The sequence below is a fragment of the Strigops habroptila genome, chromosome 2 (genome assembly GCF_004027225.2).
Source record: "Strigops habroptila isolate Jane chromosome 2, bStrHab1.2.pri, whole genome shotgun sequence".
NCBI classification, from domain to species: domain Eukaryota; kingdom Metazoa; phylum Chordata; class Aves; order Psittaciformes; family Psittacidae; genus Strigops; species Strigops habroptila.
In genome coordinates, this window is record NC_044278.2 from 88,875,410 (window position 1) to 88,947,498 (window position 72,089).

Below are 72,089 nucleotides of genomic sequence, written 5' to 3' on the forward strand. Positions count from 1 at the left end.
ATGTACAAAGTGGCTATCACAAATCTTAGCCACCTCCACACTATTTTTGTGTTCCTATCTACATTTAATTACATAAATGATTGCATTTTATCTCACCTTCAAAACTCCATATGTATCAAGGGTATGGTGTATTATACATGACAAGTGATACAGGGTATTTTCATCAAATCCAACAATACTTATTCATACTTACTTTTTAATAATGTAAATGACTTAATAGCATTAGATGACAGTAACTTTATCTCTTCTTGCTGAAAAATACATTATGTGAAAGAAACTATTCAAGTGAGTTAGAACTTAAGGAGCTCTTGACTCTCACTTCTTCTAGAGCTGAGACGTTTGCAATTCTGGTAAAGGAATAGTGTCAAAAGCTCATCAGTTCCTTGGAGACAGAGAGCCAGAAGGAAATTAAATTATTAATCTGTGGCTAGCACACTAGGTCTGACAAAAGCCTTCAGCTGTGCTGCTTTCTCATTTCCATCTAGCTCCAAGTGAGCCAAGTCATTCCTGATTCTCACCTTCTGGTTGTTAATTGGCAGTATTTGGTGAGCTAGTCAGTACTCTTTACCTGGATTTTTTGTTAGAATTGGGCAGTCCACCAAAACTGGAATGTTTACTAAAACTTTTATTGTTATACACACTTGCACCACCAAAAGTAGTCGCCCTTTCATAGGAAGCTTTAACTTTGAGGCTGCTGGGGACCTCAGGCTGTCAGTGATCTCCGTCTGCAGGGCAATGTTGCTGTGTGGTGTACCCTACGGTATGGAAGCTGGAGAACTTGGAGAGCTACAGCCTGACACATCTCTCTGTGCTTTTATGTTCAGGCTTCTTTGATAGGGGACTTCCTTTACTTTTACAGCCTCTTAGGTCCAGTTGCCAAACCTCAGTTTTGGTGATAGCATAGGGAAATGGAGTAATCCGTTGTTCCATTTCATCTCACTATCAAACTTTTTGGCAGAAATATATTATTTTTCTTAGCCTATGTATAATGCTGTTTTATCTATGCAAGGTGCTGATGTTTGTAATTAGTCACATGTCGGGCACAGAACAATGTCAGCTTTTATTTTTATACAATCCAAAGCTTTCACTTTACCTGAAGAAAAATATTGATAGCATTTAAATTGAAAAAAATTAAATATATACATTTGACCCCTTAACTCCCAAGATATCTCAGTGTTTTGTCCTTGTTTTTGGCTTATGACTGTATTTCAGAATCCCAGCTTTTTGTACTGGATGAAAGATCCATTTTTCAGAAGAAGAATGTTTTTTCTTGTTTGAATTTCCCAGTCTGCTGTGTCTGAGATATATGACTTGAATGTCCTTTAAATCAGCACAGCATACTGTAGGTAACCATTTACTGTTTTATCATGATTGTTTCATACTTAGTCAAATGATTGTGTAAAAGAAAAAAAAAATTGTTTTCTACTCTGAAAAATGTGGAAAAAAATTAAAAATGTAATTTTTGAATGCTCAAAACCAAACAATTCAACTGACAAGCAAACAAATAGAGAATTCATAACTTTTTATTTTAAAAATTATTTCTATAAGAATCTTTATTTCAGACAAGCCTTGATGAGGGGAAGGAGAGGGGCTACATAGTAGTACTGGTGACACTGAAATGCAGTTGGTATTTATATCAGAAAATTTATAGCTTTCTTATAGTGAAAAAACTTAAGATACATAACAAAGCACTGTTTCTGTGAAATTCCAGTCTTTTCTTGGCTTTCAGTTCTTGCAATGAAATGGGAATGATGAGTTCCAAATTCCTCGAATAAAAGCCTTGAAAAAATAATTCAGAAATTTTCATTCAGGTTTATTTGTATAGTCAGTAGATACCTCTATAGATAACTGGGATGATGGTCAGTGGGAGGCGTCTGTTAAACAGCTTTGGCCCTATCTGAGTGTGTAGCTGAAGGTACAGTTTCAGAAGTGCTGTTTGGCAGAAGACAGCTTTCCTCACCCTTTATTCCAATGCCCTGGCAGCACAACGCTTTCCATGTACCATAGCTCACTCCCTTTTCTGTCGTTTCTTTTTTATAGAGTTCTCTTTATTACACATCATTTAACTGACTGTGTTATGGTGTGGACCCTCAACCATGAATCTTGATAGTGCTAATAATGTACAAAGTTTTGAGTGGGGATAAGAAATAGAGGGGAGGGGCAACAAACATCTGGCTTTGCTGCTGAAACCATCCTGTTGTAAAAGAGTACCATGAGTACAACTGCTTAATTTTCAGGCAGATAAAGTTTTTGGAAAGGGATCCTACCTAGCAGACAAAAACCATAGTTTCTATTCTTCCTTACTAGGAATCATAGTCACAAGGACTTCCTTATTAATGGATACTCACTATCTCATGGGGAAAAACGCTAAACAGTGGGGTAGGTAAACATCATTAATAAAACTCGAGTCTTGCTGAATAATAGCTGGAAGAAATGGGAAGAACATATGAAGACAAATCAGGAAGAGAGAACAGAATGAACAGAGAAGTGGCAGTAATCTTTACTTACAACGACTTTTTGTGAATAATTCTTCTTCTTACTGCTTCTTCATTCTTGAAGGAAAGCTTGACAGAACATCTGGAGCCAGGATTAAAGACTGACTACATTATGCTGTTCTCCAGCTAATCAGTACAGCACAGGACATTATACTCAGGCTTATTCTTTTGGTGTTTGCTCAGGAGATGAAGGAAGTAGGTTAGTGTCAAACATGCAGGGAGTGTTTGGAGACTGGAACTCTTTCATGATTTAAAAAGAGAGCAGCTCTAAGGAAAGCCCTAAAGAATTTTTCTTTTATTTTTTTTTCACCTGGATTGTAATCTGTGTTAAATCTGTGTTATCAGAAAGTCAGTGCTGTGTAGAAAGCATTATTAACCTTTGTAAAACAAGCCAGAATAGCTGCTAAGACTGGAGGTTTAATGATTATTTTTTCAGTGACTTGTGAAATCAAGGTAAGCGCATTCTTAGAAGTCACAGATCTCATGGTTTTACTTTTGTTAATTGAGCACTTATTTTTATCCTTGGAAAAGTTGCCATAGACACACTGTTATCATGACGTTTTGCCCATTTCTCCTTCAGGCAATATAAGGGTTTTCTGTACTGTTCTTTGCCATGACAAGAAACTCTGAAAGCCTGGCTGCATTGGACACACTGAGTTGTACCATTTAGTGAGATCCTTTCCTGAATGAATGGAATCTCTGGCTTTATTTTCCTTACCTTTTCATCCTCAGTACAGGAATCCTGTGCTGACTCACACTCATGCTCTGCTGCCAGTTGGTTTGGGTCTGATGCCTGAGGCACAGAAGTTGCCCATTTCCAAAGCTTGGAAGATACTTGAGACCAGCACCTTTAGCAATGCATCTTGTTTTCGAATCACCTGTAGTTCACCACCACTTCATATTTCCATTTTGTTTCTAGCACACTGATTTTGCAGCTACCAATTCCTGTTCTGGGTAGCCAAGATATCGCTTATTATACAAAGAATTGTGGCCAGATTTTATCTTCATCTCTTCCATGGTAATGGGATAAAAACCAGCACCATTTTTGACTGAAATTTTGAAGGACATTTACTCTCTTCCAAATTAGCTGTAGTACCAGTGGCATCACAGATTAGCCAGTGCTCCACCCCTGATCCTGTCTCCAGACTACTTTAGACAGCATGTCAGTGTTAAAGCCAGAGAAAATATTTGTGAGTAGAAATGTATTACAAAAGGGGTCTGCCTGCCTTGGTGAAGAAGATCTATTCTTAGGAAGTTCAGAGATCTTAGGAAAGCAATAAGATATTTTTTTTCCTTATTACTGAATAATCATTTATGCTTGGTGGAAACTCAAATTTCTGAGATACTATATGCTTTGACCTGCCTGTATATTTAAATATCAAATGCAAAAACTAGGTTCAAGAAGAAAATGTATGCTCAAAACATGACACAGAATTACAGGAGACCAGGAAGGAGTATGCTATGCATACTAGTGAGTCCTATTTGACACTCTTGTGCTTTTCCAGATGTGGCATGGAATACGGGTTTCTCTGTATTGTTGTCTAGTAATGCCAAGGTATTTTAAGTATTCTGTGACACAGAAAAAGGCATTGTATAACTTGCCTTTAGCCATGTAACATGCATGTTGTGCATGTAAAATATGCACTCATAATAGGTCAGGCAACAGCCTGGCATAAAGCTTTCTGGACTGTAGTTTGAGTTGGACATCTTATTTTATACTTTGGAAAGATTATTGGTTTAAAAACATTCGTTACTAGAATGTGCCCTTAAAACTGCTTTAAGAGTTAGATTCACAAAATGAATGGGGTTATGTTTGAAGATCTGTAGTTTGAAGATCTGTAGTATTCAGAAATCAAGTAAAATTGAAATCAGTAGAATTTTGGGCTTATTTTCTTTTGTTTAAACTGTTAGGCTATCATAGGCAGGTGCCATTTCTTAGCAGCTGATCTCAGTGCCCAAGTAAGTGCCAAATTTAACTTGTATAGATACAGTCAGCACATTCTGCAGTTGATGCATGTGCAGTGCTTGTTGCTTTTATAATTTACATTAGTTTTAACTGGTGTGACAGTTAACTGACTATCCCAAAAATGACACGAGAATATTGAAATGCTTCCAAAATAATTTGAGGTAAGATTTATATGGATTTTAAAGGGTGCCATCTACTAGCTGTGCTAATCATTAGCACTCAAAAAGAAAACTTAAATTCATAGAGTTGCCCACGGTACCCACCATCTGCAAGCCTTACCATTATACGCTGTATCAACATGAGAACAGTGAAATACCGTATTCCTTGCACCACTTACCTGAATAAGACTTGCATAAATCCCTGTAATATCACTGAAGGTCATCGTCAAGTATCAGATTCATCAGTAGAGATACCTAAGGAATATTAAACATTCAAACCCTTCAACAACAATTATCCTTATTAAATAAAATCCTTATCAGCTGTATCTTTAGTACAAAAGAAATTACAAGCACCAAGACACATCTGTAGCATAAATCCATAGCAGTACCTGATTTCTGCAAGAGAATATTAATCAAGAAAAGTTTTAACTTTATCAACTGCACTGATGAAAAGGCATTTTCCATTACTTATTACACAAAGCTCAATGGGGCGAAGAAGAGAAAATCTGAAGCTTCTAGATTTTAGCTGGTGTACTATTTCTCCAGCTTCACAATACTTTTTGAAGTACCTTAGATTTCAAATCAAGGGATGTACATTGTATAATGGATTTACACAATAAAATTAACATCTGCCTGACTTTTCCGTGTGGACATTGCTTGTCTTAAAACATGAATTAGTATATTTATGAAACAAGTTCAATTTTAGGTAATGATTATCATGCTGTTGATATTCATTAAATCGAGGTATCTTTACAATGAAAATGTGAGCACTTTTTTACAATGCAAATGTGAGGTAAGAGCAGTGCCCAATTTTTAATTAGAATTATGTGAAGCACAGTATAATGATTCAATTGTTATAAAAGCAGAAATTAAAAGGAAAAATGCATGCATGTTTGCAAACAGGATTTAGGCCTAACAGTTGAAACAGGGAGTGCATGCGGTCTGTCTGCTGAGAATAGTCCCTGGGATACATTCCATGTCCAGCACGGGTTTGGGAGAGTGCTAGCAGGATCCCAGCCTAGAACTGTGCCAAAGTGTAATTAAAAAAATTGATGGTATAAATGAGAGTCTTCCAGTACCAGGAGATGTTCTGCAGCACTAATTCTTTTTTTTTTTAAATGTGGCCTTTGCATTCCAATTACTCTCGGACAGATTGCTGGTTGGAGCATGACTTCTAGGATTGTTAGTGAGAGAATACATGCAAGGTTTTCTGAAAAGAAAAAGAGAACACGTATGATTCATGAATTTCAAGAACTCAGGATAGAACAGGAGGACATAAAGGAGAAAAAGGTCAGTCAGAGAATATGTATCTGGACCTACATAACAAGTATATAAATTCTTGTATATGGTAACACAGTTTTGAGTACTAGCAGAAAAGAGTTCTGCTGGTGCAAGGAGAGACACTCCACTAAGAAACTCTCTTGTCTTCATGCATTTCAGCAGCTTCATTTGCTTCAGAGTGCAGGTCCTGAAGACCAACTCCATTTTCTGTTGGTGATTTAACTCCTCCACTGCTGATGTCAAATTATTTTCAGTTACATGGAATATTCAAAAAATGTGAAGACATTTTCATGCTCACAGAAGCCTTATGCCTATGAGTTTAGATACTACACGACAAGCCAGTTGAGTTATGTGTACTGACTTCCTCAAACAAGGCAACAAGAAGGACTCAATCCTTGTGCATGAACTGTCAGTGTCAGAGTTATTTTCCCTGAAAATATTACTCTGCTGTTTTCTCAAAGAGACATCAAAGGTCTGCTGGGGATGATTGCCCAGATACTGCAAGGTCTTGAAAGACCATTGAAATCAACAGGAGATTTAAAGTCTCATAAAGTTTCTGAAGATCTGTGTGCTGCCATTTCCACTGATCTTTTTTGTCAAATGTAAGACATTCACAGCAATTTAAGAGCTGGCACTTTGGAGCTATATGTATTTATTATCTTAGAATATTTGTTTACCCCCCAGTGTCTTTCTTATGGGTATCTGAACTCTTTAAGTACTATTTTGTATTCCAAGAACTTTAATTCTCTTTTAATTCCTCAGTGGTCATATCCTCAACTATGTTTATGTTTAGCTTTTTTCTCTCCAGTGTCATTTCATCAGTGAATAAAATTTGGTTGATGCTAGCAGTGAGGTGTATTAACTGATTCAGCAACATATTTCTATTTTTCCATTTTTTTCCCCTAAAAAAATTTAATATTTAAAACAGAATAATCCATCGTGAACTGATCAGAACTTTGATCCTGATCTCATCCCTGATCACTTTGGCATTGGTGTAACATTATTCTTGCCTTACCAAGCAGACTAGGATAAAATCTGTCATGTTCATTCATCAAAGATGAATGAATAAGACAGTCTTTAAAAGCTTTTTAAAGAGCAAGGTGCTGGAACTGCATTCTCACTCTGCATTCTTTCCTGCTGTTTTATGGGATGCATTGAAAATGTGCTTTTCAGAGGTCAGATAATTTTTCCAGGTTTCAAAAAGGGATGTAAGCCATAAATTAAAAGGCCTGTAGGATAAGTTCAAGAACTAGTCCATTCCAGCTACAGACACCCTATTACCTTGAAAATTATGACTCATCAAAAGCAAGAATTTTATCTCATTTCTAGAACTCCAGCTAGCTTAACTCATCCATTTGTGGATTTAACTTAGCCATTTATAATAAAATAAAATAACATAAAACCCCAACCCTTCTTGGTTCTGTTAACTCAGGAAAGACAAGTGCAACCTGCTAGAATAGAATATATTTAGAGGAGATCTTTCATGATTGTAACTATCTATAGAGGCTTTGTGACATACCTTCATCTTTTATTCTTGTATAAATTAGCAGCTAACAGATAGATGTATGAGATTTTCTAATTAGCTGCCTACTGTCATTTTTATATGAGGAAAAAAAAAAAAAGAATCTAAAAAATTCCTTGGAAGCACTGTGAAAAATACACACTAACAAGGAAGAATACTCAGCATGGTCAAACAAGCATGTCCAGCACGATGGGAAAAGTGCTCATAGAAATACTAGGTCTTGAAAATTGCCTAACTTTCTGGGGGGAACTACCTCTTTGGTAGTATTCTCCTCAGGTGAAGAAGAGACTCAGGGATATGTATTTCATACTCTTATCTTCTTAATAAGTGCCAGCCTGAGTATATTTTTCTAAACTTATGGCATAGGATCCTGAGCTTTTGTTGTTATATTAACAGAAGCAGACAGGTTAGGTTTAAAATTACTTCTTTGTGGACATTAAGTAATGTTAGAGAAGCAGTGAGATTATGCTAAGTAACATTGTCTTGGGCCTGTCACCTCCTTTTTCCTCTACTACACAAGCTGTTTTTCCAGCAGACAATCTTGTACAATATATATAGTATGGGGATTTGAATTACAGTGTAGTGTAAGATTACATTTGGCAGTTGGATTAAGGCCTTTACTTCCAATTCTCCTTTGGTTTGCTGTAAAAAACTAATAAGTATGTCAGATCCTTTTCTCTTTTACAGAGGTTTGTGGCAGGGATAAACCATACTCTCCTATTATTCTTGTTAGCTGAAGGCTCAGTGATCAGGTGCTGTACAGTTTCCCTCATTTATTCAGCAGTGTATTACCTTCAGTTGTGTCTTGATTGATTTGAAGTTACTTTAACATTTGTACTCCACAGAGAAGATTAGAACATTTCCATCTAACTTTCTAAGACTTTCTTTTGAGTATGACGGTACAGCCATGACATTCTGGAAGAATCTGGAAGAAAAGTCAACTACTAACTCATTAAACGGGATGGGGTTTTGAGCAACCTGGTCCAGTCGAAGGTGTCACTGCCCATGGCAGGGGGGTTGGAACTAGATGATCTTTAAAGTACCTCCCAACCCAAACCACTCTATGATTCTATGATTCTATGAGTTAGGCAGAAAGTAGATATCAGAAAGCAGGACCTAGGAACTCATGGTCAGCTCTTGCCTGAGAGTTGCAATACATAAACTTTACATATACACAGTTTTATTATTTTTGAACAGACACTGAGTCCATTCCTTTGTGGGTGCTTAAGAGCACCTTGACCTGGCTGATCAGCTAAGTACCACCTGAATAGAATTTAGGAAAGGTGACAAAGTTAGGTTTCAATGAGCATTAGTCGTCTATAGTGCAGAGTCAGCTTCCGAACTAATAATGACAGATTCTGTACATGATGACTGGAATAATGCAGGCAATTCTAGAGTGGGATTAATCTCATTTTAACTAAACTAAACCAACATAGTTCAGATGAATCATGCCACAAAAGTGTCTCCTTCTCTCCATTAACTATACAGGGAATCTAAACAAATGTCTCAGAAACCCATCTTTTCATATTCTTCCCTCTATCTCCCTGGAGAATAAACATCGGGTGCATTCTCAAAGCATGCTTAGCAGACTGGAAAGACTGGCTATTGCATAAATGCAGCTAAGGCTGCCACTTGCTTTAGAAGAAAGGTCTAGTTAGTGTCTTTTGTGTCACATTTCATAACAGCCTAGTAGCCATGGTAACCAACAGTGGACATTCAGTTGATTGAGATGGCTCCAGTGATGCCGTCCTCCTAATGTACTGTCTAATGCAAGATCATTAAGCAAGGAAGAAATGGAGACGGAGGACAGCAAGACTGTCTTATGCTGGTGAGAGGGATACTTGCAGCAGTTCTGAGGTATAAGATCTCTCCCTCTGCTGACACCTGATGTACGATATGCCCAGTGGTGAATGACTTTTAAGATTTTCATGGCTGATGGATTTAATTTTAAATCCATGATTAATTATTTTAAGGACTAAGCTTGCCACTTCATCAATTCTACATATGCTGAAACAATTGTTTTGCACTACTGAAAACTGTAATTGCTCTATTCCTATTATTACTATTAAGCTTATAAAGGTATTTCAGACCACTGATGGCATACAGTGAATCACATCAGCTCTTTGTTGTATGATGAAAAATTATTGTTTCCTACTGGAAGCTAAAGCAGGTGATATATTTGGAGTGAAAATGTGAATAATTAAGGATTAAATGACATGATGCTACAGCTTTGGGCTGTCCCACTTGCAGTTAGGAAAGAATTGGTGAACTAGTTTAACCTCATAATGTACGATATCATCACACATCTTTTTGTTTGTTCTTCTGCTACTGTACATTAGTGGAACATTGCTCCCTTTTTTGCCTGAGTAATTACATACTGAAAGTAGAATAGCATACCATAACTACTATCATACTGCAGATACAGTCTCCTGAAGTCTTTTTTGTTATCTTGTTATTGATAGATAAGTTAGTCATTTTGACAAAGAAGTAAATCCCTTAAATGGTTTTAGACTTTCCATAGCTAGTTATTAAATCGGTAGATTTTCAGAGACAATGGAGAGTTGTTGATCCATGGTTCCATCTGAAGAAAGCCCATGCAAAATAAACCAAAAAACATCAGAGATGCTTTAAAGGACAGACAAACCCTTACATACATTGGTTTTGATTTGCCAGTTTAGTTGTTGTTAGCAGTGTGATTCTTCAAGTAGTAGCAGGTTAAAATGACATACACAGCACTAGAAGGTACCTAGGGATAGGTCAGCATTGATGGGTATAAACTGGTGTCATTCTGTACATCTAGTGGATTGAAAACTCCACTGTCTTATTGCCTGTCTTTGAGTCCTCTGTTACATGTAATGTTTTCTGCTTTTTCAAACCCTAATTCTAGGTTTAGTTAAAGCTTCTGCATGCCAGCTGTGGTGGCAGGTAGATGGATGTCACAAGCTGTTATTCCTCAGCAGTGCCTCTGCTATAAAATAAACTCAATAAAGCTGATCTCAATTTTAGATATCTACATCACAGACATATACCTTTGAGTCCATCACTACTCATAGGACACATTGCTGTTTGACTTAATTTAGATGTCTTTCAGTAGGATGATTTGCACACTTAAAGTGCTTATTTCTATCTGTAGACTATGTGGGTTTAGGAGCTTCAATGAGGACTTCTGCTTAGTAAAAATTTACTTTTATACTGATGAAGCTTCCTCAGTGAGTTATTACTTAGACCATTCTGGGTGGCTTGGGAGGCTCACAGGGGACTGCTGCCAGGAACTGATAGCCCAGAAACTGATTACCTAGATAGCATTAACAGGAAGGAGAAGTGAAGGCTGGGTTAAACATTGAGCCTAGTCAAGAACAATGGCAGAAATTAAAAAAAAAACTTAAAAATCAGCTTGTTGTTTCCTCCACCAAGACCACTTCAGGGCTTTTGTCCAGCTGCGTTACATCTGTACCAGTAAATAAAACCATTTCAGGAAAATACTCCTAAGTACAGAAACTTGACTGTCTCAATGCATTAATGAAGAGGTCTTGCTACAGTTTTGGCCTATGATGACCATTTTTAGATAAGGGGAGTCACAAGCCAGGGACCCAATCTCCAAAAATGTTTGGATATGGTTACCCTATTTTGGAGAATAGGCAAGTTTAATGATGTGGTTGTGGACCATTTCCTGCCAGTTGCCCTCAATGACAGAGAATATTTCTCATCATATTTAATTTACTAGTATTGATGTAGCTAGAGTGAATGATTTATTAGTTCCTGATAAAGTTAAATTGACTGCATTTTTTGAAGCTTTCCAGAAAGTTAACTCCAACTTTCTGTACTGTAGAAGCATTCTGTATTTACTGTCATTAGAATGATGGCATATTTGATTATTCTTCTCATTTGTGTGTCCTTTGGCTGTTACACAAACTGCCAGTAGCTAGCTTTTCCTTTGCATCTGGAGAAGAAAAAGTGCATCTCAAAATGAGCACTGATTCGTAATTAAAATAATGTCCATTGATAGGAAAAGCTGTTTGAATAGAAACCAGTCATGTTGCTCTGGCCACAGTGAGCTTCTCATGCGTTACAGCACAAGCTACTTTTTCTATTACTCCCCATCATTCTTTTGCACAGGTTGGTTTCTGGTTTTTTCCTTCACGTTTAACCCTTAGAGTCTCCCTTCATCAAAAAGGGAAATGCAGTCCTTTGCAACCACAAATCTGTCAAAATTCATTACCACTGTCCCTACAAAACTGTAACCTCTGGGAGATTATTTCAACAAAAACTTATCCAGTCACAAGTAGGAGTCAATGTCGTGCTGCATACTTACATCACATAAAAATCTCTCAAGTAACACTCATTTGTGAGAGATGGAGCTTCTACGAGCAATTATTGGTGACCCTTTCTTGAATACACCAATCAAATCAGCATTTCTCAGGACAAAAAAGTACATTTTTATAACAATAAAAAGAAAAAGGAAGTAGTCTCAGAATAGAAAACCATAATGAGTGTCAGTACTTCTCCCAGTGGGAATTATTTGTGATTATGTCAACTTTCTCCAGACCAATTCAAATTCTGAGAGAGGGAAAGAAACCCACAGAACTAGGAGCAGAATTTTTCCAGTCCATTTCTTAAAAATAAAAATATTGGTCTGACAACTGAGGTAAGGTTTCAGAATCTGACCTAGGAGTGTCAGACAGCTCCTTCTATGTCTAATTTTAGACCATGACATATCTGCCAGGACAAAACGGAGGTGGTTGAAGCATTTAAGAGACAGTATTGAAAATGATGAACCAGTTATGTTGTTGAAATAAACTGGTTTTATTTTGCTTAAGAATTTAGTCCCATCATTTAGATTCTTGTAGTTCTTTACTTTTTCTTTGCTTTTCTTCACCTAAATGGCACAATAATAAGAACAGAACTTAATCCTTGTTGTGAGTTCCCATGTAATTTGGAAGCATCCTTATAATTAGGGATATTTTTTTCAGAGATTTCATACTGCCAGAATGAATGTTACACATCCCAGCACTGACCACACTTGTGCTTTCTAAGTTATATGCACACAGGCTAAAGTACAGACCCAGTCCTTGGACCAAGGATCAGAACTTGCGACTCTCCTCGCAGCTTAGTGCACTAATAATAGGCTGAAGTGTGTTACTCTCTCTTCATAGTTCAATGAATCGTGATTTATTTTTTTTTTCAAAGATGAACAGCTTCAATTATCAGAGCATAAAATTAATTTCCTCACTGCAAACAGTTTATGAACTTGTGGAAAGGCAAAAGATACCAGTATGTACTCTACCAAGCCAAAAAGGGTACATAACCAGTCTTGCATTTTTTTAACTTGTTTTGTGTAAAGGGAAGAGTTACCATGACTATCTCTTCCATCTGTCGTTTGTTTGCCTTCTGCTTCCATCTGTCTACTTGTTTTTAAATAGAATGACCAAAGCAAGTATTCCAAAATGCTAATTATGAGCAGAGAGGAGTCTTCTCAGACCCTTTCTGGTCACTGAGACTCCAAGGAATGGACTGGACTTGAATATACACGTCTCATGTTGTTTAAAACCAGTTATCTAACTCTGCGTTACAGGTCATGGGTTTTGGCTATCCTATTTTGAGGTGTGGAATTCTTCCCTTGCAATTCTTAAGAAAGTTAGATGTGACAATATTCATTACCTTGTTGACTGCCTCTTGCTTTGTATCACTATGTAACATTTTTCTCTAATAAGTACAATCCTAGAGGTAGTAGAGTCAGAGTACTGATGTTTGAGTACAAGTCTATGTTTGTTATTTTAACGCTACAAGAATTCAGGCCTGATTTTCCTTATCTTGATTTAATTTAACATTAATTTAATTTTTCATTGACTAAAATTGTAAGAAGGTAGAGGTTTGTTACATCAATCAGGACAATTTTGATCCTTTTTTATTTTTAAGAAAAACTGACTGCTGTGAGCTAGAATCCCTCCATCCTGCTGTTTCCATAGGCAAGTGGGAGCTTGTGCTTAGAAGGGAACCAGTGTAACAGTTCTGAGCTTTGTCTCTGTTTGGAGTCACTGCTGAGATAGTGAAGATAATAAGATTACAGGATGTGATCACTAGTGTGACAGCAACTCATACAGACAAGATCAGCCTTTTTGCAGCCTAGCTCTCACCCATGCTGCTAGTGGGATAGCTGTGACAATGCAGAGCTCAGCAAAGGAATGCAGAACACAAATGGTACATGGGACAAGTAGTTGGGTATCCTTTGAACTGTATGGCCACAGCTAGACATTAATACTGAAGGTAGCAAGTATAATACCAGATTAAATACATCTGTATAATGCACAGCCACATTTGTGCTTAAATTGTAGACGGTTTCTATTCAGAATATGAATACTTATCACAGTATTCATATATTCAGTCTTAATACACACAAATATAATATGAATGCCTAACTCTGTCACTACTTTTTCCAGGTTTATGTCATCTTAACTGCCCTCAGTCTGGTCCCCAATCTTAAAGAAATAAACTAACACGTTAGTGTTGATTAGGATCATTGAAGAGGAAGAGGGAAAAAAGTTGTATCTATCACCTGCTTGAAGCACCGGAAAGACTGTATTCAATACTGCTTCTTATCTCACAGCTTCTGTGGGTCTGGCAATGAGCAAAGGTTCCAGATAGTCAGTACCCTGTCAGTTTGGGTAAACCCTTCACCTTTATTCTGCCTTGTCTCTCAGTAGAATTGAACAGATTGATATCTCCCAAGATAGAATACAAGAACAGAGGTGGAGATCCTTTGCAATGAAAATGATGGAAAATAGATTCGAAGAACTGTTAAAATTTCTGTTAATACTGAGAATGGACAATGAAGGGTACAAAGAATGCCAGCTAGGCAGAGAAGAAATCATGGATATAATATGAAAACATGAAATACAGGGAATTTTAGATTACTGACATTGAAGAAAAAATAACATGTATAAGAAGGAATGAAAAGGAAAGAAAAAAATTCAGGGTCAGCAACTACTCTTGATGTGAAAGAAAATGTTCATCTGGAGATTTGTTGAGCCTCTGAAAGGCAGAAACGTCATAGGTGGTGCACACTGAACAAAAGATAGGAACACAAAAGTGCAAAGCACTCTTGTCTGCAAGGAGTTGAAGCAATAGACACAGTAAGGCAAATAAGTCTTGTTTTTACACTATCATAGCAGTGCATGGGATTTCACAGCCTTGGAGAAGACTGCCCACAGGTAGGACTGGTTATAGTGGAGAGACCAATGAGTTGATTAACTTAATACATTTTTCTCTAGTTTAAGTAAAATTAAACCACTGGCTTTATTAATTATTCTAACTTATATCCTGGGAGAGTTTTTAGAAGACAAACCATGGATTTAAAGAACAGTGACTGGCATATAAGATGAAGCTAAAGCAGTTTAGGTAGGACACAGATCAAAACACATTGGTTGTGGGTCTCTGCTAATCCATTCTAGCATTTCAGCTGAAGCACTTCAGTGAGGTTAATTTAATCCTTCTCAGGCTTCCTTCCATCACAATATCTGATCTCCTTTCCCAAGGTTATATTTTCAACTCCAAGTTCCTCTGTGAACTGGGGAACTGGATAGAGAGCTTTAATGTCTCTGGATTCTCATGTGCATGTCTGAGCATCCGGTCATGCTTCTAGAGGCTCTGAAGATAATTAATTTTTGTGTGTATATATGTACAAACACCATTTCATGGTCTCATAAAGGGCTGGATCAATACTTTTATATTATCTTGGATAGCGTAGTTAAGGCATCTACTATTTTCTCAAGGTATTGTTTAACACAAGCACTCCATAAATACTATCCATAATCTTTTTTGTTCTTGAATGAAGTCTTTAACACATTTTCTTGGATTCATGAGATAGAGAAGAATGAAAAGAATTTTTTTTTTTTTTTTTCCTGTATTTCATAGAATCATAGAATGGGTTAGGTTGGAAGGGACCTTAAAGATCACCTGGTTTCAACCCACTGCCATGGGCAGGGACACCTTCCACTTAGACCAGCTTGCTCAAAACCCTTTCCAATCTGGCCTTAAAAACTTCCAGGGATGGGACATCCACAGCTTCTTTGGATAACCTGTTTCAGCATCTCACCACACTCACAGTAAAGAACTTCTACCTAATATCTAATGTGAATCTTGTGTGATCCAGCCCTTGAAATGAGTGAGGCAGAAGGAATGAAGAGATAGGACAAGGGGATAATATGCGTTCTGCCCTAATAACTTATGAACTCTTGTCCTGTTTTAAGCAGATTTTACAGAAAGAGATTGATTTTTTTGGTGTGGGGTGTTTTGTGTGTGTGTGTGGTTGGTTGGTTGGTTCGGGTTTGGTTTGGTTTGTTTTTTCGCTAACAGCTGGGTTGAGGCAATAGTCTCTACTTCGTTTGCCCTTGAAGGAAACTCTTCAGGGTTGCAACTTGTCTTAATAGATATTTAGCATAGAGAGGCACTGTAACTGTCCTAATCTATGGGAAAATAATTAATCAAAGATTGTGCACTCATAAGCATCAGAAATTCTACTCTTTGATCAAAATTTCTTTCATGAAAAAGTCTAAGAATTCTAACAAAGATCAGGTTTAGGCCCTAGATTTGTAGTACAAGTTAAAAATCCTAAGAAAATTGAGGCACAAATTCATTAATGGCCAGGCTTCATTAGTACTTCTGTTTATGAAGTTACTTGTTGTCTCAATGAAGCAGCTGGTGATGGGTTAGATTGCATTATCACATTCTGCTTTATATGAGGAAAGCTGTGAGAAGTTCAATTCTCAGAAGACTGATAATGGGTCATAATCTTCCTGACAGTATTTTCAGTGTTTTAAAAATGTCCAACACAGATCTAACTCTCTGCTTATTGGGAAAAAAAAAATAAAAAAAAATTAATAACACTTTCATGAACTTGTTCATTCGCATTCCTTATGACTTATCAGCTCATGCTAGGGCCATAGTTTGAATTTGGACCAGTAGTGAATTAAACTAATTTCCATCTGACACAACATTTTTTGCTTGCTTTGAGAAACTAAGCCTTCTTTTCAGAAAAAGGGGCATAAATTCACCTGCTGCCGTGGGATCCTTACCCATTGTGACAGCAGGAAGTCCAAAAGGGAACATAGGCTACAGCTACAATATTAAAACCATTAGTCTCAAAGAGTGATTCCTGACTTCTGTGCCAGGTGATACTCAGTGATGTATCCACTCTGCCCACATCTCACCTTTTCCTGAGCAGAATAGTGCACCTTTTATATGAAGCACTTGGTCCTTGGCTTCTTTGAACCTAAGATAAAACTTCCACGTGTTTGTGTGTGTGCGTGTATGTATGCATGAGTGATAGAAAGCATAATGGCTGTACTTCAGCTTGTAGAAAATGTTTTTTCATGCCATGAAACTGGTGCAAGTTATGCATACATTATAATATGGCACATAAAATATGAGATTATTTGGAGGATATAAACCTTCTGGCATAGTGCCAGAAGAACTTTTGGTGGGGAAAAATTTAAAGCTTGTTCCATTGTACTTTCTGGAAGCTGTTCCTGGAGCAAAGCAGTCTCTCAGAAACAACCCTGAATAATTTCCTGAAAGGAACTAGCTGATTTGGTAGGTGGTGATTGAATGAATTAACATTTGTGCAGTGAGGATGACAGGAGAGTAGGGGACCAGAATCTGATTTTGGCAGTGCAGGAACATTTGTTGCCTCTTAGTAAAGCAGGGACAGAAAGGCACGACACTGCCTATGTTACTCAGATCCACAAGGCAAAACAGAGACCTTACCCAGACCCACAATGAAAACTATTACTGGCATGTGCTGTTCCCTTCCCTGTGCCTGAACACTGAATTGGAAGAGTCAGCATTGCCAGGAGGATGCTTATATTGAAAGAATAAGAATGACTGAAGGCTACTGTTTGAACTAATGCAGTGACCCAGTTTTTCAACCAAAACTCCATAGTTTTTGCATCTGATTACTCAGCATTTCTAATAAGGGATTTTTTTTCGTGTTGTGTTTTGGTTTTTTTGTTTGTGGGTTTTTTTTTTTTAGTTGTTGTTTTTTGTGGTTTTTTTGTTTAGGTTTTTTTTTTTGTTTGTTTATTTTTCTTAGGAACAAAGATTTAAGAAATATATAATTTTAAGCAAAATTAACAGGTGCATTCCAATCAGTTAGATGGGTATACTTGGCTCTTTTCCTAATCACTTTAAACTGAAGTTCTTGAACATTTATTTTTGGGTAACCATTTCAAAATTAAAATAAATTCAGTCTCCTTTTAAATGCCTTTTCATTTAATTTTCCTCATTAAAAATAGTAATTAATGTTTAGCTGTTAAGTAGGCTGCCCATACTTATACTTACATACTTGGGGGGTAAAAAACTATAAAACTATACAGAAACAAAATGGTTGTCATGTTATTACCCATAACCACTCCAAAGGCCAAGAGCAGGATGCAGAGAACACATATGAGTATGGTTTAAAAAACCTTTACATTTAGGTTAATTAAAAAAAAAAAAAAAAAAAAGGAATGAGAAAAAAGAATGGAGAGGAAGGGCTTTTGAACTTAATTCCTCACAAAGATCATACCCATTAGAAACAGTTTCTGGATAGACTTACATGATCTTCTATTAAAAGAATAAAAGCCACTTTGCTTGTGTTTATTTCCAGTAGATTTGTGTATATCCACATATTTAAGGAGTTAATTTACTCTTTACCACATCAGCTTGTTGGTTCTGTGTTTACTGTTTGAACAGCAAAAATTCTCAGTCTCTGACGAGACTCAAGGCTTAGTTGTGTTTGGTGCTCTGAACACAGAGCAGTGTCTTTAGTCCCACTGGTACAGGATATGGTAGGAATTAATGCTGCCTGGAATAAAAGCTGTTAGTTTCATATGTCAAGACAGTTGTTCTAAAAAAAAAGTATATCAGAAAGGGGATGTTATGGTACAATCCCAACTCTTATGTTGAATCATAGCCTCGTTCGAGACACACGACTAACACATTGCCTTGGGTAAAATATCCAGCTGAGTGGAATCTAATAAATCTTTAGATTTGGTTTATTATTTTTCTCCCTGAAGTTACTGTTAGTACTTAAGAGAGAATGAAAAAAAAAAGGGGGGAGCGGAAATGCCTGTATTTTTCAGCCTTCTTGGTAGCCTACTGATTTTCTATACCCTGCTGTGCTCCCCAGCTTATCTTCTATCCTACTTCAGCAGTTTTAACAAGTGTATGTGGATCATTGGGTTGGCTGCTTTCCATGTGTTCTGGTCATGCTTAAGAAGCTGCTTTCCTATCTACAACATTTTGTTTTCTACTACAGAAACAGGATTATATATTCCATTAAAAAGCAACTTTGGCCTTAGAAAGATTCACCTAGAAAGCAACATAAAAGAACTCTACTGGCTGGCCTTCAATTACCAAAGGATGGAAACTCATAGTTAAAGATAAAACCTGTAAAACCTGAGTTCAGCAGTGCTCTCTGTGAGTAGTCTTAAGGCAATGACAAAGCTTAAGTAGGCAGCAGGGTTTTGATTTTTAGCTGTGCCGTCTAGTTTGTTTCAGTCAGCAAAGTAATATTCTTTTCATTAAATATTTAATTTGAATTTTCCGTGTTTAACTGCAATTTTTAACTTGATAAAAAATCTCGTGTGCTTGGGGACATTGTGATCGCACTATCATTTTGTGCTAAATCTGCCTGTTGCCTCTCTCCAACCTTTTCTTTTTTCCTTTTTCTGTCTTCTTTCTCCTTTCTTTGTATTTCTTTTCCTTTCCTTTCCTCTTTCCTTTCTTTCTTCCTTCACTCCTCCTCTCACTCTTTGACTCAGCACATCTCTTTCTTTCCCCTGTTTTAATTCTCACTCTCTCATTCTCTCTTCCTCCTTCGTTTGCTGCCCACCTCTCTTCCCAGTTAATAGGCCTATGTATGTCCAAAGACTTTGATGTAAAGTATTTAAAAAGTGCATAGTTTAGGAAGGCTTATTCCCCTTTCATTTCCTATTTTATTTTCTTCTCACCTCCAATGAAGTTACCTGACCTCTGGCTCGGTAGTTATTGATAAAGACTTTTTGAAGGTAAGAAAGGTAAGGAGAAAATCCTCAAGAAAACACTTTATACTGAGTCTCAACGCCAACATTTCTTTGCTACACAGGAAAAACAGATGAGAAAAAGACTGGAGCCCAACAGGATATTAGGGCTAACCTAATTTATTTATTAATTAGAGCTTGAATTTCTCTCCTCATGACCTGCGAATTTGTTCTGTCTCCAGCAACATCAGTAATTCACAGAAGACAGCAGATACAAAGGTGATTTTTATTAGTCACTTGGTGAATCTGTGAATGGCTGTGTCTGTCAAAGGCTCCTTTTCATTCATACTAACAATAATTTCTTCTGCATTAAGCAGTCCATTTGTATAAATGGAGGTCATTAAAGCTCCTGTGACAGCCTAGTGGAGTAGATTTGGATGAGTTCCACTTGGATATGTTGCTATTCCACATGTCAGATGTGGAATATTATTTCTGAAAAATGTTTACAACACTGAAGATAAGGGAAGAAGGATGGTATTGTCATACTTTCTCCAAGGTTTTACACAACTCTAATAAGGATTTATTTTATATAATGTATTTCATAATCATTAAAGAAAAAATAAATTCCCCCTATTCTTATCTTCCCAGAATCCTCACGTGAAATTCAGTGCAATGTTTGTAGGAAGTTCCTTACTCAGCCTGAGGCTGGAAGAAGAAACAAAGGTATTTTAAGTTATTCTTATGTCTTCCTACTTCAGGGCTGGAAAGATCTCCAATATAATTCATATATTTTTGAAGTACCTAGCTTATCACAAAGCCCTCAGTTTTTGAGGTATGATGTCTTAGGTTCTGTAACTTGGAAATGCTTCCCAGCTGGATATTGATCGTTCTGAGTGGTATAAAATATCCTAGATCTCTGTTCTGGCATAAAGAGTGTTGGAGTAACACCACCCATGATAATTTTTTTGGGTGTGAATGACAGTAAATTTGACCAAAAATTTAACTGGGAACTAAAAAAAATCATTTTTGATGTGGCTGAAATCTTCCCTGATAGTGATGGATGAGAGATCTAAAATAAATACATGTGTTCGGATTACTTTTAACAACGTTTTCTGTCTTTAATATGTAATGATACCAATGCCCAATTTATTGTCCTGGAAAGCTCATGTATGAAAACATTGTTATTCATGTTCACATTGGTAGTGCCAAAAGACAATGTCGGTGCCAAAGAACTTGCCATCTAAGTAAAAAAGCCAGACACAGAATAGGGAATAACAAATACAGACATCTCATACTCCTTTAAAACTATGCTTTATGGGCTGCTGCAGATGACTTGTTAATTAAGGCTCTGTATACTTCAGAGATATACTGAACATAATACTGAGTCTTCTAATCTCAAAATTTCATTTGTCTTCCCCTGCACATACTAGCATAATACTGAGTCTTCTAATCTTGACATTTCATTTGTCTTCCCCTGCACCTACTGATGTCTCCTTCCTTTTTCTACTTTCTCCTCCTCAAAGAGGTGTAGGATAAAAACTACTTATATCTATGCTATTGACCAGCAGAATGACTTAGCAGTCAAAGAGCAATTGACTTTCAATAAGACTTAAGCTCATGTCTTTTAATAAGTCCTTCTTGGCTATTCTTTAGTCTCATGCTGCTTGATAAGTGTGCCTTAATATCTCCTTTGGGGCTGGATAAATTGAATTCAGAAGTCGAGGTTTACTAGTGAAATATGATTTTTTCAAATTATGGAGGAGGTGGTTTACTGTCCAGGAAAGTGATTCAAAATGACTATTTTTAAATGTAAAAGAATAGCTCATAAAATTGCTTTTAGGAGCTACCTAATTACACAACTGCCCATGTTTGATGGTTTCTTCAATTTACAACAAAAAATTACTTTGGATTATGTTGATATTAGTATTTGGGCACAATATATTTGTTTAAATTACTTATTATTAGTTAATTATTATTGTTTAAATAAAATGATACCTCAATGGTATTAAATTATCCCTCTCCCATATAATTCCCAGACTTGTTTAGGTGTTACAAGAGGCTGGGCACCTTTCCCAACAGGCAGTCTGGAGTCAAACATCCTCTTTCAGGTGATTGAAGATTTTAGCTAATATTCCTGTGCTTATTCAACTCAGTGCCAGGGAACAGAGCTGGGCTCATTTAGTTGGCTAATAGAGGTGTGACCCATGTGAAATAGCCTGTGGTTTTCATGCATATGCAGAGATTCATTGTTAGGTGTAATTAGATGTTTAGCTTCCTTCTAAGGTCTACTTGCCTAAGTTCCTGGAGCAGGTCTGGTGGACAAAGAACAGGCCTGGCATACAAAGACAACACAGCAGTCCAGTTTTTCAAAACACAGCTGGAGCATCTGCTTACTTCTGCCTAATTTCTGCATAGTAAAGAAGTGGCTGAAGCAGTCACGACTGAGCAAGACGTGTTCTAGACCTTCTGAAGTTTGTATTTCCACTCCACTAAATATTTCCAAGTGTATGCGAGAAATGTCTGAATGAATTTGCTGAGGACAAGGTATTGTGAATGTAGGAATGATTGTTAGAGTCCAGAAAAAATACCAAAGTCCATGGTTTGGAGGAAAGCATAACCCAAATTTAATGAGGAACACTGAATAAGGTGTTTGTATCCCACAAAAGGGTATATGTTCAAACATATCTTGTTCATAAATGATTGTTTCTGGGAATCATCTTGATCAGCATAACCGTAAGCTGTGCCTTTCTCTTAATACTGACTACGACAAGCCTAAGTACCTAGTTCTAACATGTTATGTGACCCAGTGGAGGTAAAGCTTTTAGTTTTCAGTGCATTACAGTGCTCTGATTCTGGGAAAAATTCATTTGGTCATCTTGGCCAGTCAGCTTAGCATCTCTGTAAAGTCAACAGAGAGAAATAATTACTTTCAAGGTGCATTTATCTTAGCTTGTCTGCATTTTCTTAGGGGATTCACACCTCAGAAATTACAGTTTTCTTTACTACTTCTAAGGGAAATCTAGCTTAGATTTAACCATTTATATTTTACATATTTTAAATTATGTCAATCCCTTTCTCTGAATATGACTACAGATGTCTAAAAATGTGACCTTAAAATGTAAATAAGAAAACTAATTTCTTGAGCCTTCTATGTCTCTTAGGAAGATATAGGTTATGAACATGTTGGATAAGTTGACACATTCGTTTTCTGCAACTATGGGTATTCCTTCAGCCTTCAACAAGGTTCAGATGCTTTAATTACCCATGATCAAACAATTAAGAAGTGGAAATTCCTGTTAGATTAAGTTGCTTAAATTTTGGAAGATCTGAGGTTGTTTTGTGAATTCCAAGTTGGTTTCCTAAGACTGTAATACCTTACTTTAGCTTAGTAATAGCTTATTTGTTTGCAAACACCTGTGATTTCATAATTTTCATCATGTTCATTAATAGGGCTTCAGTTGCTTAAAGGCACTCTTAATGCACTCTAGAACATGTTAAAAACCAGCTCAAAATAATAATGTATTTTATATCAATTTGCTTCTTGCATTTTTTTTACTACTAGATCAGAGAGAAAAACTTTCTAATCTTCCCATTCCCATTGCTTTGTTCTTTGGTGGTATTAAAAGCTGCAAATCATGGCAACAGAATAAATTCTATGGGGAAAAAAATAGACAGTGACAATTTATTTGCAGAAGAGGCTCTTTAAAGTCATCTAAAAATCAGTTTCGTGTATCAGAGCTTGGAACTGTAAACATGATGCTTACCTCCAAAAATTGAAAGGAATATTTAGTGTAATAACCAACACAGGACAACATTAATGTAAATTAAATGATTAACTGAAATTTCTTAACAATAGTTTTGCCTTCTACTTGCTGAACAACAGAAAATTGCCTGTAGAAGTATAGAGAAGTGGGAGAAGCACAGCAGGATTCCCAAAGGTGGGAGCTTTTCCTCTCATTACCACTTTGCCCCATTCTTTACAATTACACTTTGTTCAAAGAGTTGGCATGTAAGCCTATCTGTTTTGATAGCCTTATTTCAAACTTGAGTTACTGGTGATGTTACTAACCAAATCTCTCAAGCCCTACAGAGTGATAAGACTAATGGGGAAAATGATGAATGAGCGTAGAGACAAGGCTCTAGACTAATTATAATTTTTAAAAAAAGACTGTGAAAGTAGTTCTTTGCCATCAGGGAAGAAAAGAAATATGAACATCTTTGGATCATGCAACTCAAATGACTTAGGGCAATTCATAACCAACTACTAAAATAGAACATACTGTCAGCAAACAGAAGAAGTACAAGGTATGGTAACTGAAAACAGGTTTGTCAATGTATCTTCCACAATTTAGTAGGATAATAAAAATGAATGTGTTAAACTGTATAGTATTCAGAAATACGGGTAAAGCAAAACTGGGAATATGCTACTACTGTAAAGTAATCCTGTAAAGAAATGTAGGTCTCTTTTAAGTGAAATTGTGCTTACCAGGTCAACTTCCTGCCCTTTTTGTTTTAGAGATTTGAGAACAAATGCTTGACATTAAAAGCCACAAAGGAAGGGCCCCACATGTCTTTTTGTTTTATCTTTATGGAATCACAGCATTTTCATTGCCTAGTGCTCCTTTGGTCATGTCATAATGTTCAGTCATCAAATGTCCATGGATCATGTCATCCCTTCTGAACTTGTTTGTTATGGTATAGGTCTTCCTTAGCTATGCTTGTTTGTTCAGTGAGGGACTTCATAAGTTTGACTGGTTCAGTGGTTATTCAGGGGTCCTCCAGAGAATATCCTGATGCTGTTGACCAAAAAAAGGCCTATATTCCAATCCACTTCTGATCAAAACTCTTGGTGCCAGGAAACATGGTGAAGTCAGTTGTCTTCTAAGCATAAAGAAGCACAGATGAGATCTAGTGTTGAACCTAGTACAAAGACATAGAATAAAGATAGATATAAGTTCAAATTCATGACCTTCACAATGACACCCTTTAAAAGAGAAGTATTACCTCTTATGAATTGTCTTATTTCTAACATCAATATTTATCCACTTAAAGATGTTTCACAATACTGCTTGAATAAAGCATACTTCATTTCTCATCCAAAGCTGAGTTTGTAGTATTGTTGTGAGCTGGTAAAGCTTTTCCTTTTTTTAAAGTCCAAAAGTCACTGCACTTCAACAGCAGAAAAAAATATTTTCTTAGGATATTAAAAAAATACCTGAAACATGAAATAACTAGTCCTGACTCAGTGATAGATTTAGGATACTTAATTTAAGGCTACCAGATTTAAGACTATCGTATCTAATGAAACCTTAAGGCTAGAAAAAGGTTGTGTATATGTAGGATGCACACATATTGGGAAAGCATCCTTCTTGAACACCGTGTCACTGTAGGGTTTAGATATTAATAGTATGATGTAAATGTCAGCAGCTTGGACTTAGTCTGGATTTGGTACTGGCACTTTACGGTACGTGTTCAGAGAGAGGAGACAGTTCTTGATAAAGTGCCATGGTAATAGGTAGTGTAGAAAAGCCTCAGGTAGACAAATTAAAGCAGAGTCAGGGTGTGATTCACCTGACTCAGTAGAGCCATCCTAGATGCAGAGGGTGCTCCCCTTAGTCTCCACCGGTTGTGACAAGAAAGGCATGTGATTTCCATGTGTTTTGGCTCACAGCTCCACATTTATACCTCGGGTACATTAAAGTATCTCAAATAACATGAAATAACCTAAGGAGGCAAAAAAATCACTCCATCAGACTCCTTCACTTCTATCTTTCAGATCTGGATATAACTGTTCCTCTCTCTATAGCTCAGCTTCTCTCTTCGCAGTGAATGTCTTTCTGAAACGTTCTGCTTCCTCCAGCATCTCTCATTGCTTTTCAGTTGAATGACTTGAAGCTCTGTGCAGACTAGGATTCTGAACTGCTTTGTATCTACAATAATCTGCTATATAACTGTGGGCATTATTGCCAGACAGTGCCTCAAAGCTATACCTCCGTCATCTTTTCAGAAATCAGTTTACCAAATTGGTGTTTTTAGAGCTGAATCTAGAGAATAATCTAGAACTCCAAGTAAATGTGGCATAACTTAATGCTTGTGTACAGCTGATGAATTTTAAACGTGCTTTGCGAATGCTTTCATGGTAACCTTACTTGGGATTTTAAAGTGTGTAACATACACACACTCCTTTCTTCCTCCTTTCAGTTCTTGCTACCACCCCTCCTATTCTACCAGCTGTCAGCGTAATTCATAGACTGTTTCACTGGTTAAGCACACTAACATAAATCCCGTATGTTTCCATGTCTTTAATAGGAGGAAAATAGAACATGAATATTACTATATTGCAAAGATCATAGGAGAGAAAAAAAACAAACCCACAACATTTATAGTGACAGTGAACCAAAAAGCACAAATGCTCCAGGATTCTTTACTTCTTCAGTTGAAACCTGTAATTTTAATGAGTTTTGGTTAGGGTTACAGATGAAATTCAGGCTCTGATGTAGCTACTTAACGCATGAGGTCTCAAGGAGCTGCTTTAACTGTTATGATAATGTATGGACGACAGGATTCTATCACTGGCAGCTGTTCTACACGGGCCTTGTTATACATGGGTGTGGCACTACATCCATGTCTAACAATTTGTCCTCCCAGTCAAAAATCTTGTCAAATATTGATCTGACATCAGATTCATGTATAGCAAGATTTTTGGCTGACAGCTGAGCAACTGCGCAGAACTAAAGCAAAACCCCACTGTTTTTAAAAGCTAACACTGCCAGCCAGTTGCCTGGCTTTTCTGTAACGTTTACGTACATCTACAGTGTCTTGTATCTTTAATTTTTTATATATATATATATAAAAAAAATTCAGATTGGTAATATTACAAAGATTGGATTTAGCTTCTTCATTCAATTTTAAAGATAAGAGCTGGTGTAGCTATGTAAACAAATGCTATAGAAAAGCGTGCTTGGCAGCTTCAATTTCAGTGCAGACGTATGGGATATCAAAACAGCAAGAAGAAAGTGAAAAGGCCAAGGGGAGTTAAGGTGATGTGCGTAAGAGAAACGCATTAGACATGATGTTTCAGAGCCTGGGTATTAGCATTAAAAATCCCCAGCAAAAACCACCATTGGGATTTTTTAAGTTTGTAGAAACTTGACCAGAATAAGAGTTTTATCATTTCTGCTTGCCTATCTCTTACAATATTTATGTTATTCTGAAGAAGCTTTCTGGATTCTAGTGATTAGTAAGAGGAAGAGGAGGGGAGAGCAGTGTCAGCTTCACTAAGTTTTTGGCAGGCCTGTTGAAAGGACATTGTCGCAGCCACGAGGCAGAGGGAGAATAAGAAAGAACATAAGCTACAGTGAAGAGATTAGACATTCACCATTGAAATTACCACAAAACCCAAATCAGTCAAGGTGTATCATCAGCAACAGAGGATTACTCAGGCAACATCAGCCATTGAAAGCAACTGATGATATAGCTCAGAATCTTATTGCAGAAATGCCATCAACAGCACGTGTATAGTTTTGTATTTACCTTTAAAAATCACTGTAGCTAATGCTGTCTGTTTTAGTAATTTAAGGGAAAAATAAACATTCAAGAGAACTGGTTGCATGGAACAGTCACACAGAAGTTCCTTGTTGTTAAACAGAAAAAGGACTCACAAATACTTTTTCAGGTCAGCACTATAGACTAAAGTGCAAAGGGAAATGGCTGATGCAATCAGCTAAATTAGACTAATTATGAGCAGCAATTTAAGACAAATGGGAATCTTACTACTGATGTCAGTTGGCTGTGGGTCAACCTCTAAGGGATCTCACCTACTTCATAGATTGCCTTCCCTCCTTTACTCCAACTCCTTTGCATTAATCCAGTGACCCAAGGCATCCACTACAGGGATACAAAGTACCCGTTAATTTAGCTTAACTGGTTGGTTAAGTCCGGTTTAGGGCTCCTTTGTGTTGCTCTAGTATTGCAAAACATCCTAAACATATTAAGTCTAAAAGCTACAGAGACAGATTTGAAAAACATATAAGCATGTATGTGCCATTTCTCCTGGGCACAGGATTATTCAGCATCCTAAACCACTTAAAAAACACTAATTGAACCTTACAATGGCTCTGCATGCATTTTACTTGGGAGGGCTTTATGTCTGTTTTATGCTTCAGTGAGCAGTTACACAAGGACTATATACACAAGAATTATATTTCTATATGATCTTTTTCCATTTACTGTTACTACTCAGTTAAGTAGACAAAAGGACTAGAGAAGAGAGATGTGCACAAACACAGTCAAATAGAAATGTGTGTACATAGGTATGTGCATATATTTCCCTTTCAAAATACCTGATTCAATGGTAGAATCTGAAGATGGAGTCAAAAAATTATAGAACTTCAGAGCTTGGAGTAGAATCCAGCTTAAACTGCTGAAACCCAGCTTTTAGCTTTACTAACAAGGTTTAATGCTGTTAAATTATGAGACACTAATTCATTGGTGGGAATATGAGTTATATTTGTCTCCCTTAGCTATACGTGCCCCGAGATAGGGGAAAAGTAGGAGAACCTCTTTGTCAGTGTGAGTATTTTTGTGTGCTGTTTGTGTTTTATTCAATGCAATCTGTTGTTCATTCCTACTTTCCTAAAACCTCCAGCAGTGTTGAAAATAGCACTTTCAACTTCAGCCTGGGCCATAGTATGTATTAAGTGAGGCCTTTGAAATCTCTACATTTGAAACCACTCTCAAATCAGAGAATCTGGTAAATCTCTCTAGCCTGTGCATATGTCTGAGAAAAGGCTTATTTTCAAACAAAAGAACTGCATTTTTTTACCTCTGGGTTGAAAGTGGCTTCAGCCTGAGTGCTGATACTTCAGAGGCTTTCAACTACAGTCAGATATGGCTGAGGCTGAATTTGAGGTCATAATTTCAACAAAGTATAAAACTTTCAGTTCCTGAGACTTTTAGTTAATTTAAAATTAATTTTAAATCGCAACATGCTCTGGTACAGTGTGTGGAAAAGAGCACATTTTTATTTTGGATGTTGGGAGTGGTGAGTGTTAGTAACACACAGAGTAAGGTATTGCAAAAATTAGAAAATCAGTGTTTTTTTCAAAAACCAAACCAAACCAAACCAAAACAAAACAAGACCACAACTTAAGACATAAACATGGACTGATTTATACAAACCTACTGTATTTAAACAGAAGGAAACTTTATGGAACAACCCAAACAAGTCAAACAAGTGTTTTGGGATCTTTTCCCTACACCTGGCAGCACCCTGATCTAGCTAAGACAGTATTTACAGTAATGTTTTGCTATGGCTTTTATGTTTTCTAAATCTTGGAATACTAACAAGTGTATTCCAGGAGGTTGTCACAGTATGATTTTATTTGGAATTTCTTTAGTCCTTCTGTACTGCGAGGTTTTCTCTTTCATTTTCTTGGGCTATAACATCTGTCAGTTCTGTTTTATGGGTTTGTTTGTCTACAGAAAATGGAAAAAGTAATGATTGTGCCAGGAGACCTCTTTTTCTATCAATATCTGTGTATCGTTTTATATGACCATGAAGAATGGCCATTTCTGACTTGCTTACAATGAAGACAGTGAGCCTGATGCTGGTATCAGTTACACCAATGTAAAACTCAAGAAGCTCCACTGTATTTCACCATTGTAAAATTAAAGTAAGATTTGAGGAAAAGCCTTTAAAAAATCAATCAGGGTATAAACAAAAGTTTGTGAAAGTTCAAATATTGATTTTAATAAATAATTTAAAATTAGTGTAAAATATCCATTTTCTCCCCTAAAAATATTCTAACTGGCCTTAAGGGGAATAACACACTCCAGGCCTTTCAGCTGCTTTGAAAATACCAGATTTCTTATGCCTCACTATGTATCCAAGATGTGTAGTTCTCTTGCAACAGCTGCACATGCTGTCTTGAGTTATTAACTCCAGTAGGAAGCCTGAGGAGCTGCTGAGTAGCTTCCTCTCTGGCAGGGTTTCTACGGTGGCTTTGCTGGGCTCCTGCATGGGAAGTGGACAGCTTAGGAGAAGCCATCTCTAATAAGGGCTATTTGGAAGCTTGATTCAGAAACCAAAAATTGACCACTCTTGTCACACTGATTTGGCCTGTGTTTGGGGAACAGAAAGAAAATAAAATTGAGCAAAATTAAAAAAAATCATCTTGTGCTTTGCCCACATTTGTATTTATGGCTCTAGATTCTTTGAGAAAAAAAAACAAACCCAAAACCCAACAAATGACTAATGAGAAGAAAGCTGATTGAGGAGTAAACTGCTGTGAAGTAAATTGTTTCTGTGTCCCAGGGTGAGTTTTATGTAAATTTCTCTGTATGTCAGTATAAAGGTGTCAGTATTGGTTCTATAGGTTGGGTTGGTAACTTTTGAGAATAAATAATTTCATTCGGGATACACAGATACTAAAGTGATGGGTGTTTACATGAACTGATATACATGTTCAATATTTAAAATTTACTAACTGACCTCTATATCTGGCCAGCAAGTTGTACAGTGGATCACCTGATTTTTGGTAGCTGAAGCAGAGTATGGTGAAAACTTTGGGGTGATAAATTGTCTTACGAGACAATGCTAAAGCTTTAAATTGATAAGTTAATGGAGGAACTTAGAGCGTAATTTCTTCACTACCTCTGCATTAGAAAATGTACATTAAGTCAGTTTTGGAAAGTGTCTGGGTTCTTTTCCAATGGTGAGAAAGAAAAAAAATATACAATAGATGTAGTAGCTTCTAAGCATAATTCTCAAGAAGTCAACTGATGCCAAGCTGCTGATATTTGCTGTGACTGTTGCCAAAGCACTTTATTTCTAACTATTTTGTCACAGGACGCAGGCCAAATGGACACAGAATCATGTCCATAACCAGGTATGTTGTCAAAAGCATAGATAGTCCCAGATATGAACCTTTCCAGTGGGATGTATAGTTAATTTGCTCTACAGCGTGTGAACCAGGTATTTTGCAACTGCCTATATTTCTTAGTGAAAAGAACCTTGTTTTTTTTTTTTTTGTATTCCAAAATGTCCTTTACTCTTCTTCACTTACTATTGCTCATGCAAGGTGCTCACTTAATGAAATTTATATGCACAATTAAAAAACAACTTAACTTCTCAATCATTTTTTGTCTTTTTGCGTCAAATAAATTTTGTCATCTGGATCTTCTGTGGAGATGCAAAGTGTCTGAGTGAACATTTCTGGCCATTATCTTCATCCAAATAAAAAAAATTTTCCCCAAAATATTTATGCTCGCACTAATGCTCTCAGTAACACAAATCTGAAAAGACAAATAAAAGGTGTCTGGCATAAAATATATGCAGGAAATTGCCAGCTATATTTGCTTTTATTTTAACAGCAAAGGATTAATAAAATTCCATGGAATATACAGGAAAATTTCTTCAAAGATTTTGTCAAAGCCTGGTTTTTAAACAGCTAGCACATCTCACTTTAAGACACCAGTGTTCTTGCATAATCATAGAATCACAGAATCATAGAATAGTATGGGTTGGAAAGAACCTTAAGATCATCTAGTTCCAACTCCCCTGCCATGGGCAGGGACACCTTGCACTAAACCATGTCGCCCAAGGCTCTGTCCAGCCTGGCCTTGAACACCACCAGGGATGGAGCATTCACAACTTCCTTGGTCAACCCATTCCAGTGCCTCACCACCCTCACAAAAAAGAACTTCTTCCTTATATCTAACCTAAACTTCCCCTGTTTAAGTTTGAACCCGTTACCCCTTGTCCTACCACTACAGTCCCTAAGGAAGAGTCCCTCCTCAGCATCCTTATAGGCCCCCTTCAGATACTGGAAGGCTGCTATGAGGTCTCCGTGCAGCCTTCTCTTCTCCAGGCTGAACGGCCCCAACTTTCTCAGCCTGTCTTCATACGGGAGGTGCTCTAGCCCCTGATCGTCCTCGTGGCCCTCCTCTGGACTTGCTCCAACAGCTCCATGTCCTTTTTATGTTGGGGACACCAGTACTGCACACAATACTCCAAGTGAGGTCTCACGAGAGCAGAGTAGAGGGGCAGGATCACCTCCTTCGACCTGCTGGTCACGCTTCTTTTGATGCAGCCCAGGATACGGTTGGCTTTCTGGGCTGCAGGCACACACTGCTGGCTCATGTTAAGCTTCTCGTCAACCAACACCCCCAAGTCCTTCTCCCCAGGGCTGCTCTGAATCTGTCCTCTGCCCAACCTATAGCTGTGCCTGGGATTGCCCCGGCCCAGGTGTAGGACCTTACACTTGGCTTGGTTAAACTTCATAAGGTTGGCATTGGCCCACCTCACAAGCGTGTCAAGGTCCCTCTGGATGGCATCCCTTCCCTCCAGCGTATCAACCGAACCACACAGCTTGATGTCGTCGGCAAACTTGCTGAGGGCACACTCAATCCCACTGTCCATGTCGCCGACAAAGATGTTGAACAAGACAGGTCCCAACACCGATCCCTGAGGGACACCACTCGTTACGGGTTTCCAACTGGACATTGAGCCGTTGACCAGAACTCTTTGCGTGTGGCCATCCAGCCAGTTCTTTATACACCGAGTGGTCCATCCATCCAATTGATATCTCTCCAATTTAGAGACAAGGATGTCGTGCGGGACAGTGTCAAACGCTTTGCGCAAGTCTGGGTAGATGACATCAACTGCTCTGCCCCTGTCCATCAGTTCTGTGGCTCCATCATAAAAGGCCACCAAATTGGTTAGGCAGGATTTCCCCTTGGTGAAGCCATGTTGGTTGCCACCAACCACCTCATTGTTTTTCATGTGCGTTAGCATGCTTTCCAGGAGAATCTGCTCCACGATTTTGCCAGGCACAGAGGTGAGGCTGACTGGTCTGTAGTTCCTTGGGTCTTCCACCTTCCCCTTCTTGAAAATGGGGGTTATATTACCCTTTTTCCACTCATCAGGAACTTCACCTGACTGCCATGATTTTTCAAATATGATGGACAGTGGCTTAGCAACTTCATTCGCCAGCTCCTTCAGGACCCGTGGGTGGGTTTCATCAGGTCCCACGGACTTGTGCACGTTCAGGTTCTTAAGATGGTCTTTAACCTGATCCTCTCCTACAGTGGGCCTAAGGTTTTCATTCTCACAGTCCCTGCATCTGCCTTCCAAGACTTGGGTGTTATGGTCAGAGTATTTGCTAGTGAAGATTGATGCAAAGAAGCCATTAAGAACCTCAGCCTCAACCTCAAATCCATGGTAGCCAGTTCTCCCGATAGCTTCTGGAGAGGGCCCACGTTGTCCCTAGTCTGTCTTTTATTTGCTACGTACCTATAGAATCCTTGCCTGTTATCTTTCCCATCCCTTGCCAGATTTAATTCTAACTGGGCCTTAGCTTTCCTAACCTGGTCCCTAGCTTCCTGGACAATGTTCCTGTATTCTTCCCCGGCCGCCTGTCCTCGCTTCCACCTTCTGTAAGCTTCTTTTTTCCCTCTAAGTTTCCTCAGCAGCTCCTTATCCATCCATGGAGGTCTCCTGGCCCTCCTGCCGCACTTCCTTCTAGTTGGGACGCAACACTCCTGAGCATGTAGCAGGCGATCCTGGAATATCAACCAGCATTCTTGGGCCCCCCTCCCTCTAGGACTATATCCCATGGAACCTTACTAAGCAGGTTCCTGAAGAGGCCAAAGTCTGCTCTCTTGAAGCATCAGGCAATTCAAACTGTCATAGAGTCATAGAACCATAGAGTGGTTTGGACTGGAAGGAAGCTTAAAGATCATCTGTTTCCAGCCCCCCTTCTAAGTTTGCTCAGCAGCTCCTTATCCATCCGTGGAGGTCTCCTGGCCCTCCTGCCGCACTTCCTTCTAGTTGGGACGCAACACTCCTGAGCATTAATTCAATCAGATTCCTAAAGAAGTCACTCTTTTAGAAAGTTTTGACAATATACTTTAAGGATTATTACAAATCAATTATCCCTTTTTCTGGAAAAAAATAGTGCCTGTAATGTGAGTGCAATGTCAATACTAGTCATGAATTAGGTTTGGAAGCGTGTAGAAATGTAAATTTCTACTACATGCTGAGTATTCATCCTGCAACTAATGAATATTCACTTGACTCTTGTAACTTAACCTAGTTACCCATAAAGCTACAGATAGATTTCACTTGACCCCAAACTTTAAACTGTTAGCTGTTCCTTTGCCTTATAGTGAAGTAATAATTGCCGAGGTGAGTATCTCCAGAGAGGACGCCTTTAACACGGGAGCGGGGGGAAGCACAGCGTCCCGGAGCCTCAGTTCGGAGCGGCAAGAGCGACCGAGGGAGCCTCAAGTCCTCGACAGGACTTGCCCAGGAGCTGGCAGCTCAGCTGACGCGAGCAGCTGACTCACAGGGGGCGGTGCCAGGAGTGACGGCACCAGCCCTCAGTGGGTAAAACCCATCCCAGGGAGCGCGAGCGACCAGGAGCGCGGCGAACAGAGCGTGGCACGTCAGTCAGGGTGTGGCGCGGCAGTTTGCACAGGCAGGGCGAGCGGGCAGCGAGCGGGATGGTGAGCACTCGCCTCAGGACCAGGGCCCGCTCTGGGAGCTCTGCCCCGGCGGTGGCCAGCGCAGGCACCCAGACAGGGCCGATGAGAGGGGAGGCTGCGGCGCAGACCTCGGAGTGTAGAAAGTGCCTCGACTGGTCTCGTGAGGCGGGGGTGCACGATGGACAGGGCTGTACTCGGTGCGCACTGGTGGAGGTCCTCCTGCAGCAGGTGGCTGAGCTGCGGGAGGCTGTTGGAGAGCTAAAAGATGCCAGGGAAGCTGGGAGGAAGCTGGGCTGCTTGCTCCAGGCCCAAACTGCGCAGGGGCTGCAAACGTCTAGCACTGCTCATATAGGAAAGAAGGAGAGCAGCAACCCAGGAAGCTGGGAATTAGTCACGAGAAAAACGAACAAAAAAAGGAGGAAGAGGACAATTAACGACAAGGGGCTTCCTCCTAAATCTGATGTCCCCACCCAGAACCGCTTCGCGGTTCTGCAGGAGGCTAATGAGAAAGCACCCACCACACCTAATGAGCATCCTGCTGATGCCCCAGTAAAGAGGATCGCTACTGGTGCCTCCAGGAAAAAGAGGAGGGTCATAGTAGTAGGGGACTCTACTTTGAAAGGCACAGAGGCATTCACCTGCCGGCCTGATCCAGTCTTGAGGGAGGTGTGTTGCCTGCCGGGGGCTCAGATCAGGGATGTTGCTGAGAGGCTGCCTGCTCTAGTAAGTCCTGCTGACTATTACTCCCTCCTAGTGGTCCATGTGGGTGCTAGAGATATAGATAGCAGTAGCCTGGAAAACATTAAGAAGGACTACAGAGCCCTGGGAGAGGTGGTTAGGGGCTCTGGAGCTCAGATAGTCTTTTCATCGATTCTCCAGGGCAAAGGGGAGGACCTTAAAAAAGCTAGGCATGTCTGGCAGGTTAATAAATGGTTAGAATGGTGGTGCCGTAGTCAGGGGTTTGGCTATTTAGAACATGGGGCTCCATGTGGGAGGCCAGATCTACTGGAGGCTGGTGGAGCTGGTCTGACAAAGAAGGGGAAGAGCTGTTTTGGTAGGAGGCTTGCCAGGCTGGTCAGGAAAGCTTTAAACTAGATGTGTTGGGGGAGGGGAGCATTGATCCATCCCAACATTCCTGGTCAGTTGCCAGCACCTATAATAAGTGCTTGGAGCGATGTAGAGATGTTCCAGCTGCCCCAGCCATTGAGTCGGCTCCATTTGGAGCTCGGCTAAGGTGCCTCTATACAAACGCCCATAGTACGGGGAACAAGCAAGAGGAATTAGAGATGTGTGCAAGGCTACGGGAATATGATGTCATTGGTATCACAGAAACATGGTGGGATGACTCCTATGACTGGAATGTCGGAATGGAAGGTTACAGGCTCTTTAGAAAAGACAGGCCAGGCAGATGGGGAGGGGGTGTTGCTATCTATGTCAGTGATAGGCTAGAGAGTATGGAACTCTGTCTGGGGACGGGTGATGAGGTAACAGAGTGTTTGTGGATCAGGATCAAAGGGAAGACAGCAATGGGGGACATTACGGTGGGGATCTGTTACAGGCTGCCTGATCAAGAGGACTCTGTGGATGAAGCGCTCTACAGACAGATAGGAGCAGCCTCACGCTCGCAGGCCCTGGTCCTCATGGGGGACTTCAACTATCCTGACATCTGTTGGAGGGACGGTACGGCCTGGCACAAGCAATCCAGGAGGTTCCTCGATTGTGTGGAAGACAACTTCCTCTTTCAAGCAGTAGAGGAGCCGACGAGGAGAGGTGCCATGCTGGACCTTGTGCTCACCAACAGGGAGGGACTGGTTGGAAATGTAATGCTCCAGGGCAGCCTTGGCTCTAGTGATCATGAGATGGTTGAGTTTGAGATCCTCAGGACAGTGAGAAGAGCATGCAGCAAGCTCACTGCCCTGGACTTCAAGAAAGCAGACTTTGACCTCTTCAGGAACCTCCTTAATAAGGTTTCATGGGATACAGTCCTAGAGGGCAGGGGGGCCCAAGACTGCTGGTCGGTATTCAAGGATCACCTGCTATGTGCTCAAGAGTGTTGCATCCCGACTAGAAGGAAGTGCAGCAGGAGGGCCAGGAGACCACCATGGATGGACAAGGAGCTGCTGAGGAAACTTAGAGGGAAAAAAGAAACTTATAGAAGGTGGAAGCGAGGACAGGCCACCTGGGAAGAATATAGGAGCATTGCCCAAGAAGCTAGGGACCAGGTTAGGAAAGCTAAGGCCCAGCTAGAATTAAGTTTGGCAAGGGATGTAAAAGATAACAGGAAAGGATTCTATAGATACGTAGCAAATAAAAGACAGACTAGGGACAATGTAGGCCCTCTCCAGAAGCTATCAGGAGAACTGGCTACCATGGATTTGGAGAAGGCTGAGGTTCTTAATGACTTCTTTGCCTCAGTCTTCACCAGAAAATGCTCTGACCACACAACCCAAGTCTTGGAAAGCAAATGCAGGGACTGTGAGAATGAAGACCTTAGGCCCACTGTAGGAGAGGATCAGGTTAAAGACCATCTTAAGAACCTAAACGTGCACAAGTCCATGGGACCTGATGAAATCCATCCACAGGTCCTGAAGGAGCTGGCGAATGAAGTTGCTAAGCCGCTGTCCATCATATTCGAAAAATCATGGCAGTCAGGTGAAGTTCCCGATGACTGGAAGAAGAGCAATATAACCCCCATTTTCAAGAAGGGGAAGGTGGAGGACCTGGGGAACTACAGACCAGTCAGCCTCACCTCTGTGCCTGGCAAAATCTTGGAACAGTTTCTCCTGGAAAACATGCTAAGGCACATGAAAAACAATGAGGTGGTTGGTGACAGCCAACATGGCTTCACTAAGGGGAAATCCTGCCTGACCAATTTGGTGGCCTTCTATGATGGAGCCACGGATCTGATGGACAGCGGCAGAGCAGTTGATGTCATCTACCCAGACTTGTGCAAAGTGTTTGACACTGTCCCGCACGACATCCTTGTCTCTAAATTGGAGAGATATCAATTTGATAAATGGACCACTCGGTGGATAAAAAACTGGCTGGATGGCCGCACGCAAAGAGTTGTGGTAAATGGCTCGATGTCCAGTTGGAAACCTGTAAGGAGTGGTGTCCCTCAGGGATCGGTGTTGGGACCGGTCCTGTTCAACATCTTTGTCGGTGACATGGACAGTGGGATTGAGTGCGCCCTCAGCAAGTTTGCCGACGACACCAAGCTGTGTGGTTCGGTTGATACGCTGGAGGGAAGGGATGCCATCCAGAGGGACCTTGACACGCTTGTGAGGTGGGCCGATGCCAACCTTATGAAGTTTAACCAAGCCAAGTGCAAGGTCCTACACCTGGGTCGGGGCAATCCCAGGCACTGCTACAGGCTGGGCAGAGAAGAGATTCAGAGCAGCCCTGCAGAAAAGGACTTGGGGGTGTTGGTTGACGAGAAGCTTAACATGAGCCGGCAGTGTGCGCTTGCAGCCCAGAAAGCCAACCGTATCCTGGGCTGCATCAAAAGAAGCGTGACCAGCAGGTCAAAGGAGGTGATCCTGCCCCTCTACTCTGCTCTCGTGAGACCTCGCTTGGAGTACTGTGTACAGTTCTGGTGTCCTCAACATAAAAAGGACATGGAGCTGTTGGAGCGAGTCCAGAGGAGGGCCACGAAGATGATAAGAGGGCTGGAGCACCTCCCGTATGAAGACAGGCTGAGAGAGTTGGGGCTGTTCAGCCTGGAGAAGAGAAGGCTGCGTGGTGACCTCATAGCAGCCTTCCAGTATCTGAAGGGGGTCTACAAGGATGCTGAGGAGGGACTCTTCCTTAGGGACTGTAGTGGTAGGACAAGGGGTAATGGGTTCAAACTTAAACAGGGGAAGTTTAGACTAGATACAAGGAAGAAGTTCTTTACAGTGAGGGTGGTGAAGCACTGGAATGGGTTGCCCAGGGAGGTTGTGGATGCTCCATCCCTGGCGGTGTTCAAGGCCAGGTTGGACAGAGCCTTGAGCCACGTGGTTTAGGGCAAGGTGTCCCTGCCCATGGCAGGGGGGTTGGAACTAGATGATCTTAAGGTCCTTTCCAACCCTTACGATTCTATGATTCTATGATTCTATAATAATGCAATTATTTGTGTACCAAAGCAGAAAAAGGTTGATCCCCAGTAATATGTCAATGAGGTGTATAACATGGAAAAAGCTCAAGAGTTTTGTAGAAATTCTATTAAATTTTTCACTGTCTGCCTAAGGAGTATAGGAATTATTTAAGCATCCCACCAAAAAATACCTTCCCTCAGCTTCAGCAGTATAAGTTCTAAGAGAAAGGAAGAAAATAAAACACATAAAACAACCATAAGGGAAATAGAAAAAAAAGTCCCTTCACTTAGTCTTAAGCCAAGTTATTACGTGTTTACTTTCATTCCCTGCTTAAAACAAAATCCCTGATGTCAGTGGATATGTGCCTGTATGAGAAAGGAGTCAAAACTGATGAAAGGTCTCTTCATTTGATCTTCTATTTTAAACGCGAGAAAAAGTTCTGACAAGTGAAATGCCCAAATGCTGCCAGGTCTAGCTAAGAGAAATACGTAATAAATAGAACCTGTATCTTAGGAAGTCTTAAGAAAACTGGGAAATTACATCCCTACTTTCTGTATTTTCATATCACATCGGTATTTTCTAGGGAAGGATTTTGCTGTCTCATTGTAACAACCAGGATTTGTTTCAGTATGAGTAAAAATTCTCTATCTGGCCACATTCCCAATGACAGTAGACAACAGCTGGAGATCAATACAGTTTCTTCAGCCTAGTGTTCCTCATGTTGGTCTTGCAGATACACAAATATACACCTGTTTTTTCTTTCTAGGATTGATTAGAAAATATTCATCTCCTGTTTTGTTTTAAGTTGTAACTCATGTTCTTCAGTAGTAATGCTTGTGGAAATTGCTCCTAGCCCCTCCTTCAGTCTTCCCTGCTTGTTCTTTCTGAAGGGTTATTTTTCCACTAAGGTAATTTCTATGACCTGGCCCAAATCCTAGCTTGACTGGGGGGAACAGAAACTTACAGCACAGGGAATAAACAGCGGAAACTGTAACAGTCTTCAAACCCCTATGTGAGATTATGTGACTTCTCTCCTCCTCTAACACCAACACTTGTGAGATACAGGCTAATCAGTCTCTTGCTTGTGTTTTAATCATTCTGAGAACCAACAAAAGTGCACTTCAATCTTTCTGTAAAAATGAAAAGTTCTGTCTTTAGCTCAACCTTCTTATCCATAAACTGGAAATCTTCATCTTGGTTTTATACGCTGTCTTTGTTTCTGTTTGTTGTACTGACAGTGATAGGTAGTACAAAACAAGGCACCTGGAATACATTTGTGAATTCTTACCCCAGTGAACAGAACTGACACTTTTCAAGGGGTGCAAGTGTCAAAAATGCTTTTCTGGCCATTTGCACTAGAAGGAATTAAAACGGTAAAGCTGGGGCATGATAAAAACCAGGATGACACTGTCAGCTTATCTGTCATGATTAGTATCGTTGGAGCAGTATCGTTGGATTAGTATCGTTGTTCACTTGTTCCCTAGAGGAAAGCTAAGTATTGCTGTCTTTCCTGCTTTTCAAATTGGATAGAAGTTTACAAAACTAGTGCTTATGTTTGCCCTTTCTAAAGCAGGAAAGCTTACAAATGCCATGATTCCAGGCTCTGTAGCTAAAATACAGTGCAGATCCCTTGAAGTGCCGGGAGGCAGGAGCTAGTAAAACTTCTGGGTTTGTACCTCTTGAACTTCACTTGAATAGTAACAAGAAGAGATAACAAAAGACATTGTCAAAGCAGAGACAGTGTTCATCTACATTTGGGAGAAATGGATCAGTTTTATTGCTCCACAAAAAGACTGCCTTGTCCAGGAAATACTTGGTTGCTCAACAGGCCTGTACAAGCCTTGCCTATAGACTAGGTTTAATAAGAATTGACAGGAGATGACTTCATTATTAAATAAAGTATTCCCCTTTCTGCCTAGTTTAAGACCTCTTCTACAGGTGAAAAAGATTCTTAATTTTGACAAAGTTTTGCTGAAAGAACACATGAAAGGTCCTGTTGAAAAACAGAAAAAAAAAAAAAGGAATTTTGCTTAAATCAGTAAATTTCAATGATACGGCATCCGTGGCTTTAAAAAGGCAAATGTAGAAATCTAAGAATATTGATTTGAGGATCTCTGGTTGCTGACAACAATATTTTAAGAGACAATATTTCTAAAGACTATGGGTCAAATTCAGCTTTGGTGTAGGTGGGCATAACTTCCACTGTCTTCAAGGAAAATTGCACTAATGTAAAAATAAGTGTTACCGTGTATGTCACTTTCCTTTTAAACTGAATAACTGGGAAATTATTTTAACAGCAAATAAGTTTTCAGGTTGTCTGCTGCTGATGCTGAAGAGATGCATGTAGTATTTTGGTTGGTAATTTATGGAGAAATACTTTGGTATTCAATGTGTTAGGGGTTTCAAAAAAGACACTCTGACTTGCAGCTAAAATAGTTGTGAATCCTTCTACTTGTAGATGACAAGATGCCTCCTGAAATTATTTCTTTTGTAGTTTCTTCACAAAGTGACACTATTCTCTTTTCAGGCAAACAAGAAAGTAAGAAAGAAAGAAAGAAAAAAAACATAAAAAACAACCAAAAAAAAAAAAAAAAAGGAGCACTTCAAGGCCAAAGAATTCACCTTTTTCCTGATGCAGCAAAATCCACTCTGTTAAGTCTATGTAGACTTAGGAACTTAAAGACAGAATTTATAGAGAAGGCTGTTAAGAGTGCTTTTCTTTTATTATCCAGAAGAAATTAAGGCTCTAAATAGAGAAGATACCTTTTCCATGATCAACAATGCCAACAAGCTGTTTGATAGTCAATTTGGAGCATATAACTTATCAAAAATGACGGAGGACTCTCTCTACAGATTGCCTCACACACCATGTGAATAGGTCCCACTGGGTACCACTGGAATCTATTGTGCAGAAGAAGAAAGATAAAGATTCTTCTACTTCACTGGCCTCCATTTCAGCAATGTTCTTTGGGGTTACCCTAATAAAACCCAAAACATGATAACTTATGAAGATAGAAATTAGCCGACAAAACCTGTTATCATGCTGCAGTAATTCCCTAGGAGGTGTGACCTCAATCTGGATGGCACATTACAGCAACTAAGAAAAATGGTGCAACTGGGAGTAAAAATATTTACATTGGCTCTTTTCCATTCTTATGCAAGTCTACTTAGAATTATTATTTCAGGATTGTGGAGCATCTGGATAGGTCAGCATCCTGCATGGCCAGTTTGTATCGGTAGGAAATATTGAAAGCACATATATTGTGCCATTTGGTACCCTTTTGTACATTTGTGAAGCATTAGAGTTACTAATGCCTGCAATTTCCTTCCTTTTATGAAGTTTAAAATAACCCCAGTATGTCAAATCAAAATAGGAGATAGATTGTAAATTTGGCAGATAATTTCATGTTTTGGCCAAGAAGGCTGTCTAGGTGGAGTATGAAAGCTTTCTTATGTTAGTTGACCTTTTGTGTTGTTAGGTAGGAGATTGGACTAAGTGAAGTTCATGTGCCTAACCTGTTGTTCCATCACTCTCTTATTACCACAGAAATTTTCCCAAAAATACTATAAATATCATATCACATAGAAGTTGTAAACAGAGCAAGGATTTTTTCTTAAATTAAAAAAAAAAAATACATTTGCAAAAATGATTGTGAGCTGGGGTTTGGTGGGGTTTTTTTCCTTTTTTTTTGTTCTTTTTTTCCCTGCTGGGAAAATAAAGATGAAAAATTTAATTTCAGGTTATATTCATATTACTTTGTGTAAGGTCATATGAATGGTACTTTGTTGTCCATAGGCGTTCAATTACTCTGTGGCGTGCACTCCCCATCTGGACTACAATTCCCAGAATGCATTCTGGAGAGTTGTCCGACTTTAAGGTAGCTTGGCTGTGGTGCACCATTAGTCGGTTAGGTGAGGCAATAAGGGAAGGAGAAACACAAGGTGCCACTGTGTTTTAGGTAGATGAAACTTATTTTATTTTGGATTGAATTGACAAGGAGATTCATCTACTTGAAATGTACAAAGCACCAGGTGCTTTGTGTTTCATTTCCCTTTGTCTTTCAACATTTTCCATCCCAAATCTCTCGTTCTGCCAAAAAGTCAGTTTAAATGGTTTTCTTTGGTTTTCATCTGTTCTAATTATGAAGAATTCTTGCCATCCTATTAAATATTTGGCAGAAGTTACTGGATTAAATGACTCGTTGATTTTTTTTTTTTTTTTTTTTTTGGTCTAGCCACTGCTACTAGTAAAGCATACGTTCTGTCTCTTCAGTTCAAATGAGGACACAGATTTAGCAGTGAAGAACCTTCTGGTAGATTTCTTTTTTTCTGTAACGACATTAAGTATTTTGCTTGACCTCTCAATTATATTTTGAGAAAATTCTTTTTCTTTTTTGTTGTTCTTGATAAAATACCTATTAAAAAAGGTTGCATATAAAAGGTTACATATGAGTTCTGTAGGTACAGGGATACCATCCAGAGAGACCTTGACCAGCTTGAGGAGTGGGCCCATGTGGACCTCATGAGGTTCAACAAGGCCAAGTGCAAGGTCCTGCACCTAGGTCAGGCAATCCTCAGTACCAGTACAGACTGAGGGATGAATAGGTTGAGAGCAGTCCTGCAGAGGGCTTGGTCGTGAGCTGGCGATGTGGACTCACAGCCCAGAAAGCCAATTGTGTCCTGATCTACGTCAAAAGGAGCATGACCAGCAGGTCAAGGGAGACGATTCTCCCTCTCTACTCCACTCTTATGACACCCCACCTGGAGTGCTGTGCTCCGCTCTGAGGACCCTAACAAAACAAGGACATGGACCGTTTAGAGCAGGTCCAGATGTCGTGGTTTGAGCCCAGCCGGTAACTCAGAACCACACAGCCGCTCGCTCACTCCTCCCCTTCCTCCCCCCGCTCCCGGAGGGATAGGGAGGAGAATCGGAAGAATGTAACTCCCACGAGTTGAGATAAGAGCAGTCCCGCAACTAAGGTATAATACAAAACCACTACTGCTACCACCAATGATAATAATGATTAGTGAAATAACAAGGGGAGAGGATACAATTGCTCACCACCCGCCGACCGATACCCAGCCCGACCCGAGCAGTGATCTGGGCCTTCCGGGTAACTCCCCCCGGTTTATATACTGGGCATGACGTGCTGTGGTATGGAATACCCCTTTGGCTAGTTTGGGTCAGGTGTCCTGTCTCTGCTTCCTCCCGGCTTCCCCTCCTCCCTGGCAAAGCATGAGACTGAGAAAGTCCTTGGTTGGAATAAACATTACTTAGCAACAACTAAAAACATCGGTGTTATCAGCGTTGTTCCCAGGCTGAAAGTTAAAAAACACAGCACTGCACCAGCTACTAAGAAGGAGAAAAATGACTGCTATAGCTGAACCCAGGACACCAGAGAGGGCCATGAAAATGGTCAGAGAGCTGGCCCACCTCTCCTGTGAAGATAGGCTGAGAGAGCTGGGGTTATTCAGCCTGGAGAACAGAAGGCTCTGGGGAGACCTTATTGTGGGCTCTCAATGTCTAAAGGGGGTTTATAAGAAAGATGGAAAAAGAATTTGTACCAGGACCTGTAGTGACAGGACAGTGGTTTTAAACTGAAAGAGGGTAGATTTAGACTGGATATAAAGAAGAAATTTTTTCATGTTGATGGTGCTGAAGCACTGGGACAAGTTGCTTAGAGGTATGGCTACCTCATCCCTATAGAAGTGTTCAAGGTGAGGTTGGACAGCTTGAGCAACCTTATCTAGTGAAAAATGTCCTTGCAGGGAGGGGTGGACTAGGTGAACTTTCAAGGTCCCTTACAACCCAAACCATTCTATAATTTTATGTATTAATGGTAAAATTTGGAATAGATACTGAAATAGATATTAATTTATTTATAGTTTAGTGAATGTGTATTACTGATGAGCATTCACAGATTGACAGCACGAGTAAGTACTGTTGAAAAATGTGGAACTGACATTGTTATTAGAGAAAATATATTAAAATTGTTGCTGGCATTATCTTTGCTCCCTCTACAGCAGAGATGTATTTGTGATGCTCCACCAAGCATTACCATGGAATACAGAGTCCAATTCCTACTTAGCTTTAATTTTTGAGGCCACTAGCAGTCTTTGTTAAATATCCCATGACATTATTACTTCAACATAAATGGCTACCCTTTTATTTTCAATTTCTTTTGAGGTAAGAAAGCAGTTTTATTCTGTTAATATAATAAACTTCTGTCGGAAGTAGCAATAATATAATCTCTACCTGTATCAGTTTCCTTAAGAGTAATACTTTCTCCATTTTATCTATACCATACAGTTTCTTTCTTTACTTACTTCTGCAGTCTCTCACATCTTTTACTTAGTGATCTAAAAAAAAAGTCTACCCTCCTAATCTGTTTCTAACTGCTGTCATTTGGCCCAGCTGTCCTACCATTGCTTAGTGCACTGAGAATAGTTCATAATGTTTGGCAATTCTAAAATCTGATAGTCCATCTCTCTTCCTAAAAAATCTTCAGGAGAAACTGTGCTACCTAATATCTGATCGTTATTTTTTCATCAGAGGCTTAAAAAAAAAACCCAAAAAATCATTTCTCCAGTTACAAATCAAAGCATTTCTTTCATCACTCCTGCCTTATTTGCTGCCTCTCCAATCAGCAACAAATAGCTGTTGTCTCTCTAATCATTGCTCACAATGCCATCTCAACTGATTTTAATTTCAGCACAGTTCTAGTGATAGTACAAAAATTGCTTTCCTTCATCTAGCTAACAACATTCTGTTACATAATTCTCCATAATTCAAATATTTGAGATCTTCTGTCAGGGCTATCCACCACATTATCCAATTTTAAGAAGACCTGGCTAGCTAGGAATAGAGGCAGCTTCTCTCTGGATTTCCTGATTGTCCAGATATTCTCATATGGTGGGAATAAGTGTTTACATGACTCAGCCAGCATTGCCAATGATTATCTTCTGTTGAGGCTGTTGCAGGGAATAATTTAGAGTGCATTGAGCCACAGAAAGAGAAAGAATGAGCTAGATCAAAAATAAGGATTTGACAAATTTCCACTTCAACTTCTCTTCCCAAGCACACAGTGGGATTCAGAGCTCAGAGTTAGATTTACATCTTCCCCTATAGGGCCTGGAGGGGGTTAAGCAAGTCAGAATGAATCCAGGAAACCTCTGGGCTGCCTGAGGAGCTACCTTGATGTAAGCATGGGAATCACTGGTGACAGATGTATATCTAACAGCCTGACCATCTCTGAAGTCTGCTGGCTGACTGAAATCTCATCAGAAGATGCCTCCAGCCACTTACAATCCCTGACACAGTACCCTGCCTAGAAGGTAAGTTGCTTACTTACAGCTCCCCTTTCAAAGAATGAAACAAGATTCTCCCTTGTGGTGATGAAAAGAATGCAGCAATTGTCCAATTTGGTAGGATTTATAAATCAGGAATTCTCTAGGTTCAGAAGGGGCTTTTTGAGCCTGAAAGAAACAGACTCACATCTCTTCTCTTCAGGCTTTTATATACAGTGATTTTATCAAGATTCCCTCCCTGACACATTAAAGTGGTTTCAAGATCTATGGAAGCTGAAATAGAAATTTATGAAAAGTGGTCCCATCCTATAGACTGTAATGTTTGTGTGGAAGGTTAAAAGTTTACCAGTTGTATCATGCAAATAAATATAGAAAGACTAAGTTTATGGTGCCTAAAACACAAACACAAACTGGCTGAAACAAGTTGTTACAAAGTCCTATCACAGAATCATAGAGTGGTTAGAGTTGGAAGGGACCTTAAAGACCACCTAGATGCAATCCCCCTTGCCATAAGTAGGGACACCTTCCGCTAGACCAGGTTGCTCAAAGCCCATTCAACCTGGCCTCAAACACTTCCTGGGTTCTGTGATCCGCAGTGGATAAAATACTGTTAGTTTGGTCATAGACTAGTCACATCTGTTTCATTTAGCCATTCTGCTGATGCTCGGAAAAGTATGGAGAAGTTGTATGCTTCTGTACTACTTGGGAAAAGGGTGAGTATTCTGAGGATGCCTGCTTTACAGTTTATGGCTGCTTTGCTGTGGAGGCACTGCTTCAGGAATAACTGGGAGTGAAATCCACATGATTACACACAGAAATGTGCAAGATACAGTGAATCACACAGGAGAGATGAGTGCATCTAAGGAGCAGTTCAAAGTATCATCCTGAGGTAGATGTCTAAAACAGGACTGTTGTATTGCACCCTGAACCACCATTTCTCTGTCTTTGGCTGCAAAAGGAAACATATGTAGATACCTACATTGTAGCATGCCTAAAGTAATAGGAGAAACTAGGGCATCATAGTTACCCAAATAGCTGCTAATTTCTAATGTATCATGTCACTGTGCAATCAAGACACCTATATTTCTCTGGATTGCTAACTGTAACTACCATATACTATCTAAGTTACATTACTGGTCACTTGTCAAGTTGGTTCATTGAGAGGATGGAATGCACTTTTCTAATTAAAAAAAAAAAATAATATTCAAGATATCCAGTGGAAAATAATGTGTGCTACAGTTCACAAGATCACTGGGATTTGCAAACATATTTACTAAGTGTTATTAACCATGTACTCAAGCAAGGAATTAATGTGCACTGAAAGTAAAAGCAGCATAAACTTGTTATACTTCCCTCTCTCCGTACAACAATATAATTTTTTGATATTACAAGACATACTTGATGACTTTGATGTAAACTTTGAACCTCCTAAATAACTGCAAATTCAGTAGCAGATTGGTGAGTTCAAAAACACAGGGTCTTTTTTTATCCCTTTTTTTCTACATTTATATCCAACAGCAACTGAGAAAGCAGCCTTATCTAATAGGACATAAGCCACTACAAGGACAGTTAAAGCTATATCTTGGAGAACAGTATTTCATCTTTTTCCTATAGTTTAAATATTCTCCTTAATATATGGCAGAGAAAAATATGGTCCTTGGATTTGTATATACAGATTAAGGCAATCTGAATTTGACACAACTCAGGATGCTATCTAAAGGTGAATTTCAGCAATGCTTAATTGCTCGCTGCTCCTGGGGCTTCTAAGCTGTTAGTTTTGATAATACCAAAGAGACTGATGGCTGTTTTAGAAGTGACAGCTTGCTCATAGCCTCAATGGGGATTTAATCAGGAGAGTTTACTACAACGCAAGGACACTACAGCTAATTTGAACCTAGTTACTGGAGTGCATTGGGATACACGGCAGTGGGATACTTAGTCTCCACATCATGCATGTGTTTGTATCTTTCTGCAGCTCCCATTTCTTTGCTTACTTATTTTTGTGTTCTGTGGAAATTAGAACTTGAAGTTGTCATGACAATGACAGTGAAGGGTAGTGGATTGGAGTTGGGGTCTGCATAGACCTCAAGCCATGAGGGCACTAGGAACAGCTCAGGTGAACATCCAGACCTAGGAATTCAGAAGAGCTCTCAGGTCCTCTAATATACACATAGACTGTAAATATCTCTGCAGTGCATAGTCAACGTCAGCCTGAGCCTCAGCATAGCAATAGTTTGTGTCCTATTTCACTCGCAGGTCAAAACTCAGGCATCCTAAATCTAGATTATAGATCTCCCCATCCAGGATTTCAAAGCCTCAGTTGCATAGATTGACTTAGACCACTTCATTACTTGTTTGACATTATGGTAGAAGGTAGTAGAAGAGAAGCTTCTACAGCTCTGGTCATGCCCGTGAGATAGCAACTCTTGAAGCTGCAAATCTAGGGCCTACTGACACACATTGGAGGGTGCTGCTGCTTATATCCCAGACTCACAAGCAAGCTTCAATAGGGTCTCCAAGTCAAAAATCATGGCTTATTTAGGGCAGTGGCACCCACATGGTGTAGTCCCAGTGAACAGTTGTATTCCCATTTTAACCTTTCCATTAAAAGATCCCAATATATCACTTCACAGATCAGATGTTGGAATGTATATAATATTTTATAAAATATACCTCTATCCCCTTGTAATAAATTAAACTGATATCATCACTGCATTTTGTAAAATATAGTAGCCGTGGAAATAAAAGCGCATCTTTGAAACTCTCCAGTACAATTACCTTTGCACAAGAGTATTTTGAGGGAAGTACAGTAATTACCAAACAGAAATATGTGCTCATTATTTTAATCCAATTACCTATCAACAGCTGGAATAGCAACTGTTGCTGTCACTGATTTCTAGATTTTAGCTTTATTTTAAATTCACTAAAAGCCACAAGTGTCACAGAGGCCTTTTTGCTTGCCTTAATCACAGGACAGATGATAACCAGAAACTATAGCAGAAGTTTTTGAAAGTTTTACACGATATCTAACAGGGTTGGCTGGGTCGTTGGTTAAATAGTGAGATATGCTTTCTACTTCTAAACCAGTAGAATACCTCTAGCCTATCAATGTTACAAAAATTACCTGAAGCAGACTAGCTTTTTCCTAACAAGAATAGGTATCCCTCTTCAATTTTGAATGCTCTTTTTAATGTGTACTTACCCCAGGAGTAACTTAAAGAAAGTGGCTATATAAATGCACATGTGTTTAGACAAAACACCACTATAAAAATTCACATTTACAGCAACTATCATGACTGTAACAGAAAAAAATAATTCAGATCTGTAATACTGCAATAGCATTATTCTGTTATGAAACAGAAAGAAAATATAAATATATACATAGACAACAAATGTAATGCAATACATTATAATACAATATGTGAGTATGTGCTGTAATGGCTTCTGTACTATATTACTTCAGCATTGTTGTCGTGGTTTGAGCCCAGCCGGTAACTCAGAACCACACAGCCGCTCGCTCACTCCCCCCCTTCCTCCCCCCGCTCCCGGAGGGATGTGGAGGAGAATCGGAAGAATGTAACTCCCACGGGTTGAGATAAGAGCAGCCCCGCAATTAAGGTATAATACAAACCACTACTGCTACCACCAATGATAATAATGATTAGTGAAATAACAAGGGGAGAGGATACAATTGCTCACCACCTGCCGACCGATACCCAGCCCAACCCGAGCAGTGATCTGGGCCTTCCGGGTAACTCCCCCCGGTTTATATACTGGGCATGACGTGCTGTGGTATGGAATACCCCTTTGGCTAGTTTGGGTCAGGTGTCCTGTCTCTGCTTCCGCCCGGCTTCCCCTCCTCCCTGGCAAAGCATGAGACTGAGAAAGTCCTTGGTTGGAATAAACATTACTTAGCAACAACTAAAAACATCAGTGTTATCAGCGTTGTTCCCAGGCTGAAAGTTAAAAAACACAGCACTGCACCAGCTACTAAGAAGGAGAAAAATGACTGCTATAGCTGAACCCAGGAGAGTATCCACCCCTTATTCCATACCATTCACGTCATGCTCAGATCCCACATCTCTCAGCACACCATCACCCCTGTCCCATATATACACATATATATACACCCACACCCACACACAGAGAAAGATATCATTCCCTAGTCCATGGACCAATCCCTGTAAAATTGCTGAACTCATCCAGTCCATGATGTCAGGCTCCATCTCTTGTAATAATCTTTCAGGGCAGGAGGAACGGTGTGTAGTGTTGGGTTGCTGCCTGCTGATGATACCGCCAAATTCGTCTGGTCACTGCTGAGCTTGTCTGGTTTCCTCAAAATTCATTCTTTGTTGAGGTGATGATCAGAGGGAAGTCAGGGTCAATTGCTGGCGACCTGAAGATATCTAGCTAGTGGGCTATAAAAGTGTTATAGAGCAGGCAACAGCATACAATTGAGTTCATTGGCTGTTTTCCCCCAAAATCAAATCCCCTTGAGGTACACATCGGACTTCCCCATCTTCCCACATTACCCACCAAGTATATCCAGGTCCCTGAGCAAAAGCAACCCCACGAGTGGGTTTGCCTTTACCTGAAGCAGGAATAACCCAGACTGTCTTCCCCAACAAATTCTTTATGTGCACCACAGGAACTTTATCCCCCTCTACAGTACGTAAAACTTCTGACTGGGCTGGGCCAGCCCTGTTGGCAGATCTCCTACTGTTAACCAACCAGGTGGCTTTTGGTAAATGTGTATCCCAGTGTTTGAAAGTCCCACCACCCATTGCTCTCAGTGTAGTTTTTAACAGCCCATTGTACCGTTCAATTTTCCCAGAGGCTGGTGCATGGTAGGGGATGTGATATACCCACTCAATGCCATGCTCTTTGGCCCAAGTGTCTATGAGGTTGTTCCGGAAATGAGTCCCATTGTCTGACTCAGTTCTCTCTGGGGTGCCGTGTCGCCACAAGACTTGCTTCTCAAGGCCCAGGATAGTGTTCCGGGCAGTGGCATGGGACACAGAGTATGTTTCCAGCCATCTGGTGGTTGCTTCCACCATGGTAAGCACATAGCACTTGCCTTGGCGGGTTGGTGGGAGTGTGATATAGTCAATCTGCCAGGCCTCCCCATACTTGTACTTCAGCCATCGTCCTCCATACCAGAGAGGCTTTAACCGCTTGGCTTGCTTAATTGCAGCACATGTTTCACATTCGTGAATAACCTGGGCAATAGTGTCCATCGTTAAGTCCACCCCTCGATCACGAGCCCATCTATATGTTGCATCTCTGCCTTGATGGCCTGAGGTGTCATGGGCCCACCGGGCTAAAAATAATTCACCCTTATGTTGCCAATCCATGTCCATCTGAGCCACTTTAATCTTAGCAGCTTTATCCACTTGCTGGTTATTTTGGTGTTCCTCAGTGGCCTGACTCTTGGGTACATGAGCATCTACGTGGCGTACCTTCACCACGAGGTTCTGCACCCGGGCAGCGATATCTTGCCATAATGCAGCAGCCCAGATGGGTTTACTTCTGCGTTGCCAGTTGCTCTGCTTCCATTGCTGCAACCACCCCCACAGGGCATTTGCCACCATCCCTGAGTCAGTGTAGAGATAAAGTACTGGCCATTTTTCTCGTTCAGCAATGTCCAAGGCCAGCTGGATGGCTTTCACCTCTGCAAACTGACTCGATTCACCCTCTCCCTCAGCAGTTTCTGCAACTTGTCGCAGGGGACTCCACACAGCTGCCTTCCATCTCCGATGCTTTCCCACAATACAGCAGGACCCATCAGTAAACAAGGCATATTGCTTTTCACTCTCTGACAGTTCATTATATGGTGGGGCCTCTTCAGCACGCGTCACCTCCTCTTCTGGTGACGTCCCAAAATCTTTGCCCTCTGGCCAGTCCATGATGACTTCTAGAATTCCTGGACGACTGGGATTTCCTATTCGAGCTCGTTGTGCAATTAGTGCGGCCCACTTACTCCATGTAGCATCAGTTGCATGATGTGTAGAGGAGACCCTGCCTTTGAACATCCAGCCCAGCACAGGCAACCGGGGTGCCAGGAGGAGCTGTGCTTCAGTTCCGATCCCTTCTGAGGCAGCTCGAACCCCTTCATAGGCTGCCAGTATCTCTTTTTCAGTGGGAGTATAGCTGGCCTCGGATCCTTTATATCCCCGACTCCAAAAGCCGAGGGGTCGACCTCGAGTCTCCCCTGGAGCTTTCTGCCAGAGGCTCCAGGTAGGACCATTCTCCCCAGCTGCGGTATAGAGCACATTTTTCACATCTGGCCCGGCCCGGACTGGTCCAAGGGCTACTGCATGAACTATTTCTCGTTTAATTTGTTCAAAGGCTTGTTGTTGCTCAGGGCCCCATTTGAAATCATTCTTCTTCCGGGTCACGTGGTAGAGAGGGCTTACAATCAGACTGTAATTTGGGATGTGCATTCTCCAGAACCCCACAACACCGAAGAAAGCTTGTGTTTCTTTCTTGTTAGTTGGTGGAGACATTGCTGTTATCTTGTTGATCACGTCTGTGGGGATCTGGCGGCGTCCATCTTGCCATTTTATTCCCAAAAATTGAATCTCCTGTGCAGGTCCCTTGAACTTATTCCGTTTTATGGCAAAACCGGCCTTCAGCAGGATTTGGCTTATCTTCCTCCCTTTCTCAAAAACTTCTTCCGCTGTATCACCCCACACGATGATGTCATCAATGTATTGCAGGTGTTCTGGAGCTTGCCCCTGTTCCAGTGCAGTCTGGATCAATCCATGGCAGATGGTAGGGCTGTGTTTCCACCCCTGGGGCAGTCGGTTCCAAGTGTACTGGACGCCCCTCCAAGTGAAAGCAAACTGTGGCCTGCATTCTGCTGCCAAAGGGATTGAGAAAAATGCATTGGCAATGTCAATTGTGGCATACCACTTGGCTGCCTTTGACTCCAGTTCATATTGAAGTTCTAACATGTCCGGTACGGCAGCACTCAATGGTGGTGTGACTTCATTCAGGCCACGATAGTCTACTGTTAATCTCCACTCTCCATTAGACTTCTGCACTGGCCATATGGGGCTATTAAAGGGTGAGCGGGTCCTGCTGATCACTTCTTGGCTCTCCAGTCTACGGATCAGCTTATGGATAGGAATCAAGGAGTCTCGGTTGGTGCGATATTGCCGCGGGTGCACTATTGTGGTCGCAATTGGCACTTGTTGTTCTTCGACCTTCAGCAACCCCACAACAGAAGGATCCTCCGAGAGACCGGGTAAGGTGGACAGCTGCTTAATTTCCTCTGTCTCCAAGGCAGCGATACCAAAAGCCCATCTATACCCTGTTGGGTCTTTGAAGTACCCTCTCCTGAGATAGTCTATGCCAAGGATGCATGGAGCCCCTGGACCAGTTACAATGGGGTGCTTTTGCCACTTCCTCCCAGTCAGGCTGATTTCAGCTTCCAGCATAGTTAACGCTTGGGATCCTCCTGTCACTCCAGAAATATAAATGGGTTTCACCCCTTGATACCTTGATGGCATCAGGGTACACTGTGCTCCGGTATCTACTAGAGCCTTATACTTCTGTGGGACTGATGTGCCAGGCCATCTGATCCACACAGTCCAGTAAACCCGATTATCCCTCTCCTCCACCTGGCTGGAGACAGGGCCCCTCTAATAGTGATCACAAAATTCTCCACTTCTGTCTTGTAGAAAGGGATTAGTATTCCTTATCACAGGAGCTGGAGTAAAATCAGCTCTTTCACTCCATCTGGGAAACTGCTCGCCAGAGGCTGGAGCAGCAGCTTTCCTGGGAGGATCATCCTTGACCATTGTTCTCCTCTTCAGTTCACGCACCCGTTGCTCCAGAGCTGAAGTAGGTTTTCCATCCCACTTTCTCATGTCTTCTCCATGATCCCGCAGGTAAAACCATAGGGTGGCCCGTGGCGTGTACCTCCTATATTTTCTTTCTCGAGCAGTAGGGCGCCTTCTGTTAATAGCTGAGACATGGGTTGGTACGCGTGGGGAGCTGGATAGATCAGATAAATCGTCTCTCAATTGTTTGAACTCCTGGGACAGTATTTCCACAGCTGAAATGATGGAAGGGGTGAGATTGTCTTCGAACTCTCGGAGTTGACGAATCAGGCAATCCACTGTTGGTGATATTCCGTCATTCCAGGTCATTGATGCCAATGTGTGGGCATATGATGATGGCGCACTCCGTGTAAGTTTCCACCACATGGGTCGTGTACATTCGACTTCATCTGGATCTACGGATGTGTTCCTGGCATCCGGCCTACGATAGATCATCTCTATAATGGCTGATTCCCTCAGGGACTGGATGCCTTTCTCTATCGTGGTCCAGTTGGCTGAGCGATTCGTAATATCGTCTTTGTAGGGAAACCTTTCCTTCACAGCTGCCAGGAGCTGCCTCCAAAGACTGAGGGCTTGCTTCTCTCTTGCAATTGCTTTGTCAATTCGTCCTTCCTTAGCAAGTGATCCCAGCTGCTTGGCTTCCCTATCTTCTAGTTCGTGACCGTCGGCCCCATTGTCCCAGCATCGGAGCAACCAGGTGACAATGTGCTCCCCTGGAAGACGGGTGAAATCTTTTCGCATATTCCGCAGTTCGGTTGAGGTCCGGGGTCGAGAAGTGACCTCTTCTTCTTCTTCCTCTTCCTCTGACCCACGTAGTAGTAACTCTTGTTCAGATGCTGTTGCATGTAGTAATGGCATTGGGTCTTCACCTTTCTTCGCTTCGCGGGTTGCTCTTTGTGCCTCTCATTTGCTTTTGCTTACAGGGGCAACAGACATTGTCACAAACTGGACATTTGGTTTAGCTGCAGTGTTTGCCACTGTGGTTGGAGTGGGTGCAGTGCCTGCCACTAGGATTGGAGTGGTTGCAATGTCTATTGCTGGGGTTGGTGCAGCTGTTGTGCTTGGGAGTTGAGTAACACCAACAGCTGCATTGTCTGTTGCTGTCGGGGTTTGAATAGCTACTGTGCATGTCACTGGGGTTGGTGTAGCTGCGGTGCGTGGAGTAGCTATATTGTCTGTTGCTGTCGAGGTTTGAGTAGCTACTGTGCTTGTCACTGGGGTTGGTGTAGCTGCGGTGCGTGGAGTAGCTATATTGTCTGTTGCTATCGGGGTTTGAGTAGCTTCTGTGCTTGTCACTGGGGTTGGTGTGGCTGCGGTGCTTGGAGTAGCCAGATTGTCTGTTGCTGTCGGGGTTTGAGTAGCTGTTGTGCTTGTCACTGGGGTTGGTGTAACTGCTGTATTTGAAGTTGGAGTAGTTGCGTTGTCTGTTGTGGTCAGGGTTTGAGTAGCTGTTGTGCTTGTCACTGGGGTTGATGTAGCTGCTGTACTTGGAGTAGCTGTGTTGTCTGTTGTGGTCAGGGTCTGAGTAGCTGCTGTGCTTGTAGTTGGCATAGCTGCGTTGTCTGTTGCTTTGCCGTCAGATCCAGAGACATTTTTTTCCCTTTGAAGGTGCTGGATAGTGTTGAGCAGGGCTCTGTAGGCATAGGCCAAGCCCCAGCACGTTGCCAAGATTTGTCCCTCTCTGGTACAACCAGGACGACAGCACACCTCGTTTAAGTGTTTTACTAGTTTTTCCGGATGTTGCACTTGTTCAGTGGTGAAGTTCCAAAGCACTGGAGGAGCCCACTGGCCTAGATACTTGCCCATACTATCCCACACACCCTGCCACTCATAACTGTCCAGCCTCAGGGAAAATCTCCTGGTGGTCCTCCTATATCGTCGTCTAACCCTAGACCAGATTCGAACCTGATACTGCTGAATTTTTGACATTAAACGAAATAGGATGTTCCTACGACGGGATGGCCGTGGGTAAAACACACTCCATATGTTTGCCAACATGCTGATCCCCAGCACAATCAGCAGTCAGGTTTCAAGGGTACTCAAAGGCCATCTAAAACCTTCAGAACTCTCAACTGCTGTTGCAAATAGGCTGGTGGGGGAACGGGGGGTGAAAGAGAATGCTTCCTTCATAAGTTTACCCCCCGAGGAGAAAAAAAAAGATATGCAATTGCTAAAATATTTCATTATATACCTCCCAATGTATAGAGGTGATGGCCACGCTGGAAGCACAAACCAGACCAGTTTCATGATCAATGAGTCTATTGTATTACAAGTCATTACCATGAAGTACAGTGAAACAAGAACCTTAGCCCAGGCCCCCCAGCCGATAAACACTAAAACAGCAAATAGTGGCTGTAAGTAAGGTACAACATGCTGAAACTCTGAGATCAAGCGCAACAAGTCTGAGAGCCAAATAATCACCATTGTGACGAGTAGTAACAATGAATGCTTATCACAAATATGATTAAACACACTCTGGTCAGATCTGTCGTTATCTCAACCTTTCGAGCCCCACGTTGGGCGCCAAAAAGAACTGTCATGGTTTGAGCCCAGCCGGTAACTCAGAACCATGCAGCCGCTCGCTCACTCCCCCCCTTCCTCCCCCCGCTCCCGGAGGGATGTGGAGGAGAATCGGAAGAATGTAACTCCCACGGGTTGAGATAAGAGCAGTCCCGCAACTAAGGTATAATACAAACCACTACTGCTACCACCAATGATAATAATGATTAGTGAAATAACAAGGGGAGAGGATACAATTGCTCACCACCCACCGACCGATACCCAGCCCGACCCGAGCAGTGATCTGGGCCTTCCGGGTAACTCCCCCCGGTTTATATACTGGGCATGACGTGCTGTGGTATGGAATACCCCTTTGGCTAGTTTGGGTCAGGTGTCCTGTCTCTGCTTCCTCCCGGCTTCCCCTCCTCCCTGGCAAAGCATGAGACTGAGAAAGTCCTTGCTCGGAGTAAACGTTACTTAGCAACAACTAAAAACATCAGTGTTATCAGCGTTGTTCCCAGGCTGAAAGTTAAAAAACACAGCACTGCACCAGCTACTAAGAAGGAGAAAAATGACTGCTATAGCTGAACCCAGGACATCTCAAAACTGTTGAGAACTACAAAATTTAATGAATGTCACTTCGACTGAACACTTCAAAGAAGGCAGGAGAGGGTGTTGTGGGTTTTTTGTTTTAGCTTCTAATGCTCACACAGTGCATTTTGTGAATTGAGTGATATTTTGGAATAGCTGCCATTCGTTGACTTAAATCTACTATCTCTTCTGACATGTTTTTACTTCAGCCATAGCTAGAAAATTCTGAGCCAAATGAACAGTGAGGAAGACCTCTTACGTTAATGCAAACAGTTCCAGTAATTCTGCTTCACATTGGGTAGGAGAAAATCTTTGTTACCTCAGGAGAGGGGAATGAATTTACTCATTGTACATAGAGCTGAATCATATTCTAAAATCTGTGAACTGAAGCTGCAAGTCACAAAAGGGTTTAACCCTTTTTGCTGGGGGAAATATATCCCTGGGTGAATCAGGCATACATTTAACATAAATATAAATATCTGTCTTTAGATCAGAGTCAAAATGTTTCTCAATCTCTCAACCTGCCGGCCAATCAGTATGCTAACGTCAAAAAGTTTTTTTCTTTAATTTGTTGCTCTTTATATATTCATTGTTTTAGTCCGCGATGCTTCTTTTCTGAAAACACAAGTTAAACACCCTTGATCAAGGCTTTATTTAAACAAAGCGAACAACCTCCTCCACTGGAAAACTGTCCTTAGCATAGAAACTAGAAAATAAAGGATATATTTTTTTCCACATTACACAAAGGTTTATTCAAGTGTAAAAATGACCTGTCTTGCAAGTGAAAGTGCAGTATTTCCTTTGCAGTGTGTGCTAATTGAACTGTGCAGTAAACAAAAGAAAACATCACTAATTATAGCGGTGATTAAAAAGTTGTATAGAATCATCTGGCAGGTGATGACATTAGTTAATGTCCAAGGCTAATGGACTGATACTTTTGTTTTATTTTAAGGAAATGCTGCAAAGAATATCTTGTTTTAATTCAGTACTTCAGGGGTGAAGTTCAGGACCCAGTGGCTCTGCATGAAGCCGATGTGATAATGAAGTGCTCAAAGTATAGGGTTTGTGTAGACTTCTGCATTTCACCAGAACAGGAGACTTTTAACCCAGATGCTATTTATCTAGACAGCCACTGTCTAGAAACACCACTAAATGATGTGGCTGGGTTGCTGTTAGGGGAAACATTTGGTACTACGATACCACCAGAGAGCTACAATTCATGAACAGCTTCAGTATCAGATATTCCATGTTCATTTATTGTTAGTTGATGCTTAATAAATAATTAATTAGCCCAAAGTGCGATCGTTTGACGTTCAAAACACATTCCTGATGATACTTTCAGGACATTTTGCCTATATTTCATTGTATTTCCTTTACTTTGAAAAATGTAGTTCTGAGTTTTCCAGACATTTTAGTACATTTTTATAGGTAATTTCTTCTCTGGGCCTGGACAGGTCCACTGCTTTTATTGCCAGTTACAATTTACAGCAATAGGTCTGCACTATTTTTCTACTTGAACTCAGTGGACCACATCATGTCCAGATTTCAACCATCTGACCCCAAGCATGTTGTCTCTGCAACCCAGTGGGAGATGTGATATGAAAATCTGTGGAGTTATATGCAATTAGGGTCTACTTGTTATGACTTACAGTGTTATCTTTATTGTGATAATATCTTGGCTTCTTGGTCAAGGAGCACAATTTTTTTCATTTTCTTCATGTCCCTTATTAAAATTTGTCTCTGTTCTGTCTTCCTTCTGGTTGTTTATATATGATACATCTGGTATGAAAATTCTACTCAGTTTGTTTTATACAATAGCCTACTTTTAGACAGACCTTATTTAAGGGTTCTGCAGAGCTTTAGTCAGCTTTCAGTTTTCTATTATAATATACCCAGACAAGAAAAATCCTTGTATTAAAAGAATCCATATATCAGCCAAACATGTGAGAAACAAGACAAACCAGTACACTGGCAAAAGCTCGACTATTTGAAAAAAGTATTCTTTTCTTAGTCCCAAGTGTTTAAAATGAATGAATAGCATACAAATGTTCACTTCAAAATAGTATTTCAGGCAGTTGTTGATTATTAACTGCTTAATTTTTAACCAGTCATTTCAATTCCTGAATTGGCCTTGAACAATTCACTGTAATCCATGCTGATTTCCAACACTAGTGTTCTGCAAACAATCCATCTTGTGATCAGGATTATGCTACTTAGGAGCTAGAAAGCATTCAGGGGCTTTGTATACATAGTACTTCAAATGTATATGGAAGTATGTAAGCAGACATACTGTGCTTAGTAATATTAAAAGGATTTTCATTATATTGTAGATGGATTTGAGGCATTATCCTTCACAAATGACAAGCTATTCTAGCTCTTTGTGGTATGCTCAGTTTCTGTCTGTGAGCAGAGGATAATGTTTGCTGTGTTCTACACATAATTCAGTGGCCTGCTCTTGCAAATAATTATGTATGTATGTATAGAGCTTTACTAAGAGAATGACTCACATAAAGTTACTCAGTGTAAGTGTTTTTAGGAATAATTTATAAGAGAGACTAAGGCAGTGTAAAAATGGTCTGTTTCAATAATGAGAACAAAACTACAAGCAACTATAAACTGGGTTTAGCATTGGAGATTCAACTGTCTGAAAATTGCTTATGGGGAAGACTGCTTCTTAGTGTTTGACACGCACTATCTGCTCTACTGAGACAGCTACTAAGTGTTATTTTGCTTCTTTGTGCTGGCTGACAAATCTAGCCACTAATGGTTCTTTTTCTATTATGTGATATTAACAATATTTCTATACAGTTTTTCAGATACAAAACCTGATCTTGTACACCTTTGTACCATTTACACCATATTAGAAAACAAACATTTACTGGAGGCAGAAGGAGATGTGGTATTGCAACTTTGCTATACATTTTTTTTAATTAAAATTCAGTCGAAAGTCTTTTCAACTAAAAATATAACCTTTTGAAGTCGTTCATTATTCCCGAGCAAAGTAGAAAAGTGTGAATATGATAAAAACTATCCAAACTGAAAGATAAAAATGTACTCAGTTTGAAATTCTAGAGCAGAGTGTCTCTTTTGCATAGAGAATATAGTTTCCTCATACATTGTGTATTTGATATGTATAACCACAATGATATATTTACTTTTCATATATGGTCTTGTCTTCTTATAATGGCTTTCTTTTTTTTTAGAAATTAATTAACATTTAGTATTTAAGTATGCTGCTTCTTTCTCAAAATATTACAATGAAACAATGGACTTGAAAAATGAATTGGGCATCATAGTAAATAACAGTAAATGTATATCGAAATATGTCAGACGTATGAGAGACATGAGAGACAGATTGTCTCTCATATTATATATATTCTTAATTATACAGATTTTATAATATATAAATATATAAATATATAAATAATTTTATTTATAATTATTATATATTCTTATACAGATTAAGAATATTTATAATACTCTGCATGTCTTGTATGAGGCTCTACACTGGATCTGTTTTAACATGTCATTTGAGAATGCCTCATTATTCTACATGAAATTCCTTAACATACCACACGAAAGTTGGCAGATCTCAAGGTTCAAGAAAGCATATAGGCTTGAAGAAAGAAAGGCCTTTTAAACTTCTAAGTTTAAGTTTTCTCAGGTACCCATTTATTTCGAAGTCACTTCCAGATGATGTCTTTCAGACCCTACATAGAGAACTGAGCTGGGGTTAAAAAAAACTCAATAGCACTGAAGATACAGCCTTTTCAACCATCAAAGATATTCTTCACCAAGTTATTTCTTAAGGATACTGTTCATATCTTGAAACGAGAGATGGACAGAGTCCTCCTGGCCCATCTAAAGGAATTTTTGTCAGTGCCTGTCTTGCCTGGTCTTTCACAAGTTATCTGGTCTCTGTCTAGCTCTTTTGCAGATCAGAGTAGCCCTTAACCGTCAGATACTCATAACTGTGAGATATACTCAGTCTGTAGCCTTGTTATCTCTTGGTGCATGCCCACATTCCACCTTTCTTCACAGACCTTAGCTTCACCACAAAGTGCAGGTCTCAGAAACAAGGGAAGATGACTGAATCAGCATTTTAAAGATGGGGGTTTCCTCAGAATATGAGCACTAGTTTAATCTATTTATCTGCATTTATATTAATTAACTAAACAGGGGCAGAATATGGGTTGAGCATTACTTGCTTCACTGAGAGTAAAGCAGATAAATCTGTGATCTTCCAATTGTCACTGCTCAGCCTTTTTTCAATACATTGAAATTATAACTAGTTTTAAATAGCTTGTATTTGGGCTTTTTAGTGACACATTCTCCTTTTTCCTCTGTTTCTAGCCAAACTTTAGGACAGTAATACAGTAGTTAACATATAATGTAGCATAATGCAAAATTTAGAATCTGTATGACCCAGATGCTAATTACAACTAAATAGGAATGTGTGATTTAATTCTAGAGATGCCCTGCATGCAGGCCTGGGACAATGCAGGACATGGGGGATGGTGTTTCCTGTGAGAAATAAGGGTGACTGCTGTCAGATGGTGGTAAGTCTGTTAGTTCTGGTCTTGCCATATCCTGGGACTCAGCTGTTTCAGCTGACTCCAGCTATTTACCACAGCATGTGCAACATCATGTTCTGGTTTCAACAGATTCTTGCTTTGACCTCTGCATGCTTTCCTGCCTCAGGTGTCCTTTCTTGCAGTATTCTGGATTCTCTATCATGTCTGCAAGGTCTCAGAGGACTGTCTGCAGTCTATGGGTTTGTCTGGTCTGTGTAACTCTCTCTGCTAAACAAATTCTAATCACTGGTCAAGAGTTAAATCTGAGTTTTACATTAATTTCTCCTTTAGGCTATTTTGTTCCAGATTCCAATCATGATCTGGTATTATCAAGGATTCAGTTTGCCCCTGAATTGCTACATTAGCTCTTCACACATGAGCACTTCTATGTTTCCATTTTTTTGTGCTCTCTGCATAGAAATGCATTGCTGATGTGTTTCATTTTTATGTAATGAGCAACACTTCTCAAATCTCTGTATTAAATCTCTGCAGTTAGCCTCCTCTGCCTGAGCCTCATCTACCTGAATTAACTGCAAAATACTGCAAACATTAAGTACTTCAAGACCAGCTGTTATCAGCAAGTTTCCTCTGTCTTCTTTTCTTAGGGTAACCATGGCTCGAAGACACAGAACGAATCATTGCTTTTTAGACCTTCCAGTTTTCATCTCCTTTTTCAGTAATGTCAATTTTAACCCAGCTTTTAACTGCTCTATCAGAGACCGAGTGGTCTTACAGAGATCTGTCTTTTCTATGCTACATGTAAATTGATCTTATCACTACAGTCTCCAGGGTCCTGGTCCCCTAACAATCCAGACCTGAAACTTTGTGAAACTGAAATGTTCCACAAACACAAACCTTTTTGTTTTGCAACCCCAAATTTCTTTTTTAGAAAAATGGGTAGGGAGAGAGGTGGATGTGCATGGATGTTTCAATTGCTCCCAGCCCAATGCGCTCTCAGGGCAGGGTTGTATGACACAATTAGTCTTGGGCATTGTCAATACCTGAGGTCTGCTGTAAGCCTCTGTAAAAAATAAAAACTTGTGCTTTCTAGTGGTTCTGATTATGTCATGACATTGAACATTAGAAATGTTGTATTAAAATGCAAGCATGAGATTTCATTTATAATACCATATCTGTGGCAAACCTACGGCTGCTATAGTCCACTCAGCTCCCTGCATTCTGTATTATTTCCTTCTTTTTATATGGGATTTACCTTTCATAGCTTTTTTTTTTCTTTCCTCTGGGCATGCTCTCCTGGCTGACTTGTATGGACATGGTCAAACTGCTGCAACCCTTCAACAATTATTTTAACAGCTGGCAGTGGTTTGCTTTGTTCTTTTTTTTTCCCCATGAAGTAAATACCTGTTTCATTTGAGTTCCTCCTTTCTTCGATAATGATAGATTCTTATATCTTTCATCTACTAATTTTGTAATTCTCCTTTAAATAACTCTTTTCTTTCTCTGGATATGTATCTTACCTAGTATAAAGCATAAGATTATTTGACCCTAGTTTTATTTTTCTCCATTCTCAAACCAGTCCATGCTGTCATTGAACTGCAGATGGAAGAGGTCATCCATTCAAGCTTCAGTTTGTATTCTGTGTGTTATGAAGTTGTATTCCAGACAATAAAGTTCTTTTCCCCCGCCTCTATTTCACATTACCTAAGTAATTAAACTTACCCATTACTCTAACAGCCTCAAGAGTTCTTTTGATAATGGCTTGTACTTGTCAAACTCTGCTTTAAGTGGCAGATAGCCATTGTTGTTCCAGGATTATATGACCTTGAGAAAGTTTTGATCCCTGAATTAGTTTGGAATTTGAAAGTTTCAGAATTTTGGGGTAATAAGTTCTTAGGTGGTAAAGATTATAATTATTCTGCCTGGGATACCTGGGCTAGAGAGTAGGGTAAAAGGTGATAGATTTTCTGCTCCAACTCAATATTAGTATCCATAAGATGCCATTAGCTTCTGCTGACACAGCCATGTTATTCACTGGGAATTCAACGCAAAAAAAAAAAAAAAAAACAAAAAACGGACTTTTCTTTTCACTGGGAATTTTTTTTTGATAGAAATAAAACAAAATACCTATAAAGCAAAACCCAGAATGTCTCAGAATTTTTTCTTCTGGGAAGTAAGAAAGAACTGAGTATATGTTGTCTACATTTTGCATGCATTATTGTTACTGTCCCATTGTAACATAAGGTTGTAACCTCTGATTGTTGCTACACAGGAAATCCTATAAATAAACCAGTCTTGGCAAACACTTACTGAATTGGGATGTAGAGGTAAGAGACGTTGGAAAATACCTTGTCTGTGCACAGGGACTAGAGTCGCGTTCTTGAAAAAAAGCCACTTCGCACATGTTGCTGTATCTAGACCAGTAGCAGACTCCTTTCTTTCTTTTTCAATGGATCTGGCATGCACTTTTGTTAGACGGTTTAAAGGTGACCAAGTGGTACATAACTGACAGAGATTTGAATGCTGGTAGGCCTGCACACCACTTTTGAGTCTCACATTTTTATGATGGAACATTGTGAATCGAGGTTTTGGACATAGGTTCTAAACATTAGTATCAATATCAACATCAGAAATCAGGAGAACACAGCAGATTTTCAAAGCCACTGGTATAAGAATGGTCAACCAGGCAATATTTACCAACAACAACAAATACAAATGTTAAATATTCTTATTCTGACATTTTGCCTGATGTGGTGCTTTGTGTTTTGTTGAACTTGATGATATTATTTTAGGTTGAAGCAATACTATGTAGGTCTAAAGATCAGAAAACCTACTTAAGGTAGCTATGTCACTGAAGTGATGGTTATTTGATAATAAGATAAACAGTAGACTAAGCAAGATTTCTGTTGTCCATTGCGTTAACAAAATTAATGCAATCTGTGTTATGATAGGAGGATGGCATGGAAATTATCACATCTAACATTTGATAATATGGGACATGAACACGTATGTGTTGTTCATATGCTGGTAGTAACTTGAATGATGTTGACTGCATAAATAAGATAGTTAAATAAGTAAAAAAATTGAGATAGTTGCATGAAAATGGATTGCTAAGTAATTGGAAACTATTATTTTGATTTAAGCCGCTGCAGAGATGAGGCTTGGTCACAACCATAGAGAACTGTGTTTACTAACACCATATGAAAAATCCATCCATGTACCTGATCTTAAGTGAAGTCTATGGTTAAAAGTTGTTGAGTATGTTGGGCTATTTTATTAGAGAAGACGCAGTCTTTGCAGCAGTCAACATACATAATGGCTGGGCAGTCTACCTGAAACAGTAAAGAGAATGTTTGGGTCCCAGAAGAGCGAGCCAAGAGACAGATCTTGGCCAAAATAGACAACCACTTTCTATGAATATTAGGCTGGTAGATTTTTAACTTATTTTGCAATCTACTAACTGTGAAAGTGAGATTCATCTGTAAATTGTATTTCTATACTAGATACCCTAGCTAGACTGTTTCTGTAGTATATGTAAAGAAAGATTCAATTTATCTCATTCTAATGTAGACATCTAAATTAGTTGTGAGAAACTGCCTCTTCAAAGCATTATTTTTCACCACTGCCTAAGGAAGAGCGTAGATAGGTTGGTAAGTATCTTGCGCAGGGAGAAACCATTCTGCCTCACTTGTGATTAGTAAACAGAGAAAAGGTATTTGTCATCATTTGCCAGAAACTGGAATTTATTTCAGAAAGAACCAAAGAGAGTAGTCATCCCCAATCCTGTAAGTTAGTGCAGGGTAGCCAGAGCTATGACTGATTCTTGCTTCATTGAAGAAGCCAGATGGCATGCCGTGAAGAAGGGTAGAATAGAGGAAAAAATGGTCCTGTGATTAAATCACTGTGAATATCATCAATGAACTTCTGTCTGGCTCCAAAATATATCCTGTGCAAATGTCTTTGGTACCTTTAAGCAACTCTGTCAGACACATTTTACTATTTGTAGACTTCTGCTTTCAATTTCTTCTCTTGAGTTTTGCCTATCTTTTCTCCTGTGACTTTTAACTTGTTGGGTATGGGTGGAATCATTCCAAGAGTGTGTGTTCAGACAGAGCCTTGCACCACAGAGCCTTGCACCACAGAGCCTCAAGCCGAAGATGTAATGCAAAAGTGTATTAATAATTAATAATGTGCAAATTCCCCCTGTGGACAGGGAGATCCTGGAAGCACAGGCTGCACTGTTGGGTTGTTTTCTTAATTAACAAAAATAATAATGAACAAGTCATGGTGTGTTTTGTAGTTCATCATGCAATTTTCAAAACCAACTAAGGAAGCTGGGGAAAAGCTTCAATCTAGATCTGAAAAAGGTGTTTTCAGATAAATAAGAGCTTTGCATCTGAATTATTAGGTAATACAGCTGAAGACTACATTTTTATAAGAATGTTAGCAAAACGGCCATTTGGGTTGTTTAGAATGTTGGTCCTCATACTTCATGGAAGCATAGAATATTTTATTTTGGAAGGGACCTTTTTAAATCCTCTAGTCCAACTTCCTTCTCAAAGCAGTCCTGGTTTTCTGGTTAGATCAGGTTGCTCAGGTCCTGAAGGTCAAGATGGATATTTCACAGCCTCCCTGGGAAACTTGTTCCATTTCAGTGCTTAAACATTCCTGTAATGAATTTTGTTTTCCTTGTATTTACTGAGAACTACTTTGCTTTATCTTATGATTATGGCCTCCTTTTCTTCGTGATGCATCTCTGTGAAGGGTCTGGTTGGTCTTTTCTGTAGCTTACCATTAGATAATTGAGGAGAGCAATTAGATCTTCCCTAAACCTTCTTTGTGAGTCTAGGCAAATACAGGTTTCTCAGCCTTTGCTGACATACGTTGTGCTCTAGTCCCATATTAATCCCAGTGCTACTTTGTTGTATTATCTTCACTAAGTCAATACCTCTTTCAAATCAAAGGGCTCAACACTAGATAAAGCCAAATGTGGACTAGAAGTGCTAAATAGAAGGCAATAATTACTTCCCTTGACCTTCTGACTAGTCAACCCAATATTTGGTGACTTTGCATCACTATAAAGATGTTTTCCACCACATGTTTAATGCTAAATAGTAGTTTTGATTATTTAAATTATTACTAAGCATGTTTAACAATGATATTGAAGAGTGCAACAAGTTAAAGAGGAAGCATAGGTATAACACAAATCCTTTCCCCAAAGTTTCAGAAATCAAAGTAGTCTCTGATGGTATAACTCTTACTGAGGTGAAGAGTGGGACATTCTGTCTATTGTATACCAAGCCTTTTGTTCTTCCCTTGTTTGGAGACAAGTGGATCCTGACTTCTTACAATAATTTTTCCTTCATAATTATAATTTCCTGATTCATGGAAAGGTCAAACTAGAGAATTCCCTTTCCCTGCAAAGGTCTAAAATATTGTGGAGCCATATGGTAGATTTTACCCTGAATGAAAAGTAGTGTAAAGGAAACATTCATGCCTTTCAGCAAAAGAGGTTATAAATATCCTGTAATTCTTTGCAAAATAATAAAAATCTTGGGTTTCGAGGCCATTGTAAATAACCAATTAAACATTACTTTAGATCTTCTTTCTCTTTTTCCTTTATTGCCATGTAAGGAGACATGGATCATGCCCTCTAAGATAGCCTTTCATTCTTCAAAGAATTTCTGGTTATGTTTTATTTATGATTTTTTTCTTCATTTTTACCTTAATATATATCTTACGTAGTTCTCCACTTTTGGCTGACATTGTTTCTTATAAAAGATATATAAAAGTGAGAAATGTTACATATGGCAAAACAGTATTTGGAAAAATACACTGAAGACCTGAAAATCCAGTGAGAACTGGATCAAATCCCATTGTGGAGGATTTCCCAAGACATTGCCTTGATCATACAAGTGGCCAGGTAGAAGGATTCATACCGAACACAGTCATCACTGACTCTTTCTCTGGGATCTTTTGTATGTGTCCTCTGCTTAGTTATGTTTTCCTCAGTTCCTCTTGATGAATTACTTCCTTCTTTTGCTATTGGCAGCTTGTAAGACACAGATGCAAAAAGAGAGTTCACAGAGCAGGAAAGGCATGGCTGGCCAGGGATTAGACCCAACATAAAACAATAAAAATATAGTTGAGGAAGCATTACTTCATAGACCTAGATGAAGGTTGTAATGGTTTCTTCAGCCTCTATGGCTGGATTTGAAAGGGCTTGCAAAAAAGATATAATTATAGTGAAACATGTCCATTTTCAGGGGAGCAGCTGAATGGAAATGCCGTGATGAAAGTTTCAGATTTTTAATTCAAAAGCATAGCTTGTTTTATAATCCTGGTCAATGTGGTCCTTTTAAGTAGGCTTTTGGGGAAATAATTCCTGAGTTATGTTCAAAGAAGTTGGAGATGATTTTTTTGGTCAAATATGGATTAGAGAGGCACGTAGCTGAATTCATTGAATATTATTCATGTACATACCATTTAACTTTTTTATTTCTTACAAAGAAAGGAGTAAGTACATATTATGTGACTAAGGGAATTACAATAACATACAAAATTACCATGGGATTAATAGATTTACTACATAACAACACACATTACAGAAAGTATCAATTAATAGAATGTGATAACATCTCACATAACTGAGAAAAAGAGTCATAGACAGGATTAGAAGAGCTCTGAGGTCAAGAAAAGAACTCTTTTAATGGAACAAATTGTTCAGGGTGAAAGTGACAACTGAGTGATGAGGAGAACACAAAGGGCCAAATTCATGTGTGACTCTGGAAATCAGCACAATCACTCCTGGAATGAACTTGATTTAAAATTTCTTGTAAAGAATAAAGAGATGATGGAAAAAGATCTCTAGTACATGTAGTTGGAAGAAGACATTTTATAAAGGAAGTCTTTTTGGTAGGTCTGTCACCTTTTCTTTTTTTTGCTGCATGCAGAGCTGATGACAGAAAAAATTGCCAAAATTAAAAAAATTATATATTCTTTGCCAAATGAGATCAGAGCAGAGAATTAGCAATTCTCTGCTCTGTTTATCTCTCTGCTAGTTTATCGTGTTACTTACATGATAAACTCAGCCTGGTACACAATATAAATTGGGCTATTAATGTAAATGGTACTTCATTAATAACTCCATTTTCACCATGACATTTCTATTTGTCTGGGCAGTGAGGGTGGATTTTCTATGATATTCAGTAGACACCAACTAGTATAATGACTTGTCTAAATGAAACATGGCAGAATACGAATTACATTGTCTTTTAAATTCTGGGTTATTCACCTAAGACTGGTGTCAATTAGTAGATCTTGAACATATTTGCAGACCTGTGGGTAAAGAAGCATAATGCAGCCATATGTTACAGAGAACAGAGACATAATTAGTCTATAAATGGTGCTCAGTTGGGCAGATTGCATTAGAATTCTGATCCCTAATATTGTGGATCTCGATAAAATGTATATTTAGGAAAAGAGTTGGGTTTTTTTTCCCTCTTGCTAATATTGTTAATACAATCATAATCCTCTGTGTGTCAGATAATAGGGGTGAGCATTATGATTATGACAAAAGAGTAGTGGATATCTTATTTTCTTCAGCCTCCCAGTGATTACTGAAAATTTAGCACATTCTTGGAAATCTCACCCATAAAAATTAACTGAGCACTTCTCAGAAGTAAGGTCATTAGAAACAATATCATTTTCCACTGAATACATCATCCTTCTGAATTTGGTTCATCTTTCTGAACTGGATTATGAAAGTATTGAGAGAGATATTTTTACCATATTTCATAGGATCATAGAATGGTTAGGGTTGGAAAGGACCTTAAGATCATCTAGTTCCAACCGCTTTGCCATGGGCAGGGACGCCTCACACTAGACCATGTCACCCAACTCTGTCCAACCTGACCTTGAACACTGCCAGAGATGAAGCATTCACAACTTCCTTGGTCAACCCATTCCAGTGCCTCACCACCCTCACTGTAAAGAACTTCTTCCTTATATCCAACCTGAACTTCCCCTGTTTAAGTTTGTACTCATTACCCCTTGTCCTATTGCTACAATCCCTGATGAAGAGTTCCCCTTCAGCATCTTTATAGGCCGCCTTCAGATACTGGAAGGCTGCTATGAGGTCTCCATGCAGCCTTCTCTTCTCCAGGCTGAACGGCCCCAACTTTCTCAGCCTGTCTTCATACGGGAGGTGCTCCAGCCCCCTTATCATCCTTGTGGCCCTCCTCTGGACTTGCTTCAATAGCTCCATGTCCTTTTTATGTTGAGGACACCAGAACTGTACACAATACTCCAAGTGAGGTTTCACGAGAGCAGAGTAGAGGGGCAGGATCACCTCCTTTGACCTGCTGGTCATGCTTCTTTTGATGCAGCCCAGGGTACGGCTGGCTTTCTGGGCTGCAAGCGCACACTGCTGGCTCATGTTCAGTTTCTCACCGACCAACACCTCATTAATAAGCGGACCTACCTGATTAGAGGTAGGTACCTTTTTCCAAGGTGACCAGAATTGCAGAATGCCATAGCAGGAAGATTCAACAACTTTGTATTTCAGGTATGATTGGAGTTTTCTTCTGTTGGGCAGGAGTTTTCTTTCAGTAGGGCACATTTGTATGCACAGGTGTTGAATGTGTTCCTGGATCCTGTTTCCTTTTCTCAGGTTTAGTCTTACATCCCAATTATCTGATAATTGGTATTTTGCTCCTATGCCTCCAAACTCAAAAAAACCCTGATAAATTTTTTAAATGCAAAAGAAGGAAAATAGAAAAAGGAGAGAACATCGATGCAAGAAAAACAATTTACTTGCACTGCCAGATTCCTGTCTAAAAGATTTTAACGAAAGATTTACAAATGAAACAGTAGGAACTGTTGGCGACACACCATTTCTTTATGAAATAAATGAACCTTTGGGGATTTACAGACATTTCTGTAGGTATGTCTGAATAATGACTAAGGTCCTACAAATCACAGTGAGCAAAAAGAAGTACTTCCTTAAATCATGTTCTGTCATTATTGTCCCTGCTCTACCTTTTCTATTCCATTTAGTGGTAGATGTAGGCAATGTAAAATCGACTGTATGGTCTTTGCTTTACAATAGTAATTTTGGTTAATAAAAGAAAATGAGATTAAAACCAAAACATACCTAGATATTATTACCTTACTTCAAACCTAGTTGTCTAAGTTTATGCTTCTGACAACAGTATTATGATTACAAATAAATGCTGTGAAAAAGACTATTATATATTTGTGGTGTTTATTTGTTTGTTTGTTTGTTTTGTGGAAGAAAGCTATACCCCAAAAATCAGGTTTCAATTCACATATCTGTGTTAATGAAGTAATATATATCAGGTTAGTCCTATCTATGATTTTCCATGGGAATTTTGTACGTGAAACTGTTCAACAGTCAATATAAGACAAAGCAAGTAGTTCCATGAGGAGGCAGTTCATTGGGAAAAGGGTAAATGTATGTTCTGGGATAGTATCTGGTATGTCAGCCTTATTCTTGCATTCTTCTGGAGGCATCCAAGAGGCATCCAACATGCAACAGACCTATCTCAATGATAGGGAACTGGAATGGATTTTTGGCCTGACCTAAACTGACTGCTTTTATGATCCTTAAACTTTTGGGTGCCATGAATTTTTCATAGAACTCCTTATGGCCGTGATAATAATTTTCCTTTTTTTTTTTAGCTGGATTGACAAAGTAGTAGATGGTAATACAACCACAGCAAAATGGTGGCTCCTGAACAGGTGGCTACCTTTCTAATATGGAGGGATAGTGTAAGAATAAAGTGCCACAGATAGTCTTGTTCATTTGGGAAATGAACTGTTTTATCCTTAAATTATTTAAGAAGTATTTAAAAGTAATTTTAAGTATTTTTAGGAAGCCTTTTCCGTATTTTTAAGAATCTTACCATTGAAGTTTACCATGCCACCTCGCACCCTCTGCTGACAAGCTCAAATGTGCATGTCAGCAGTACTGAAACCTTGTTACTGGCTTGGCAGTCTGGTGTGCTGAGTGCTGTAGAAATGAATGGATGGACATAGCCCTTCTTGTGTTCTGAAGCAAGAACAGATTTTTGATTTTTAGGTTCAGAACAATTAAGAAAGAGTTTCAGTTATGCCTCATAAACTACGTATTACACAAGTCTGTTTCATGTTATTTGCAGTTTGTCATGTTCGCTGCAGCACTCCATCACTTTCTGACACTGCTTCGGGAGGAGTGCCTGTTTGGTCTGTACTGGGCTTGAAGTAGGTTTTTGAGGATTGAAAACCTCATGGCTGAATTAGCCCCTCCTCTGCTAGCTCTCTAGGTACAAAATCTCATTCCCTTTTTGTGATGTCTGCAGTCATTTGAGTTTGGTGAGCTCTTTAAAATATTTTAGGGAATTTATATCTTAGGCTGAACTGCATCATGGAGTTCACTGTATCCACGTTCTTCACTGACTGATGAGGAGCCCAGAATAAGTGCACTCTGTACCTACTGCACACATAAAAAGGTACGTTTTCTAGCTGGGAATGAGCAAAGCATTTGTACATCAGGCCTATAGCGAGGCACCTACTACCCTCTAGCTAATGGGTTGTTATGTAATTACTTGTTAATAAGTATTAAAAAAATCTACAACACTGATTAAAATAACAATGCTGCTTTGATTCAGTTCAAAACACTTGTACAATCATAGATTTCTCCCTGCCTCGATGAATTTCGATTCTGCTGAAATCTTCATTTAAATCTGTTTGATTTGAACCCTATACCCAGCTCAGCATCTGTACATTACTCCTGAATCACTACTATTTTCCTGAAAAGAAGGACATTCTAGGGCAGCTGTGGCAAGCATAAAAGGTATATATTTCAAACAGAAAATAAGAATGTATATTTCTGATATACTCATGCCAAATTATTGTTTGGAATGCTAGGAGTGAAATACTGCTTTGGTTATGTGTATATGTGTATATGTGTATCTTCCGGTTATGTGTGATTCACTTGTTTTCTAATGTGAAGAAAATATCCCTCTGTCCCTGTATATAATTTTCACAAATTGCATAAGGACTAGGCATCTTTAAATCTAAAATTTAATTGGTCTTACTTACGAATAATCTTCTTTATAGTGGTTGCAATTCAGACAGAAGATTGCAGATCTCCCTTTTCAGTCTTTGAAGCCTGGGGATTGTTTCCAGAAACAAACCAGACTTCCTGGCTGTGTTTCTTGTTTAGAAAGTCCTGTATACATTGACATTTAAGAATTTCTGTGTACTTTCTTTCTGACTATCATACATCACATTATCAAATTAGAGGCAGTCAATATCCCACAGAATCCT

The 72,089-nt window shown here is 39.7% G+C and overlaps 1 long non-coding RNA gene across 3 annotated transcripts; it reads right to left on the bottom strand.

Annotated features, from left to right (window-relative positions):
* Nucleotides 1-1,507: 1,507 nt before the first annotated feature.
* Nucleotides 1,508-49,029, bottom strand: LOC115604387. Of its 3 annotated transcripts, XR_003990259.1 has the most exons (4): nt 48,989-49,029; nt 23,905-24,338; nt 2,509-4,874; nt 1,508-1,779 (listed from the first exon to the last, which is right to left on the bottom strand). It is a non-coding gene; the product is annotated as an uncharacterized LOC115604387 (long non-coding RNA). The 3 variants fall into 3 exon arrangements; XR_003990257.1 differs by having other exon boundaries at nt 1,573-4,874; XR_003990258.1 differs by lacking the exon at nt 48,989-49,029 and adding an exon at nt 43,044-43,065 and having other exon boundaries at nt 1,573-4,874.
* Between the last annotated feature and the right edge of the window lie 23,060 nt (nt 49,030-72,089).